At 36.7% G+C, this 72,089-nt stretch overlaps 1 protein-coding gene across 1 annotated transcript; it reads right to left on the reverse strand.

Moving 5' to 3' along the window:
- Window positions 1-651: 651 nt before the first annotated feature.
- Window positions 652-57,821, reverse strand: GPR143 (G protein-coupled receptor 143). The gene is made up of 9 exons (XM_007500946.3): window positions 57,326-57,821; window positions 55,664-55,773; window positions 54,076-54,170; window positions 37,009-37,101; window positions 34,628-34,737; window positions 32,887-32,995; window positions 30,428-30,545; window positions 16,830-17,073; window positions 652-1,761 (listed from the first exon to the last, which is right to left on the reverse strand). Exons 1-9 carry the CDS (start codon window positions 57,564-57,566, stop codon window positions 1,643-1,645), a joined length of 1,239 nt encoding a protein of 412 aa, XP_007501008.2. The 5' UTR covers window positions 57,567-57,821; the 3' UTR covers window positions 652-1,642.
- Window positions 57,822-72,089: the final 14,268 nt, after the last annotated feature.

The following is a 72,089-nucleotide window of genomic DNA, read 5'->3' on the forward strand; positions in this document are numbered from 1 at the left end:
GGAATATCAAGTACCAAAGTACCAGAAACAAAATAGATGACCATTGTTTGGGGAATGATACATCAATGTAAAAAAAAATGTTACTGTGCCAGAAGAAACAATAAATCTGAAGAATACAGAGAAGTACTTAAATGAACTTCTATGAACTGATGCAAAGTAAAGTAAGCAGAATGAGGGAAAGCAGTATATTTAACTATAAAAATGTAATAAAAATAATAAAATCCCAAATTGAATAGTATGCAATCATAATGTTCTGGCCTCGCCTTTGGAAAGTGAGGAAAAAGCTGCCTCTCATTTGATTTCCCAGGAAAGTTGCTCCCTTTCAGCTCCAAATCAATGATCCTATAAACTCTTGTTTGCAGAGTTGGGGGAATATTGATGTGGAACATGGCATATACAGTCAGATTTAATCAGTTAATGAACAAGCATCTATTAAATGTTCACTAAGTGTCAGGCACTGTGAACTCAATAGATAATAGTAGTTATTTTTGCTGAAATGATTTTCTCTTCCTCTTTTTTTTCCAATTTTTTTGTTATTCTGTTTTAAGGAATGGCTTTGGGAGAAGGAAGGAGATATATTTAGATGAAGGGGATGTAAAAATAGAAAATAATAAGGTTTAATGTTCTGAAACTATAAGACTTTCTTCACTTCTATTATTTTGATTAATTTTTTAAAATTATCATTTTGCAACATACATGTTCTAGCATTTCTGCAAGGGCTCTCTTTTACCTTTATATCTTTTAAAAAACTTTTGCCCTCTGTTTTAGAATCAATACTGTGTTTTGATTCCAAGGCAGAAGAGCAATAAGGACTAGGCACTGGGTTAAATGACTTGCCCAATGTCACACAGTTTGGAAGTGTCCGAGACAAGATTTGATCCCAGGACCTCCCCTGTTTCTGTACTGCTTTTTACTTTGTAACTGGCTAATATGGGATCCACTCTCTTCCTGGTTCTATCAGTTAATATTACAGGGATCATAGTTATAGAGAGGTCCTAAGGGTCCTTCTGAAAACATTATTGCTCAAGACGGTGTCAGGGACAAAAACTAGCTTTGTCATCAAAACAAGCCATCTTCTCCCCCACCAAATATGGTAGCACAGAGACCATGATCTACAATTCCACCATGATCTGATTTATCTTGCTGAAAATACACTGTGTTGCTGTTGTTTGTCATCACTGTAATCTCATTCATGACCAGGGTCAATCCAGACAAGCTTCCTTGTAAGGTTGTCCTTGAAGAAAACTGGAAACCTTGCAGGCCGAGTTAAAACCACTTTATTTTTCCAGGAAAGGATTTGGAGCAAGCTCTTGGCTTCTAGCCAGCTTGTGAAAACTGCCTGGGAGTGACATTGCTGAGATAAGATGATGCACAGCTCATTTACAAGGGAAAGCTCAAGTTAGCTCTTCTATTTCCAGGCACAGTTCATTCATCTCCCCTGAAAGTGATTTTTTTTTTTTTTGAGTGAGGGAAAAGTTAGAAACTTTTTAGAAGCAGGGGAATGGGGAAGGGGGTGAAGGTAATAGTAACAGTGTGGCAGTGAAGCTGATGGGAAGGAGACGTTGCTCCAAAGAGCAGGAAACCTTGGCAATGCTCTTAGGAATTTGGGATGGGAGCCTCTTGGCCCTCCAACAGTTGCCATTCATGATTTCCCCTTGCTTCCCTCTGGAGCAGCAGCAGCAGCAGCAGCAGCAGCAACAGCAGCATTTAAGTTTTGGGCCCCACTTGCAATGTGAATTTCAATTGTGCTGGCATCAGAACCTGGGGGAAAAGGAGAAAGGACTCTGTTACTGACAGTCCTTTCTGGGTCCTCTTGATGCTTTGGCAGCTGAGCTCTTCAAATGTTCCTTATGCTCAAACCCAAATGGTTTTGATTTGCTGGTTTCACTTAAAATCTGTAGGACTGACATAACCAATGAGAAGATGTTGCTTTTTCTATACCTGAGTGACAGGACAGATCCTGGCAGAATAATGGCTTTGTGGACTGGCCAGGAAACATTCAACAACATCATTCAAGGAACATTTAATGCTTACTGTCTACCATTTCACGTTTTAGGCACGAGAGAAGCTGTATTTCCCACTTATATTTTTGCTTAGTAAAGGACCAACTATTGTTCATCTTAACTCTCCACATTATTTATTCACCAGACTTGAAGCCTGATGACTTTTGGTTGTTTCCAAAGATCAGACACACCCTGAAAAAAAAAAAAAACAGCTGGTAAGTATCAGAGCTGAGATTCATTCAAGGATCTACAACTTGGCACACTGGGTGCTAGGGCAGTTATACCTGCAACCTTGTTAATCCAACTTTCCTTCCACAGAAAGAGAAAGTTTGGTATAAAGAAAAAACAAATCGCAGTCAGAAGATCTGAATTTAAGTCTCAGCTCTGATATTTACCAGCTGCTTTTAGAGGGTGGGTTTGATCTTCAGAAACAGCCAAAAGTCATCTGGCTTAGAGTCTGGTAAATAATGTGGATAATCAAGATTAACAATAGAGTTTTTGATGCTTTCCCAGAAAAAAATATAAAGTATTGAAACTAATTTTCATGTCGGGCTCATAAATTGCCCTAATGGCAGATCTAGATGAGGCACTCCAGAAATGTTATTGTTGGAATAAATTTATTCCCTCCCAAGTTGATTTGGAGGCATGTTTTTTGTTTGTTTGTTTTAAAGAAATTTATTAGCTACTGGACTGCAAGTTGCTTTCAGACAGGAATCGAATCTTATCTGAACTTTGTGTCTCTGCTGGCAGAATTTTCTTAGAGCAAACATTTAAGAAACACCTGTTGAATTATTTCATAGTTATACCTCTGATTTACAACGCCACTAGTAAGCAGGTAGCAAACTCATTAAAAGCTTGTACTCATCCAGTGATTGCCAAAGATATGAAGTCAACTGGGGAGAGACCGTGTATTCACGAATCTGTTCTGGATCTGAAACTCTTTAATATTTCTCCCAATAGAGAGTTTGTTGGCATTCGTGAATGGCATCAATTTGAACAAACTAGCTAGTACCTGAAAGCTTCAAGGATGTCTGTATTTTGCGAGTGTGCCTATGCTGACCACAAGAAAGAAGGCATTTGCCTCTATACAGTAGTGTTTGGGCTTTGAGAGCTGCTGTATTCAAAGCAGGCATTTTGCCCAGGTAGTGTGGGCACCTGGGTACCACTGTCCTGAGGACCCAACAACATCAGACCACCCAAGGGAAGGAAATGAGGAGAGATGGGAAGTGTTGGGCTATAATGGGTGCAGGGAGTGGGATAGCTATGTTGTAAATGAGCCTAGGTTTGCTATAATGGGAGGGGTAAGATACAGCCCTATCATCTGACCCTGCAATTAGTTAATTATATACCCCTTAGGGTCAGGCTATGCCTGCCCCCCCACCCCCACCCCGTGGGTGCCATGGTCTTCACTTTGGACAATCATCCTTAAGAAGTGGCTTCAAGATTCCAAAAGTAAGGATGCAAAGTATCATCAAAAGAAAAGTTCAGTGGGTGAAGCATTATAGGCTTTTGTGGAAATGGGAGCTGTACAAAAGTGGACTGGGTTAGGGAGAACTATGTGGCTTAGTAGATTGAGAGCCAAGCTGAGAAACAGGAAGTCCTAGGTTCAAATCTGAACTCAGACATTTCCTAGCTGGGTGACCTTAGGCAAGTCATTTAATCCCAATTACCAAGCCCCCACAGTTCTTCTGCCTTGGAACTGATACTTAGTATCAATTCTAAAACAGGAGATAAAGATTTTTTAAAGGGGACTGGGGAGGAGGGCAGGTAGGTGGCTCACTGGAATGAGAGGCAGGACCAGAGATAGGAGGAGACCCTGGGTTCAAATTTAGTCTGAAATTCTTCCTAGCTGTATGACCCAGGGCAAGGCTCTTAACCCCCATTGCCTAGCCCTTACTACTCTTCCCACCTTGTAACCAATACACAGTATTGATTCTAAGAAAGAAGGTAAAGGTTTTTCTTGTTCTTTAAAATTTTTCCATGGTTACATGATTCTTCTTGTCTCCCTTCCTTCTTCCCTTTCCCCTCCCAGAGTTGCCAAGCAATTTCACTGAGTTATACCTATATTATTGCTCAAGGATTTTCTTTAAAAAAAAAAGAAAGAAAGAAAAGAAAGTGGATTGGGTTGCCTGGAGATGGTAGGCTTCACCCAGTGGCTGGATGACCATTTGTTAAGTTTGTGAGCACAGGGATTCTTTTCACTTGATGTGGACTAAATGACACTAATGCCCCTTACAGCTTTCAAATTCTATGATTCTGTGGCTTTTGTTGCACATTAGTAAGAGAAGATTAGACATAATGTCAAGACAAGAATGGTTTCATTGTGCAGTGAACTCCACAATGCATTTTAGCGCTGTTGCTATGGAGACACATATCTGATGTCAGGATATTATATCTAAAAGGTGATTCCTCTGAGATGAACTAGCACCAGTCAAGCCCTACCCTCACAGTATCATGTTCAGGGTAGCATTACGTATTTTTAAAAAGATGTGGAGAATTTTCCCAGAGTTCATAGGATGACAGTAGGTGATTAAAGGGTTAAAAAGGGGACATTTATGAAGAGAGGTTGGGGAACTTAGAGCTGAAAGAGGCAAGGCAGGTTCTAGGTGGAGGAAAGGCTATTCCAGGAAGTACAAGAGACAGCTGTTTCCTGTCATGGTCAAGAATAGATGCAGGGATTTGACTTTCTATAGGAGGATTCCAAGTTAGATAAAAGGAAGGATGGAAGAGGTGTCTAGCCATCCAAAAGAGGGAAGACCACTTTCTCTGAAGGCAGGGAATGATGACCTCTGGAGAGTCCTGAGAGTTCTGCAGTTGCATTCCTGCAGGAGGAAAGGCTTGTGGCACAACATCATAAGCTGTTTATGACCCTGCCTGAACCCATGTTTCTGAAGTCCTGAGCTCATGGGAACTTCCATGAGTTTGTGGGTTTGTTTTTTTCCAAAAGCCTGGATTGTCATGTCACATGGGGTCAAATGATCTATGTCTGACCCGAGGACATTCCCATCCATGCCTTCATCTTGTAGAAATCACTAAAAACTACAGTTTTCAAGGAGTTTTCTAAGCTCTCCTCATCTCGTCCTCCCCCTTCCCAACTCTCCTTTGGTTTCCTTAAGGAGCCAGGCTCTTTGTTTTGTTTTTAGAGGAACAATGGGGATGTGTGAGGCGGTGGGAGGCCCAGAGAAAAACTATGAACATTGAACTTGCTCAGATGAAATCCTCTGATGTTTAGTTTGGTAATTATTTGCTCTTTAAGTGGGTTTCCCTGATGTTTTCATTCTAATCCTAAATATTTCCTTAGATGGCTATTTGGTAGACCAACGATTAGCTAGAAGGGTCCAGGAGGCAAGAGCCATCTAAACTAAGCAGGGAGGATCACAGCTAAGCTATTGCAAACAGATGAAAACACTTCGAGAGAGGGACAAAAAGCTGAAGAACTTTCCTCCGAACTCATCCTAACTCTTATGTCTTCATGGCATTATCAGGAAAGCCCTGCTTCTGTTTTTCAGGGGAAAAACTTCGCATGATGAATTGAATTGGATCACTATCGCCCCCTAGTGCCACTTGGCATAAGCACCCTTAGAAGAATGAGTTTTCCTGATTAACTACATCCTCCAAGTCCTAACTGGATGGAGTAGCCTCGGCGGGCATAATGTTCCATTAAGGATCAGGAGTTATTAAAATCGTCTTCTTTATCCTTCTGTCTAATTTCTGAAGGAGGCTCTGCTGGCTATGCCCTTTGAAAAGCCTTCTGATTCACAGTTGACACAGCTGCCAGCCCTCAACGGATGTCAGAGCCAGTGAACATATGATAGCTAAGCTTGGCTCCTTCTCTGCTCCTGGACTCAAATCAAGGCACTGAATTTGATCTGGCCATCCCGTAGAGTCGATAGCCTTGTTGTATGTCTTTCTTTGTGTCCCCATAACAGCTCCACTCCAGCAGGCCACCTGCACTGGCAGGACCCGGGCTTTAGTTTCAAGGGGTGACAGCAGGATACTGTGATGAGAAAGCCTATATCTCTGGAGCCCGATCCCCTGAGAATCCACGTTGTCTGGATTGGTTCTTTCTGGGCCCCAGGATAAAGCCTCTGTCCTGAAGGCATTTACTAGATGAAGTTACTGCGAGGATGAGTGGCTAAAAAGAAAAACCCACTCAAGCATCATGGCAGGAAACAGGGATGGGAAAGGGTCCATATATTTAGCCTAAATGCTCCATCAAGAACAGCTTTGCCAATGACCCCAGGAGGAGAGAACAGGCCTTTCAGATAAGTTACCTTACCACAATAAAGAGAAATTCTCCAGGAAAGTTGGGCTTGGATGCTCCAGGTACCCATGAAACACCAGTCAGCTTTGCCATTAGCTATAGGCTCTTCTGGGCTCACAGAGAAAATGGAAAGCTGGAGGAGTGGCTCTTTTTCCAGGTTTTCCACATGTGGCTTCACTTATCTTTCTTATTTGCAAACTCTGGTGCTAACCACTAGAAATAAGGGTGGAACTTCATTGCTGAGCTGCCGCCACCCCACCATTTTTGCTGCTAGCATTGACCTTTTGAAACAATGGTATTTTAAAAATAAATTGCATACACCATCTCAGAATCAGTTTTGTGCTCTCAAGAAACAAGTTCAAGACAAACTATATGGATAGTTGTGGAGAATTCTTATGAGTTAATATCTTTGAAAACATGCTCTTTGCATCGTACGTGGCACAGAGTAGATGTTTGTTGAATCCAATTGAAAGTTGGTCTATACAATATCATCTGACTCTGAGAACACCTTAAATAATAATAGCATAATATAATAATAACAGACTTTGAAAGTTTTTTAGTTTTCCAACACTGTTAAGAACTCCAAAGCAATGATCCATTTCTAGAGAACTGATTATGATAAAAACAATAATATATAAAACATATACTTTTATACATAAATACATAATTATACAATACATAATAAAAATAACTAGTTTTGAAATTTGCAAAGTGCTTTACATATGTTATTTTACAACTCTGTGAGGTAGGTGCTATTATTATCTCCATTTTACAGATAGGGAAACCAAGGCTGAAAGAGATTATGGATCACAAAGTTAGTGTCTACTACAAGATTCAAATTCAGGTCTTCCTGATGCCAAGGCCAACACACTTACCCACTGCATCATCCATTTGCTTCAAAAATGATGAAGAATACTGCTTATCTCCTAACAAAGAAATGATGGACTATTCGTGCAAAAGGATACATACCTGGGCATGACATTTATGGAAATTTGTTTTGCTTGACTATGCATTTTGGTGACAAGGATTTTATTCTTATTCTTGGGGGGGGGGGAGAAAATAAATACTTCTTAATTAAAAAAATCAAATTTAAGTTAAAAAAATTATCACCTGAAAGACAGATGTGTGAGATAATCAATGTGGTGATTTTTATGATTAGTGAAATCTTTCCTTCTATTGTGAAAGTTGTCTTCGGGCATTGTGGGCCACATTGAATCTACAAAAAAAATTTATTTTCATAAAGTCCTATGCAAAACTCTAGTATAAGCGATATGTATCTTGTTTCACAACATGACAAAGAGGGAAATATGTATTTTATGATAATAAATGTATATCCTATATCATATTACTCAGTTTCTCTTGGATAAGCATATTTATAAGAATTTATTACATATTTATAACAAATCATATATTATTGTTATATGTTATATGTAAAATAAATGGCAACAAAAAGATTAAAACTAAAAAATATAACCCTCAAGTTTAATTGAAATTCCAATAAAAACAATTACCAAATACAAACAAACAAAAAAACAAACAGAAGAATTGGCCTAGTCCCACAATAAACCTTTCTAACATACCCCTGAGTCATGGCAGGTCTCTTGGGCTTTCAGAGTTCCAGGTCTATATATCTTTGGAGCTGTCCTAAGTTTCCTGATTTAAAAGTACTTTGTCTTCAATAGTTTCAATTGGCACAGATATAAAATGCATGCTACGTTTACCCTATCACCCTGTTAATTTCTTAGCATGTACCAATAGCAGAATGCCGAGACTTAGAACAGTTAACATAGAAGACCCTGGGATATCAACAAACTCTTTAAAAAATTCCCTCCAGCTCATAAATTGGTTTGGTAAAACCCTATCAATCTTTGATGAAAGTGAAAATTTGGTGAGAATTTAGTACTAATAGTAGTGTCCATTTAGGGAGAAAAAAATCAAGCGAGAGATATATGGAAGTTAGGAGCTACTAAATTTGTTGAAAATGTCAGCCCTCAAGAGATGTAGGCAATGTAGGCACTCTCGATGGAATGCCCCATCCTGGCTAGAGCTATTCTTCATCTACGTCTAGACAAGTCTTTTAAAAATAATGACCCACAGGCCTCCCTTGAGAGAAACTCTGTACAGATAAAAATGTATGTGATCTGTACAAACAAACAGATCCTGTGGGAGGAGGAGAAGGAGGAATGTTAATACCAGCGAGGTCTAGAAGAAGCAGTTCCAGGAGAATGACACAACTTCATTTGAAGAAAGGATGTGTTTTCAACAACACCAGCAGTCCCCTTCCGAAAGTATCCTTTCCAGACCACCACCAAACACACACACATACACACATACATTCACTCGTACACATACACATACATACCAACTTTAAGTAGTTTAACAAGACTTGGAACTCTAATTATGCCCTGGAGAGTTCTTATTTCACATTTCATTTTGTCGATACTACCTACCTGATGGACTGAATCTCTGTCTCTATCACTCTCTTCTCTACTCTAGCAAGAGATTTTCAGATCTACTTGGAAAATTCTGCTGATGTGTCCATTGTCTAATCTGACAGGTTTCAGAATGTGACATTTATTCTTACATCATTCAAATCCTCATTCAGTCGTCCTCAGCTTGTTCATCTGTAAAAAGGGGGATGGATATACTATACTTTAAACAATCTGCTGTCTCGTTGATTTGGCTATTCCCTCCAATGATGCAGCTTGTAGCCCATCCCATGTGGCCCTTTGTCAATAGCCTTCCTTGAATTTGCCACATGGGGACCTCTCAACATGTCAGAGGTCTTCCTTGATTTCGTCTAACATCATGAGAATGCCAGTGGAATACATTGATTGTCTGCTTATCTTTTCTTATCCTGGCCATATGACCAGCCTAATTTCTCTTTCTCTCATAAATTTTCTTGGTGCATTCTAATTGTGTAATTGTATAGCAGTTAAGACATGGACCCAACAGTCTAACTAAAAATGAATATCACACAAAGGGCAATGGAATGATGCATGGTGAGGGGAGTTGGCTGCAACATTTAACCAATAAGAAATTTTGAAAAAGAAAGGGAGTAAAAAATTAGGGAACTGTATGATAAGAAAAAATGGGGATAATAATCTTTATATGCTTTACCCAGTTGTGAGAAAAGCACTTTGTTAACCTTTAAGTGTTATAAAAATGTTATCATCAATTTTCAAATAATAATATGACAACCCTAAAAATTCAGATATGTGCCTATAAATACAAATTAAGGATTGGCAATGGTAAAAGCAATGACTTGAAATGGTTTTTCCTAAAGTCATTTTTATGATTTCATCCAAAATGATTATAGGATTTTTTTTTTTTTTGCTCAAACCTCTGATTTCCTTGCTATAGGGAATTCTCAGTGAGGAAACTCCCAATATTAGTGTGAATTCATAACCATTCTACGTCTTATAGGCTTAATGAATTGCCTGGAGCACTGAAATGTGACTTACCTGGGGTTACAAAGTTAGCTAGAAAACATTTAGAAAATAAGAAGCAAAGCAGAGAAACAAGGCACAAAATAGTACTAAAACTTGTTAAACTTTTTAAAGTGTGTATGTATGTGCACGAGAGATCTGAGAAGGATGCTAGAAGCAGCACATTTCAGACTCTAAAGCTTCTATTAAGATATAAGATAGGTTATTCACTTCACCTCCTTTATGTTTCCCTGGCTACTTTAGGGATAGAAAAATAAACTCATAAAATAAATATCTAATTAAAAAGGAGAAAATAAAATTGCAAATATCAAAAGCAAAAAGGGAGAAATTATATAAAATGTAAAAAAAATAACTACAAATTATTGAGTACACTTGGATGCCAATAGAATTGGGGCAACTAAGTGGTACAGTGGATAAAGCATGAGGGCTAGTATCAGGAAGACTTGAGTTCATATTCAGTCTGACATTTACTAGTTGGGGGATCCTGGACAAGTCACAATCTCTGCTAGCCTCAAAATGAGCATAAAAATGTTTTTTTGTAAAGATCAAATGACATAATATTTGTAAAGTATTTAGCATAGTTCCTCACACATAGTAAGTACTATATAAAATAAATCATTATTATTATTAACTAAATAGATAATTTAAATGAAATAGATGAACATAAATGAATGTAAAACACACAAATTAACAGTGCAAGAAGTAGAGAATCCAAATTATTCAATCTCAGAAAAAAAGTTGAAGTCATAAATGAATTTTTAAAAAGGAGCAGAAGGCTTTTCAAGTAAATTTTAGCAGATATTCTAAACAAATTTAAATCAAATTTTATGTAACCTTTGAAGGAGTATAGGAAAAAGGAGAGATACAACCACATTAATTCAATTGGGAAAAAATGTTTTCTTTATGCCTATACCAGGGAAAAACAAAGGCAAGAAGAAGAAAAACAAGTATGGTCCCAATATTCATAATTAATCTCAGTGCAAAAAAAAATATTGAATAAAGTACTAGCAAAAGGCTATAACAGCATATTTAAAAGCTCATATGGAAACCAAATTTGATTGATCCCAGGTATACTAGATTGGCTCAATAGAAGAAAAACTACAAATAAAATAAGTGGTATTAATAACAAATGATGAAATTCACATGATAACAAAAATAAATGGAGTTTTTCACAAAACACAACAATCTTTAATGTTTCAAAAAATTAAAACACAGTAATGACTAGACTTTTCCTTAATGTGGCAAATAATTTCTATTAAAAACAAAGAGCCAGGGCAGCTGGGTGGCTCAGTGGATTGAGAGCCAGGACTCAAGATGAGAGGTCCAAGGTTTAAATCTGATATTTCCTAGCTGTGTGACCTAGGTCAAGCCACTTGACTCTCATTGTCTAGTCCTTAATCCTCTTCTACTTTGGAACCCATACACAGGATTGATTCTAAGATGTATTCTAAGTAAGGGTTTAAAGGTTTAAAAGGGTTTAAGGGTTATAAGGGTTTAAAAAACAAATAACAACAAAAAGAGCCAACTTTCTCTACATAATGAAGAAATGGTAGAAGCTTTTCCAAAAAGATCAGGGGTAAAACAAGTATATCCATTGTCACCACTATTTTTTTACACTATTATAGAAGTGATTGTTACATCAATTGAAAAAGATTAAGAGGTTGAGAAAATAAACTTATCTCTTCTACATATCTACAAGTATATCCCTAAGGATTTAATCAACTAAATAATTAATAGAAACAATAACTCCAGAAAAGTAGGATATAGAATAAGCCTGCACAAATCATCAGCCTTTCCCTATATTACCAGCAAAACTCACCAGGAAAAGATAGAAACCTTTTTCAAAATAACTACACAATGTGTACAGTTTTTGAGAACCCACCTACCAAAACATATATAGGAAACATAGGAATATATCTAGAAAAAATAATTTATAGAAATAACAGCTAATATTAAAAATACGGTTAACTATTCATAGTTGGATTATAATATAATAAGAATAATAGAACTTCCTGAATTAATTTACTTATTCACTGCCATACTAATCAGACTAAGGAAGAATTGATAAAATTATAAAAAAATTAAAAATTCATTAAGAGAAACAAAATGTCAAGAATCTTAAAGAAAACAGTAAGGAACAAGTGAAAAGGAGCCCTACTCATACTGGATCTCAAACTATATGACAAAAAGTAATCATCAAAAATGTCTAATAATAAATAAATAGAAAAGTAAAGTTAATTATGTATACTAAATCCAGAAGCATTTTTATGGTGTTAAAAAATTGGAAATTGAGAGGAAGCCCAACAGTTGGGGAATGGCTGAGCAAATTGTGATATATGATTGTGATGGAATACTACTATTATGCTATAAGAAATGATGAGCAGGACCCTTTCAGAAAAACCTGGAAAGACTTATATGAACTATTGCAAAGTGAAATAAGCAAAATCAAGAAAATGTACTAACAGTAACAGCAATATTGTATAATGATCAACTGCTAATAATTTAGCTATTCTCAGTAGTACCAAATGACTCATGATAAAGGCTGCTATCTCCAGAGAAAGAATTGATCAAAGCATACTTTTTTTTTTCAGGGTTTTCTTTTCCCTTGGTCTAATATGGAAATTCTTTGCAGGACTGCAAATGTTTAAACTATATTAAATTTCTTGCCTTTTCGAAGAAAGAAACAAGTAAAACAATCTTTCAAGAGGTAGACAGCATCCTTTGTCATTAGTCTTGTAACTGATAATTGCATTGCTTTCTACCTCTTGAAAGAGAAATGAGAAATGATGAAGTAGAGGTATGTAATAAAACATGTATTTTCATAAATGGCCAATGTATAGAGTGTTTTACTTATTGTTTCTCCCTCCCTCCATCCTTCTCTCTCTCTCTCTGTGTGTGTGTGTGTGTGTGTGTGTGTGTGTGTTGTTTTTTTCTTTTTTGGTTTCAAAGGAGGAATTTTCATTTAGGAAGTTTGTTGATGATTGAGAAGCTAGTTAATAGTGACAATAAAGGGGAAAAAAAGAAAGGAGAAAGGAATGTCAAGAAAATACTTTAAATGTGACAAATTATGCCTAATAGAAATTTGCAGTTTTATACTATTCACTTTCTGTTTTTCTTCATTTATGGAAATGTTCATATCTGTTGATTTTTTCTAAGTTCAGAATAACAAAAAATAAAATCTTAAAAAGTCCAACTCAAAATACAATGTTTTAAGAAATCATTTTATTTTGTAATAACAACAATATGGCATATTTTAAATATAAATGTTATTTTGAAATCACATGGAAAGTATTTGTGAAATATACTTAATTTTACTTTTAAATATAACATTTTCCCATGTTTTAATTATTTAGATGGCTGTAGCAGAAAATTTTCAGTATGCTTCAATATTTAAATGAAATAGTCTTTTAAAAATAAAGTTTTAAGCAAATTATGCTTGATTTAAAAAATTTTTTATATAAACACTGAATATAACCAGACATAATTATGTTTTTTAAGTAGAACTTGAATTATGTCTTTGAAAAATTAGGTTGGACATTTCAGGCAGATGTTTGGAGGCCCACTATGGCATTCGAACACAACAGTCTTGATAAGATTATAAACCAGTGAGTGGGAAGCCAGCCACATCTTCCAACTTGAAAGAATAGTTTTGCTTTTGTTTTTGAACACCCTGTGATTCCTCTAATATCAGGAACTTCCAAGCAAGAAACTCCCTCCACCAATATAGATTAGTAGTTGTTCTTCAGTCTTATGAAATTGTGACTTGTCTTGAGTCAAATAGTTAATATGTATCATAAGCAGAATTTGAATCCAGATCTTTCTCACTCTGAAGCTAATTCTATATCCACTATAGTTGGTTGTATTATTCCCAGTACTTCTTTGACCTCTCTGAGGGCCACTCAAAGAGTCAGTGGGTAGCAAATATGTTTCTACTAGTTTGCTCCCACATTTTAACAATCTAATTTTGAGAGAGGTGTTAGATTTCTCAGATTTATGTTCTACTTTTCCAAACTAAGCCCATATCCCCAGTGATCACCAGGGTCAGCCTCCAAACCCAGCAAAGAGAAACAGTGGAGTCTTGGACTATCGTACCAGTCGGAGAGTCTTTATTAGAGCTGAAATTGTTTCCAACCCTGTAGTTTTCCATTTCTCATAGAGAGTTAGTTGTGGCATGTCAAGCTTCAGCAGTTTTTTTCTTTTAAAAAAGTTATCTGAACTCAAAAAACATCTAAAGGAATTTCCTCCCCTGCTTTCCCTAATCCAAGAAGCAGCATAGATTTTGCTGAGATTGAAAACAAAATGTAGCACTCGTGACATTCAAACTTGAAGGTTTAGTGAAAAGCAAGGAATTGCCACATAAGAAAGAGCTTAAACGAGGGGGCATCCCAAAGCTGTTCTGATTTTTTAAAAATCAAAACTTCCTCAAACTTTTCCAGAAAGAAAAGGAACCAGGAAATTGCTCTAGAATATATATGTGGAGTGATAATACATGTATAATCCAGTGGAACTGATTGTCAGCTCTGGGAGGGGGGGAGAGAAAAGGGGAGTGAGAGAACAGGAATCATGTAACCTTGGAAAATACTTTAAAATAAATAAATTTAGAATATATGTGTGGCTGAGAAAAGAAGCTGGTACTTTTTTTAAAAAGGACTAGGACAGCTAGGTGGCTCAGGTGATAGAGAGCCAAACCTAGAGATGGGAGGTTTTGGGTACAAATCTGGCCTCAGACACTTCCTAGTTGTGTGACCCTGGGCAAGTCACTTAACTCCAATTGCCCAGCCCTTATTGCTCTTCTGCTTTAGAACCAATACATAGTATCAAATCTTAAACAGAAAGTAAGAGTTAAAAAAAAAAGAAGCAAGGAGAAGGAGCAAATCAAAACTATAACGAATTCTAATTATTTTGTCCCTTCCCTGGGAGGGGTCAGCAATTTTTATAGACTAACAACAATTCTGTCTCCTTAGTCTCCTTCACTCAGTGAAATATTTGTACTAGATCCTTGATTTCAGAAACAAACAGGACTTTCTTTTAGCTTTAGCCAAAACTCTCTTCAAGTCTCACTGTCAGGCTAAGACAGTAAGTATTTAGGGCTTTCACCATTTCTTTTATCCATAGAGTGAAGCACTCTAAAAAAACAACACCCCCTCACACATGACTAAGCAAGGGAAAAGAACTCTAAATGTGACTTGAGAGATCAGCCAATTTCTGATGGAACCTCCCAGAGACCTATTTGAAAATAACCTGAAATTTTCACGAGGTCCTTCCACACTAACAAGAATGGTGTTTTTGCTTTTGTTTTCCCATTTAAATAACGTGCTGGTGCAAAGAATGGACACTTTTTTAGGGTTCAAGCCTCTGCCAGACCTGAACAGCCTGAGTGGGGAAAGATACAAGGTGAGACAAGGTGTCCTAATAAAGTACTTGGATATCAGTTGCTCCAAAGGAAAAAGATCTTGCAACAATGCTCTTGGATATCATTTTGATTTTCCCTTTGTGTAATCCTAATTTTCCCAAGGGAATGCACTGCAGTTAAAATTTTCAAGGAAGGTAAGGAATCTACTTGAGACAATGTCAAAGGACTCAGCTTTAATGATCAAATATTGTCTTTTCTCTTGGCCCCATTTCCACCCTTTGTGTCTCCCTCTCATCCACACATACTGAGAAAATGTCTCCAGTGTCAATCCAACCATTCTGGAGGGCAATTTGCAACTATACCCAAAGGGCTATAAAACTGTACATGCCCTTTGATCCCATAGTACCACTGCTGGGTCTGTATCTCAAAGCAATAATGAAAAGGGGGAAAGGACCTACTTGTACAAAAATATTTATAGCTGCTCTTTTTATGATGTCAAAGAATTAGAAATGAAAGGGATGCCCATCAACTGGAGAATGACTGAACACATTGTGGTAGATGTTGGTGATGGAAATGATAAGCAAGATGATTTCAGAAAAAGTTGGAAAGATCTGCAGGAACCGATGCAGAACAAAATAAGCAGAACTGGGAGAACACTGTACACAATAACACCACTACTGGACAATGATCATCTGTGAAAACGTGGTTACTCTCAGCAATGCAATGATCTGGGACAATCCTGAAAGACTCATGATGGGGAATGCTGTCCACCTCCAGAGAAAGAACTGTTGGAGTCGTCTTTCACATGAGTATATCGTTAGTTTTATTTGGGGGTTGGGTTATGTATGAGTGTGCTCTAACAACAATGACCAAAATAGAAGTGTGCTTTGCATGACAATAAAAAAGGGGGGGAAATTCTCCAATGTTTAAATGAGAATGTTTAAAATCTCACAGCACAATTCTGAGTCTTTAAAGAGTAACTGGTTTGAAACATCGGAGGGCAGTCAATGAAGTAAACCGATACTGTAACCCAAGAGCCTCTGCTGCAGTGCTAATTCCTGAGAGCACATTTTATTAGTAAAGAGTATGGAGTTACCATTTATCTTAGATTTCCAGTGTCAGGAAGCACAAGAGCCATAAAGAAGGAAACCCCCCCAACAATTCTATTCTGTTTAATAAATAAGCAAAATTATACTATAAAAAGGTTAGACTGTCTACAGTGAACCTATTCTAATACATATGAATATGAATCCATATATATGTCTATACATATATACACATAACATAAAAGATATATGTGTGTTAATATACATATGTATTCTTTTTTTTTATAAAACCCTTACAAAGTATCAGTTCCAAGGCAGAAGAGTGGTAAGGGATAAACAAGAGATTAAGTGACTGACCCAGGGTCAAACAGCTAGGAAGTGTTTGAGACCAGATTTGAAACTAGGTTGTCCTAACTCCAGAGCTGGTTATCTATCCACTGTGCCACCTAACTGTCTCCATAGTTATTCTTAAATTCCATAATCCAATCCCACTTCTTTCAGCTCCAATTTGACTATAGACACAAATACTGTATCTCCCACAGAGAAGAATGAGAAAATGAGCAGTAGTATACTTTGGAGTTCAGTTATCACAAAACTGATACCCTTTCTAGGCTCACACTAATAGAAATGGGCTCTATGTGTTCTGTGGAGATTACCAACCTTGATAAATAGGAGAGTTTGGGAGAAATATGTCACTGCAATTGGTTATATTACCTTCTGACAGCATGCCTAGTGCCTCATCAGAATTATGCCCATTCACCACCACTGTCTTCTTGGGTGCATAGTTTTCATAGTTGAGGGAGGAGCCAACTTGTGAGGTGTAGGCATGTTCCACAGCTGAGGTCGACATAGATTCCCATTGTATCTCTTTCTTGTGACAGTTCAAGTCCAGGTGACATCCAGTCCAGCCATAAAAAGCCAAGGAGAAAAGAAAGCCTTGCAGTGGATTAAGTATTCCCTATGAGAAACAAGAATAGAAGACAGCCAGTGTGATGTCATGATGAAGATAAACATTTGGTTGGTTCGAACCAACTCGTTAACAAACATTTATGAAATACTTTGTGCCAAGGACTGTGTTAAATCTCTGCTACCACAAAGGCAAAAATAAAATAATCTCCACATTCAAGAAGCTTACATTCGTGATAGATTCCTATAAGAACTGAAAAGAACTACATAAATTGATGCAGAGTGAAATACGTAAAACCAGGAGAACATTATACACAGTAATTGAAACACTGTGGAACAATTGAAAATAATGGACTTCTCTACAAGCAGCAATGCAGTGATCCAGGACAATTCTGAGGGACTCAGGAGAAAGAATGCTGACTACATCTAGAGAAAGAACTGTAGGAGCAGAAATCCAGAGGAAAACATGATTTATCACTTGTTTATATGGGTACATGATTTGAGGTTTTGGTTTTAAAAGATTATTATACAAATGAATGAAATAGAAATAGGTTTTGAGTGGTAATATATGTAAAAACCAGGAGAATTGCTTGTCAACTCTGGGAGCTGGGAGGGAAGAGAGGAGGGAGACAACATGAATCATGTAACCCTGGAAAAAATGTTAATTAAATAAAAAAGTTAAAAATAAAATATAATTTAAAAAGAAGCAACTTCACATTTTATTGAGGTTATATAAATATAGAAAACAGGGACCAGATCTGTGATTTCATCAGTACAAGGAAGCCTCAGATGAGGAAATTCTTATATTAATGCAGGTCAAAATAGTCTCTGCAAGTTAGTTTTAAAGAGTTGCTTAGAGCACTGAGAATAGAGATGTGCCAGTAAATGTTTGAGAATCAATTCTTGGGGGGGGCGGGTGTACCTGGGAAACACTTTTAAGTTTAATCTACATCATTAATATTTTCTTTATAACTTTATAGCTTAAGTTCAGATGATAAACAAAACAATAAATCAAGCTGTGATTTGTAGTCTGCAGATTTCTGAGATGTAAATGCTCACACTAAAAATTTAAAAATTAGCTCTCACATGTCCATTCAAGCTGGCTCCAGCACTCTGACTGAGAAATAACAAGACTTGCCCAGGGTTACACAATCAGTATGTGTGAGAGGTAAGATATAAACCCAAGTCCTTCCTGGCTGCAAGGCCAGATCTCCATATCATTCAACCTCTCAATGGGTATTTACAGAATACATAGTAGGACTTCAGGGAGTGTCTTCCACTTCGATGGGAAGCTATAGGAGCAGTTAGAGAGCACATATATGTATGGTAGCAAGCAGGTATTCAGGTATATCTTTGGATCCAGTCAACCAAGGCCTTGGAAAGCATCCCCCATGTATAGGGGGCTCTAGTGTATATATAGGATAAATATAAGGCAATTTGTTTTTTTTCTGTATTTAATTTATTTTACTAAATTTCCACATAAGTTTTTTCAAAGTCACATGATCTATATTGTCTCCCTTCTGTCTTCCCTCTCCCCTCCCAGAGGTGACAAGCAATTCAATCTGGAATAGAAGGTAATTTGGAGGAGAGTGGCAGGTACTAACAGGTAGGGAAAGGAAGGCTTTATTTATAAGGTTGTACTTGAGGTGAAGCCTGAAGAAAGTGAGGAATTTTAAGAGGTGAAGATGAGGAGGCAGTGCATTCCAGAAATGGAGCATAGCCTGTGCAAAAGAATAGAGATGGGAGGTGAAATGTCATGTGCGAGGAGCAATGAATGAATCCAAAGTCTACTCAGCATTCCCATACTACCAGGACAATGGAAAAGCAAGTAAGGAAGGCTTTAAGGGAAAGCATGAGTTTGAAGACAGGGCAGAGGAGAGTGGCTGTCACTGTGCTCCTTTCATAGCCTTAGAGACAAATTTAGATTGTCCTATGAGCTAGTGAGCACTGGCCTGATTTCTTGCCAGCTGACTTGGGGAGTCAACCCAATCTTCTCCTAAAGTATTGTGCTAAATTACCAGGGCAGATTCAGGTCTCTACACAGTAAAGAAAGTTCAAGTCTTCAAAATATTAATGGATCAAATTAACAACAAAGCCATAGAAACTATCAAATACACTACTACTTTTTCTAAAAGACAATTTGGAATTATATCCCTCAAAGTCACTAATTTACATATGCCCTATGACCCTGTGATGCCACTGCTCTGAATAGAATTTCCAAGGAGATCAAAGACACAAGGGAAGCTACCATGTATACAAAAATATTTATAAGCAGCATTTTTAATACTAACAGTGAACTGGAGGAAGTCATTTTCTACTGAGTGGGAAGTGGATGAACAAATTGTGGAATGTGAATGTGTTGGAATGTTACTGTACCAGATTAATTCAGGGAAACATGGAAAAAATACATAAGGACTAAGGAAGAAGTAAGTGAGCAGAACCAGAAAACTGTCTATGATACACACACAAATACAGCACACACATACACACAGAGGCATACACTGAGTTTTTTAAAAACTCTTACTTTTTGTCTTGGAACCAATACTGTGTGTATATATATATATGTATAATGTATATGTATGGAGGCAAGACAAAAGAGTTGTAAGGGGTAGACAAATGGGGTTAAGTGACTTGCTGGGAGTCACACAGCTAGGAAGTATCTGAGACCAAATCTGAACCCAGGACCACTCATCTCTAGATCTGGCTATCAATCCACTGAGTCACCTAGTTGCCTCTTGTGGTAGTTAAATTAAAGTTGAATACCTGAAGTATTATATTTTATAAAGTTTATTTTCTGTCAAAACAGAATCATATGACTAAGTTTTTCTACCTGCTCAAAAATCCCTCTCCACCAAAGCGTGACAGGAAGGAAAGAGGGCATGAGATGGCACTCCGCTCAATTTATATCCTGTCTATGTAAGCACATAAGGGCAGGAAGTGAGTAGGGTGCTGGGAATCATAGGTGTTGCTGGGGATTGTAGTTTTTAGGGTAACAAATTTAAATTACACTCTTCAATATTTTTTAATAATACTAATACATTCCTTCTTTATCTTTACTTCTTAAAATTCTTGTCTTCTTCAACTCAAGCATCACTTTAAAAATAAAGCCTATCTCCTTCCAGCTACTATTACCCTAGATTGAGACCCAGCCCTAAAGACAGCAGGTCTTCCTATGTTATTCTGGGCAAGTCTTTGAACTCTCTTGCCTAGCCCTTGCCATTCTTCTGCCTTGGAACCAATATATAGTATTGATTCTAAGATGGAAGATAAGGGTTTTTAAATATATATATTGAGAGATTTCAGAATTGATAAACTCAGTATCTTGTAAGATTTAAATTAATATCTTAAACTCCAAGTATTAATTTTATAAAGTTTATTAATAATCACTTGAAGGAGAAGAAATAAAAAAAAAGAAATAGAAGTTCAAAGCCTAAATTTCTAACTAAAATAAGACCATATGTGTAAATTCTCCTGCCTGGCTGAAAGCCAGCTTCAGCAGCCACGTTCAGGGAAAGAGAGAGAGAGAGAGGAGGAGTCACAACAAAACTTTATCCTACATACATATATAGGCGAACAGTGCGAGCACTTAGTGTGAGCACACAAATGGGATGTTGGGTAAAAGAGTCCTGGAGAGCAAATTCTATCCACACAACCTTATGATGGCTTCAGAGGATTAATGGTAAAGAATGCCTCCCTCTTATCAGAAGAGAAAGAGTGAGATAAGATGGCAAAGAAGCATACTTTTTTTTTTTTAACCCTTACCTTCCGTCTTGGAGTCAATACCGTGTATTGGCTCCAAGGCAGAAGAGTGGTAAGGGCTAGGCAATGGGGGTCAAGTGACTTGCCCAGGATCACACAGCTAGGAAGTGGCTGAGGTCAGATTTGAACCTAGGACCTCCCGTCTCTAGGCCTGGTTCTCAATCCACTGAGCTACCCAGCTGCCCCCTGAAGCATACATTTTAAGACCCTGAAAATGTATTAAGTTTGTATTTATTTGTTAGAATGGAGTTTGTTGTAGAAGTAGGTGAGGAAGTCATTGGGGAGATGACTGTGATTTAATGAGAAGATCAATAACATATTTAAAAGGTCAAAAAAAGAAGAAATGAGGTTAATCTGTCATGGGCTATAAGTGATGAAGTCATCTGATTGGAATGATTGTAGCTTCTTTTTCTCAATGATCACTGGCTTCAACTCTCTGAAGATTCCAACTACTTCTCATTGGCCAAAATGTCACCCTGGGAGGCCTTCACTGCTACTTCTCATTGATGATTCTCTCCCCAACATACACCAGTTTGGAAAGGTCTTCATCCATGCTTCATCTAATTTTCAACTACTCTCTCTCTCTCTCTCTCTCTCTCTCTCTCTCTCTCTCTCTCTGGACTCTGCCCTCTTCCCCTCACTTCTAGCATTGCTACTCCTTGCCTATAGCACTTTCCTTCCTCCCTCTTTTAAACATAGTTGTTTTCTGTCTTCCCCAATTATAAAGTAAGTAAGCTCTCTGAAGGCAGGGACTGCCTTATTTGTTTGTCTTTGTAACTTAGCACAGTGCCTAATCTATGGTAAGCTCCCAGTAAGTTTTATATCTGGATATCTAATAATATATTATCTAGAAGTTTGCCAGAAATAAGACCACAACATGATGGATATCAACATTGCCTCAGAGGTAATCTAATATAATCACCTTGTTTTTGCTTTATTTTTAAGCTCTTATTTACTTATTCCAAATTTTACAAAACCAAATAAGCATTTCCATATACAAAGAAAAAGAAGAGAGTACAGAAGTAAAATGGAAATCTCCTATGTTTATCTTACTTATCTTTATATCCAACATAATATTTCCAGTCCACTAGTGTCCCAGGCCCTCCCTACCCTCCCTGCATCACAAAAGATATCATCAAAGTAGCCAATATACATATATAAATTAAGTCTTTCATATTTTACCTTTCTGTTTACTTTTTGGAGATAACATTCACAATTTACTCTTCCAGGATTAATCCTGTGACTGTGTATATTATTCTTCTGGTTCCATTCAGTTCACTGTTATCTTGTATAGTTCTTTTCAAGTTTAAAAAAAAAAATCAGTGTGTTCATCTTTTCTAATGGCATCACAATCCTATACCTCTATTTGTTCAGTCATTCCCCAATTGACAGGTATTCCCTCAGTTTCCAATTCTTTGCCATCACAAATATAAATGTTTTGGAACATATGAGTTCTTTCCCACTTTTCCTGATTTCATTGGGAAACAGACTCCGCAGTAGTATTGCTGGGTCTAAGGATATACCCAGTTTTATAACTCTCTAGGTATATTCCAAATTGCTCTCCAAAAGGATTGAATCATTTCACAGCTCCAACAACACGGCTTTAGTGTCCCCATTTCCCACATCTCCCTTGTTTTACAAGTGAGGAAATTAACACTCAAAGGGGTAAATGACTTGCTTATGATTACACAGGCAACAAAACATTAATTAGATCATAGATTTATACCTTAGAAGTCATCTAATCCAATTAACTCATTTTACAGATGATGAAAATGAGGTCCAGAGAAATAAAGGGGTTGCCCAAGGTCATAGAAACAGAAAATAGCAGAATAAGAACTAGAATCCAGTTTCTTGACCAGAAATGTAGCATTCATTCCACTGCCCTGGACTGACATCCAATATTATTTCAGTACATTGGAATATATTTCAACTGGGCTCAGTCACTAGAACTCCTGGGGTTCTCAAGAGCCTGTCTGACAATCTCCTCTATTTGAGATTTCAATCTGTGTTAAAATTTTTGCTTTATCTTTCCCAATATAAAGATCATTTCTCATTGGAAAAGAAAAGGAAAACAAAATAAGCTGGAAAATTCCACTTTCTAACCATTTTCTGTTATCCTGCTCCCCATCCCACCTCCAAGCAGTGATCTTAGTTATTCTTTGATCCTTCTTGTACTCTTGATTTCAGAGCAGCCGGCCCTGAGGTCCTTTTGCTTGCCCTGAGGTTCCCACTGCTGCTGCAGGCTCAGCGCTCTGGGATGGGGGGGGAAGGTTCCTGGGACCTTCCTTCTGCCTTCCCCTTAGACCCGAGTGATCTAGGATTCTGGCTTTTGATTTGTGAACCCTTTGATTTGAGTCCAGAAGGAGGGTTCCCTGGCCCTGTCCTGTTGTTAAGTTTGAATTTCAGTCCCCTAGGAGCATTCAGTTTGTGATCGATAAGGAAGGGTTTTCAGAGGTCTGAACTTTTGCTGCTTCTAAGCCGCCATCTTGACCAGAAGTCCTGAATCTAATTCTTACCAATAAGAAAGAACTGATTCCTAGTGTAGAAATAATAGAAACTTTGGGGGAAAATCACTGTTTTCCTGGAACAGTCAATCAGAAGGTAGGATAAGATTTCAAGAATAAAATTCTGAAGCTACCAGTAAGAATGATTCTGATAAAGAAGAGAAAGAGGAATTGCATAGAAATAGATTAGACTAAACAAAATGTTTATTGACTAAGATTAAAACACATGTATATACACAAATAGAAGTAAGAACAATTAAATAAGGATGAACATTTTAAAAATCAGAAAACCAGGGCCTGATGGATTCACAAGTGAATTCTATCAAACATTCAAAGAACAGCTAATCCCAATACTATACAAACTATTTGACATAATAAGCAAAGAGGGAGTTCTACCAAATTCCTTTTATGACACAAACATGGTACTGATTCCAAAGCCAGGCAGGTAAAAAACAGAGAAAGAAAAATATAGACCAATCTCCCTAATGAATATAGATGCAAAAATCTTAAATAGGATACTAGCAAAAAGGCTCCAGCAAGTGATCAGAAGGGTCATTCACCATGATCAAGTAGGATTTATACCAGTGATGCAGGGCTGGTTCAATATTAGGAAAACCATCCAATAATTGACCATATCAACAAACAAACCAACAAAAATCACAAGATTATTTCAATAGACGCAGAAAAAGCCTTTGATAAAATACAACACCCATTCCTATTAAAAACACTAGAAAGCATAGGAATAGAAGGGTCGTTCCTAAAAATAATAAACAGTATATATCTCAAACCATCAACTAATATCATCTGCAATGGGGAAAAACTAAATCGATTCCCATTAAGATCAGGAGTGAAACAAGGATGCCCATTATCACCTCTATTATTTGACATTGTACTAGAAATGCTAGCAGTAGCAATTAAGAGAAGAAAAAGAAATTGAAGGCATTAAAATAGGCAAGGAGGAGACCATGTTATCGCTCTTTGTGGATGACATGATAGTCTACTTAAAGAATCCTAGAGATTCAACCAAAAAGCTAATCAAAATAATCAACAACTTTAGCAAAGTTACAGGATACAAAATAAACCTGCATAAGTCATCAGCATTTCTATATATTTCCAACACAGCTCAGCAGCAAGAACTAGAAAGGGAAATACCATTCAAAATCACCTTAGACAAAATAAAATACTTAGGAATCTCCCGAAACAAACACAGGAACTATATGAACACAACTACAAAACACTCGCCACACAACTAAAACTAGACTTGAGCAATTGGAAAAACATTAACTGCTCATGGGTAGGATGAGCCAATAAAAATGACCATCCTACCCAAACTTATTTATCTATTCAGTGCCATACCCATTGAACTTCCAAAAAAATTTTTTACTGATTTAGAAAAAAACCATAACAAAGTTCATTTGGAAGAACAAAGGATCAAGGCTATCCAAGGAAATCATGAAAAAAATACAAAGGAAGGGGGCCTTGCAGTCCCAAATCTCAAACTATATTATAAAGCAGCGGTCATCAAAACAATTTGGTACTGGCTAAGAGAAAGAAAGGAGGATTAGTGGAATAGACTGGAATCAAGTGACCTCAGCAAGACAGTATATGATAAACCCAAAGATCCCAGGTTTTGGGACAAAAATCCACTATTTCATAAAAACTGCTGGGAAAATTGGAAGGCGGTGTGGGAGAGATTAGGTTTGGATCAACATCTCACACCCTACACCAAGATAAACTCAGAATGGGTGAATGACTTGAACATAAAGAAGGAAACTATAAGTAAATTAGGCAAACACAGGATAATATACATATCAGACCTTTGGGAAGGGAAAGATTTAAAAACCAAGCAAGACTTAGAAAGAGTCACAAAAGATAAAATAAATAATTTTGACTACATCAAATTAAAAAGGTTTTGTACAAACAAAATCAATGTAACTAAAATCAGAAGGGAAGCAACAAATTGGGAAACAATCTTCATAAAAACCTCTGACAAAGGTTTAATTACTCAGATTTACAAAGAGCTAAATCAATTGTACAAAAAAATCAAGCCATTCTCCAATTGATAAATGGGCAAGGGACATGAATAGGCAATTTTCAGTTAAAGAAATCAAAACTATTAATAAGCACATGAAAAAGTGTTCTAAATCTCTTATAATCAGAGAGATGCAAATCAAAACAACTCTGAGGTATCACCTCACACCTAGCAGATTGGCTAACATGACAGCAAAGGAAAGTAATGAATGCTGGAGGGGATGTGGCAAAGTAGGGATACTAATTCATTGCTGGTGGAGCTGTGAATTGATCCAACCATTCTGGAGGGCAATTTGGAACTATGCCCAAAGGGAGATAAAAGACTGTCTGCCCTTTGATCCAGCCATAGCACTGCTGGGTTTGTACCCCAAAGAGATAATAAGGAAAAAGACCTATACAAGAATATTCATAGCTGCGCTCTTTGTGGTGGCCAAAAATTGGAAAACGAGGGGATGCCCTTCAATTGGAGAATGGCTGAACAAATTGTGGTATGGATGTAATGGAATACTGTTGTGCTAAAAGGAATAATAAAGTGGAGGAATTCCATGGAGACTGGAACAACCTCCAGGAAGTGATGCAGAGCGAAAGGAGCAGAACCAGGAAAATATTGTACACAGAGACTGATACACTGTGGTATAATCAAACGTAATGGAATTCTCCATTAGTGTCAATGCAATGTCCCTGAACAATCTGCAGGGATCTAGGAGAAAAAACACTATTCACAAGCAGAGGACAAATTGTGGGAGTAGAAACACTGAGGAAAGGCAACTGCTTGACTACAGGGGTAGAGGGGATATGTCTGAGGAGAGACTCTAAATGAACACTCTAATGCAAATGCCAACAACATGGAAATGGGTTTGAATCAAGAACATATGTGATACCCAGTGGAATCGCGTGTTGGCTATGGGAGAGGTGGTGGGACGGGGGGAGGAAAAGAAAACGATCTTTGTCTCCAATGAATAATGTTTGGAAATGACCAAATAAAATAATGTTTAAAAAAAAAAAGAATTAGATTCAGAACAGCAGTTTCTTTATTGTTTTCTTCAATTTTTGAAGGATGAAACTACCACTAGGGTAAGTCACAAATTGTTCAGAATTTCTGCTTTTTAATAGAAAGAGTACATTAATTAATACTTTTAGATCACTGAAGTTCCTCCCCTTACAGATATATTATGAAAATCCTATTTCCCAGATTTCTTACAAAATTCCTACTCTTGTCCAAGAAGTCTTTCATCCTCTTGTAACAGTATATAGCTTTCATACACACAATAAAAATATAACTTCTGGGGGCAGCTAGGTGGCCTAGTGGTTTGAGAGCCAGGCCTAGATATGCTTCCATCTTGGGTTCAAATGTAGCCTCAGATTTGAGCTCAAGTTTCAAACAGAAATATCAAATCAATACACAGTATCGATTCTAAGATGGAGGGTAGGGGTTTTAAATATATATTTATATTTTATGTATTATTATATTGTATATATGGAGAGAGAAAAACAGAAAGAGAGCTTCTGTTTCATCCTCTGTAAATCCTTATTCAAATCAGTATGTCAATAAGCATTAAAAAAAAAAACAATTCTTACCTTCTGTCTTGGAATCAGTACTGTGTATTGGTTCCAAGGCAGAAGAGTGGTTAAGGGCTAAGCAATGGGGATTAAGTGACTTGCCCAGGGTCACTCACACAGCTGGGAAGTATCTGAGGCCAGATTTGAATACCACACCACCCATCTCCAGGCCTGGCTATCTATCCATGGAGCCATCTAGCTACTCCAATATGCATTTATTAAGTACTTACTATGTGCCAGACATTGTGTGAAAGGTTAGGAATAAGAGCATTAGTGAAAACAGATTTTGTTCTCAAGAAATTCACATTCTAAAGGAGAAGGCAACATGTAAACAATTATGTACAAAGAAGATTCATCTAGGATAAATTAGAGATGATTCCCAGAAGGATGGCTCTGATATTAGAGGGGATTCAAAGACATTTCCTACAAAAATTGGGATTTTAGATGAGTCTTGAAGTCAGTAGGTAAAGGTGAGAAGAGAGAACATTCTAGGAATGAGGGACAGCCAATATGGAGGTTAATTTTGGGCACAGAGGGATATGACTTGGCATAAATACAAACATAGCACACACTCTCTAGGTCATTTGAAATTTTTCCTTGCCCTACATAATTGCTAAAAGAAAGATCCTTAGTCATTTGTCTTTTCAGGAGCACTCTTGTTTAACTCTTGTGGCTAAGTGCTTTATCAAACTGTCTGGTTTCCATAACTGTTCGTCATGTGGTCAGCTCAGTCACTGGCGCTTCTGAGAGAAGTTTAATTTATTTAGTTAGGTCAAGCTTCCTGCCTTTCTGACAATGAGATTGTGTAATCTGCTTTAATCAGCACATTCCTGTCATAACCCAAAGCAGAATAAAGCAAACAGAAATACAGGCACAAGGAGAAATAAATTATTGCATCAAAATATATCTGTCTACCTTGCTACTTCTTCTCTTTGATCTCCAGATATCTGTCTATGTTTTCCTGACCATTTGGTTCTCTCTATCAAGTAGGAGATGAGACATAATTTATTCAACAGATAGAAGAAAACACAAGACATAAATCCAGTCTGACGTGAGAAAGATGAAGCTAAAGTTTGGGTGAATGACTGGAGCTAGATATATACATATTGGGAGTAGTCTACATAGAGATGATCACTGAATCCATCAGAGTAGGCGAGAGCAAGAAGAAAGAGAATATATATAAAACAGGAAAATGGACCAAGATAAAACCCAAGTGGTACATTTTTGTAGCAGGAAGAAGATAAACCTTCAAAGAAGGTTAAAGAGTGCTAAGTCAAATAGGAAGAAAACCAACAAAAAGCAGATTTATAGCATTTTAGAGTTTGGAATAGACATTGGAGATTATTTGGTTCATACTTATAGCTTAACTTAAGTAGAGGCATCTGTGGCTCAGAGGTTAGAAGCACTGGACCTGGAGTCAGAAAGACCTGAATTCAAATCCAATTGCAGACACTTCCTAGCTGCATGACTTTGACTAGTCACTCAACCTCAGATTACCTGATAAAAGAATCCATTGAAGAAGAATATGACAAACCATTCTGGTATCCTTTGCATAGAAAACCACATGGATACTTATGGTCCATGGAATCACAAAGAGTCAGAAACCCCTGAACAACAACAACAAAAAAACCAATGTAAATCCCACTTATAGTATCCCTGCAACGTAGTCACCTGGCTTGAAGATCTCTAGTGAGGGGGCCTGGCCATGACTGAAGAAAAACAATAACTATGCCTCTGAAGCTTTAGGTAGCTAAGCCCTAGAAATAACTTGGGATTTTACCATTGAAATCAGTAGAGGCAGGAGCCAGTAGTTGGGGAAGAAACCAGCTTTTCAAGTCTGCGGGGAGAAGAGAAGGGAATTTCCTCTCTTCTTCCTCCCATAAACTATTGTGTCTAGGAATGGAATTACTTGGAATTACTTGCCAGCATTTGGAGTGTCCATTCAAGATAGTCTAGTGAGTATAGTTAGGGGTTCAGAGACACATAGTTTAGACAGATACAGAGAGCCAGCCAATTGTGCGATACCAGAAGTAGCTTTAAGATGTATAGGTCTGACTATGGATTCAAAAGAGAACTACCCTGACAATGGAGAGTTAAGTTTTCGAAAGGAAAGGAAGACTTTAAGGTTCTGAAGATCTAGAGTTGAGACTTGCCTTGACTATATGTATTTCCTAAATGCTTCCCACTATTATTGTACTCTGTATTTACAGGAGAGTTCACCTAAGATTTAAGTTGCAAATGTTTTGTAGCTAATGTTTTTATTATTCAGTCTTGGTAGCTAGTTCTTGACCACTACCAAAAGCTAACTGTCTACTGGCTGATCATTAATGGAAAGTCCTCCCAATAAGTTCTCATAACTTTAAAAAAATAAGTACCTGCAGGATACCCTACTTGAACTTTTGAAGAGCAGCAACCCTCTGGGGGACCCAACCTACCTGTATGAGGCCAAATTAAGGGAACTAGCTTAGAGGAAGTACAATCTATATAAAAAAGGAAAGCTGGAAAGTCATCTTTGGAGTCACCAAACCACTCCAATTTGTGAAACTGCAATGTTATTATCCCAAACAAATGAGATAATATTTGTAAGGCACTCAGCACAGTGCTTGTCATATAGTAAGCAATACTTTCTCTCTCTCTCTTTCTGTATAGATATAAAAATATATATACAATATGTTATATATATTCTATTAAAATATACAAACTAGTATGTTATATATTATATTACATTAAATATATATAGTATATAAAGTATATCTATCTATCGATCTATTACTATATATGTTCTTATTCTCTGTCCTCCAAATCTGTGTTCTGACTGAGGTATCCCACTCTCTTCTCCTCAAAGCTCCACAGAACAGCTTTTACTTTCTCTTTTGGACACATGTCTTATTTTAGGGCTTGCTATAAGGGAAAAGGTTATGGAATAATCATTCATTTAGAATAGAATTTGCCACTAAAGGAAGGGCTGACAATTGATAGAAGAAACTGATCAAGTCTCTCCCTGTTAATTGTTAAATTTCTTGAGCTCAGGGAGAGCTAATTCAAACTGTTGTAATAAGTGGTCCTAATCTGAATGCAAAAAAATAAATTCCAATAGAATATTCATTACTGTAAATTGTTGTGATTAATGGATTCTGATAAAGAAACTGTTAACTAAGATCTTTTAGGAATAGAAATCCTTATTCTTTTTTGGCTTCTTTCAGTTTTCCACACAGAAAGTCAATGGAATAAAGCAGATGACTAAGACAGTTTAAGTTCTAAATCACAGCATCCCTGCATCAATATTGTTGGGATTGTTTTGAAATTATTTTCAAAATATGTCACACATATTCGAATAAGTCATAAATATTTCAGAAAAGGGCAATTGCTCCAACACCCAGATACAAATTTAAAGAATAATGTGCAACTCTTAAGTTTCCTCCTCTATAAAATAAAGGGATTGAACATGATGATCTCTAGGGTTCCTTCAAGCTCTAAATCCTTTGATCTGTTGCTATGGTGCATTCCCTGCCCTTTAAAAGTACAAGAAAGATGAAAATCTGGATGACCTACCATAGTAAACCATGTGATCAGGGTTGCATTTCTAACATTTTTCAAGGAGCTTCCATTGATATCTGGCTGTGTTTCAAGGTAGAACAAAAGACTTTCATTGATGATATTCGGCAACCAGCTGTCAAGAGGATAAAGGTACATAGTGCAAAAGAACAAGAAAAAAAATTAGTTTGTAATTATGAGATCCTGTTATTAAAGCAAAAACAGTGGTGACTAGAGTCAAAGAACTAAACATCTGTTTACTCTGGTTACTTGTAGCCAGTGAAAAGCAGTGAAAAGAAATAATATATTTAATGGCATTAGATCAAGAAATGTTAAGTTCTTTGATTCAATCTAAAACAGAGAACAAAATCTAATGACCTTCCTTGCTCCCAACATCCTTATATTTTATGCTTCCTCATAATGTAAAATAAGTTAGAATTTGTCTGGAATATGTTTTTCTTTGGGGGGAGGGGGGAGAATATGCTTTTCTTACTTCAAGGATCTGAGATTTCATCTGCAAGGAAGGGATGGGGATAGGGAAGACTGGGAAGAAAAGAAGAGAAAATGAGAGAAGGCAGGAAAGGAAGGGGCAGAATTGACATTGTACAACATTTCAAGGTCTGTTTTGTTTTTACTGTTGCATTACTTATCTTCACAATAACTCTAAAAAGTTGTTAATAATAATTATAGACATTATTATAGCCATTTTACAAATGAAGAACTAACTCCAAAAGGTTAAGTGACTTGATCATAGTCACACAGGAAAGGGGAAAGAGAATAAGCATTTATTAAACACACACTAAGTGCTATACACTATGATAAGTGACAGAGGCAGGATTTGAGGGGCAGCTAGGTAGCATAGTGAATAGAGCAGAGGGTCTGGAATCAGGAAGGTGTAAGTTTAAATCTAGCCTCAGGTATTAGCTGTGTGACCCTGAGCAAGTCACTTAACTTAACCCTATTTATCTTTTTTTTAATCAGAATTTGAACCCAGATCTTTGCTAACTCCAAAGTGCTCTATATATTGTCAAAAAAATTCAATGCAATCCTCCTACATCTTAGCAAATAATCTTCATTGAGTTGCTGTGGTTAAAAAAAAAACTTATTAGCCAGTTTAATGAGCATGGAATAAATAATTTGCCCATATATAGTTAGGTGGTCCTCAGAAAAAAAAGATATACAACATAGTATTAAATATATAGAGCTACAAGGGACTCAGAGGTCATCCAGCCCAACCCTCTTGTTTTATACCTAAAGAAACTAAGGTTAAAGAAGTAACTTGGCCAAAGCTATTAAATATCAGAATTGGGATTTGAACCTATGTCCTCTCACTCTAAACCCATGGTATCATTTTCTCTCCCAAACTGTTAGTGTTCCTGTACTGGGATTGTTTTCTATTTTGGTGATTCCTGCTAGAGCTTTGGCTTCTCTCATAAAGACCTGGGAGATATCTCTATTTCATCATGAGGCATCAGAATAGGGCTTTAGGGAGAGGAAATTTTCTAGGGCAGCTAGATGGCATAGGAATTAAATGTTGGACTTGGACTTAAATCTTTCCTTTAGTCATTTATTAGCTCAGTGACCCTATATAAGTCACTTAAATTTTCACAGACTGTTTCCTCACCTATAAAATTTATTCCACAAGTTTGTTGTGAAATGTTCTTCAGAGCTTTTGTATTTTCTCCTTTCAATTATTGGAAGCTTATGGGTTACACAATCCAGATCAAAATACTATCAATTAGCTTCGTGTTAGAAAATGTAACTGGTAGAGAGTTTTAGTGGACTTTGAAAAGTGAACCAGTTTTCCTAAGAGTAAGAAAAGGTATGCTTCTGGTAGCGTATCTAATCAAATCTCATTATGTCAAGTAAATTATTGATACTACAGATACCTGCACTATACCTGGAAGTAAGTATCACTTGACCACAGTGAAGAGCTTTCTGAAACTAATCCGTCTCCACATTGGTTTCAATTCTATTTTAAAGGGCACCTATTTAAAACCCCAATTCCATCTGCCATTAGCTAAGCTTTGAATCATCCCACCATGGCAAGTTACCAATGAAGACCTGGCTCTGTCCTTAGATATAGAAATTCGAGCTGAAAGAAGAGTATCATTTGGTGATTCTTTCAAGCCTTCCAAAAGAGCCATAACCTGATGGTAGCACCAGCCAAGGGCTGAAACACCGGATGCAGATGGTTGGGAAGTTTGGAAACTAAACTTGGGACTCCTTGTTTCATGGGCCTTTCATATGCTCAAGTAAAATTGAATAGTTTTCCAGAAGTTGGTGCATTGTAAACTTGCTTTCCTGTTCTCACTCCATTTCCTCAAAGGGCACCTCACACAAGTTTCAAAGATTTCCTTTCCAGAGACTCTTCTCTTTGAAACATCCAGGTCACAGCTCGATCGAGCAAAATGGCAAGTTGCTTTCAAATCCTCCCTCCCTACTCGAGTGATGAAAATGTGGAAAAGAGGAGTTACCAAATAATGAACACCAGCATAATTTTGAAAAAACGAATTTGAATCACTGCTCCCAAGCGCCTTTCATTCTCTGTGTAGATGCCTTGTCTTCCTTTGAGTAAAGATGCCACTAATAAGAACAGAAAAGAACTACTTAAATGGTCTTGTTCATTATTAACAGAGATGGTACAATGATAGTGAAAGAAACAAAGCTAGATGTAACCCAAGGAGCTTTTCAATTATTCACATACAGAGTAGCTTGAGGGCAAGACAGAAGACTGAGAAACTCCATCAGAGTTTGAAAGCTACTTTTTCTGGAGGCTTTTTGGAACATGACAAATGATGTATATTTAATATACCATGATCCAACATTGTACAAGTAAGCCCTGAATGAACCACAATTAAACCTATGCATGGTGGTTCTTGCTGCATTCACAATGTCAATTTTTTACAATTAAAAATGCCTGCTTCTTTACTATACTGCCTTTTCCACCATGAAAGATAAGAGACCCTTGTAGTCCCCTGTTTGAGGGTTGGTTGGTACTACTGAAGACAGATTCTGGTTACATCAATTAAGAAGCTGCTAATTGGTTCCCCAATATTCAATTCTCTTTCAAAATATCACAAAAAATCTTCCTGAGAATTCTCTAGCTTCACCATAGTGTCCAGGCGGAGCAGTTTCACAAGCAGACATGGAGAAAGCTTTTCTTTGGTGACCAAAATATAGCAACAAATCTACAAAGGTTTTGCTGCTTACATAGATAACAAAGGCAGGCAGGATAGGGTCTCCAACAATGACTTTGCCTAATTCATATGCCTTTTTGTTCTGGTTCTAATCAATTTGCCTATGGAACCAGAGAAGAACTTGGAAATTTCTCACCTCAACTCACTCTGGAACAAAGCCTGTGATTTCGGTCCAAGACACAGGTTTGAGAAGAAAAGACTGTCTTGGCTTGGGCTCACTGAATGATTTTTGTAAGCTGAATTTAGTCTGACTATGATTAAAGGGCAGCGGTACATGTTTTCTAATCACTGTGTCCTCACTGACTGGAGCTGAGATGTCTGGCAGAGACCATCAAAAAGATGAGTACTTGCAGGTAGCCAGGAGTATTGCCCGATAGAGACTAGCAGAGAAACACACGTACTGAGAAGCAGGCTCACATCAGAAGATATCAGCAATCCTTCAGTTTTGGTGGCATACACTCATGTGCCCTGGCCACTTGTGTCCCTATGTGTGTGCCCCTGTGAATTTCTACTCTTTCCCCTGACTCATATCTCTGTCAGTATACTGGGGGCATCCTCTTCTGGGGGCAGGGGAGAAGGGGAGGGAGAAATAATCCATTGCTACTTTTCCTACTCTTCTAGTCCACTGAATAAATGTTTTTGCTTTGATTGTGTCCTCTGAATCACTAGTTTATATTTGTAAACACATTGATGGGGACTTGTGAATTACAGCCTTCAATGGATATAAATCATTAGGACATCTTGAACTTAGGGCAGCTTATCTGAGTGTTTCACATGCTACATTGCTATGTGACTAAAGATTTCTGTGTTTTGTATTAATTTGCTAACCTACTTTTTCTTTGTATAGAAAAACTTTCTCCTATTTCATTATTCTTACATATTTGGGGAGCAGAGATAAAGTGATCTGCAAAGTCCAAAGAGAATCACATATATCTCAAGTCCATTACAAAATGGTATTAAAAGCGTTAAACTTGTGGTCTCTGTTAACCACCTACCAGTGAAGCATCATTGCCTTTACCTGCCATAACTGTCTTTCGGAACAGAAGAGGATTGGCCAACAAAACTAGCAGGAGTGGAACGTAGGTAGTCACGTAATGGGGGATTGCATGTTCCAGGCCACTTTCACAACTGCAGGGAAAAAGGCAAAAGTTATTTTTTTTTTGATGCTTGAAACTTTGATTTTATTAGTTTTGTATCAGACTATTCAACTGGCTACCCCCCAAAAGTTGATGAAAGTAAATAGGAAGAATAGTAAATTTACTTTTGACTCAATAAAATGATTTGACTACAAATATTGAATAAATTGAAGACAAGAGCAGCATGTTTCTAGTTGTATATATATATATATATATATATATATGTATATATATATAAAACCATGGAAAGGAGTAAAAGAATTTTCTTGATGGTAAAACAATAAGGAAGGAAGAGGCATTGGAGCATGATGAGTTTCCTTACTGGACTCTTCAAAGAGAAGGAAAGAAAGCACAAGAATAAACAAAAGCCTTAATTCAGTCACTCTCATTTTTCAAATCATTCTGATCATTATAACTAGTATAAAAATTAAAATTAATCTCAAAATAAATCTCTTAAAATATAACATTTCTATTATTTGAAATTAATTTTAATTTTTACAAAGTACAGATTTCCAATTATACACTAGTAATATTTATGCCCAAGGAAATGTCATGAAAAAGAGAAGACATAAGACTAGTGATCAGGTCAAGGTGATGAGTACATATATCAATAAGAAAGCCCAATAAGGTAAGTGGTAAAGGGATTTCCATATACTATAACTCTAGCCTCCTCTTGGAGTGTGGAAAAGGGGTAGAGGCTGCAGTTGTAGTCATGCATTCACAAACTGAAAACAGGAACAATTGTACATATTGTTTTATATTTATATCTCAGGTTGATATTCTACTCCTGATTTCTTGGGTAGGTCTTTCAAAATTTTTGTGTTCATGTTGGGAAGAATGAAGAACCACCATAGGTACACAGTAGCAAAGTCTGGAACTTGCAACAAGAAAGAAGACACAAGGAAAGGAAGTAAAGAAGAAGAGCAGATTTAGTCACCAGGTCACAACAGCCTTGTGACTATACTCTCTACTGACCCCTTCTATCACTGGTGAATTCTTTCCAGAACCACCTCCACTTTGGGAACAGGTCCAAAACTATCTATCCATAATTTTCCAGACTTTGCTACTGTTTCATCCCAGCATGAACACAAAAATTTTGAAAGACCGACCCAAGAAATCAGGACTAGAAAATCAACCTGAGATATAAAGTAATATGTACAACAGATCCTGTTTTCAGTTTGTGAGTGCGTGACTACAACTGCAGCCTCTATCTACCCCTTTCCCACACCCCAAGAGGAGGCTAGAGTTACAGTATATGGGTTAGTAATCACATGCCTGGCAGGTTCAAGAAGATGAAGCATACAACAAGAAAGTCATCCTTCCCATGAGGCACAAGCTGAGAATCTTGGTAAGATTTTAGGAGGCATTGGTATCTGAACATGGTCCTAGACTCTAGGAAACCTCCCACAGATCAATGCAAACCCCTGAGAACAGAATTTTATATGGCCATGGGGAGATTTTGAGGCTCTTTCTAAAGCCCCTAAGAATCTATAATTTTGGTATTGAAATTTCTTCATTTGGTGACTTCCTACTTTTTCACATCCTCTTATACCATAAGAATGCCATGAACTCTCTAATTCAGGTTGTGGTCTTTTAAACATGATAGCTAATCCCCTGTCTTTATGTCTTTACATCTATCCTAATCCCTCAACATCCTAATCCCAAACCCTATATTCATTGCCACTAATTCTCTGTTTCTCTAACTTTCTTTAAGACTCAGCTCAAAGTCCACTTTCTACAAGAGATGTTTCTTGGTTATTTACACTGCTAATGTCTTCACTTTTCAGAGTGCCTTTCATACATACTGTTCACATGTTGTCTCCCCCATTATTAGAATACTAGCTTCTTAAGGACAGGTACTATTTTTTGCCTTTCTTTGTCTCTTCAGAGTTTGGCACAGTACATGTCATGTTAAAAGGGCTTAACATTTTTTAACTGACTGCCTAGGGGACAATATTAGGGGTTCCTGACAGCATGGGTGCATCATGACTATGATCATCAGAACTGTAAAAGGGCCTCCAAAAGTAGCTGCTATACTTGCTGTGTATAGTAATAAGCTTGCTATTTATAAGTCCTAGAGTGACCCCATATCTTTGGGTAAAAATAGGGCTTAAATCAATTTCCTAATTTTTGTGTCTAGTGTTCTTGTTCTGCTTCATAACTTACTGATTTTGCATTTTTATTTTTACTCATTCATTCATTTTCTGAATGAATAAATCCTTGACCTAAACCACCACCAAGTTGCAATAAATTAATATCTTACCTGAAGACAGAAGGGTAGTAAAGCATAATAATGCCCTCAATGCAAAGGAGGATTGCCAGGCCCCATGCCATTATATGGTAGAGCAGAATAGTACTAGGAGAAAAATGAGAGAGTTATAACTTAGATATACATAGAAATAACACTATAACACTTTGAAACAAGCCACACTAAAATGATCAGGAAAATGCATAGTAAAAGAATCTTCTACACATAATCCATTTATTCTTGAGGAAAAAGTTTTAATTTAAAACAAACTTTGTCCTGGCCCTGAGAGACAGTGTGGTAGAATAGATAAAGATCTGGCTGTAGGGTCAGGAAAACTTGGATTCAATTCCCATTTCTTTTTGTTTGTTTACCATTTTATTTTTTAATTTATTTTTTAAAATTTTTTGTTGCCATGCAAAACCCACTTCCATATTGGTCATCGTAATATTATTCCTTCCTTCCTTTTCCATCTAAGACTCATCTATAAATAAATTTACTTCCCCAGGTAGGGGAGACTCTTGCAAATTCTTGCTCACTTTAGTCTGTTCTATTATTCTCATCTCTGTTTCCTTGGGATTCTTCTTCCTGGTGATCCATAGAAACATGGCAGGGTTCAAATTGGACTGTAAAGTTCTTCTCCTCTCTCTGAGTCCCATCTGACAGGGTCAGGAGATCCTTTCTCTGCAAATTGTAATTGCTCTGATATTTTCTCTTGCTCATCTTTCACTTCCACTACTGGTGGTCAGGTGATGGGTACAGGAAAATTCTCTCCTTTTTCCTGAGTCACAATGAGTCTCATTTTATAAGGCTAAGCCTTTATGGGCAGCACATTAGTCTTCAATCTTTGTGAGAATCTTTTGCTCTCTCTCCACTGTTTGGGACAATCTCTTTCAAGTGGTCTATTTCTCCACAGTTATCACATATAGATTCTGAAAGTCTTCCAAATTGATGGCTTCATCTTTTCTTCCTAGGAATCTGTTCATTCTTAGTCTGTCCTTCCCCTGCTGAAGGAGCTATAGCTCCTTTCTCACTAATACCTCTTGAGCTTGCTGTAAGAGCTTCTTTGATGACCTATTCACCCAATCTGCTACTTTCTATTTTATCTGGAGCTTTCTACTAATATCTGACCATGCATTGCTCACAAAATAGGTCCCTAAGAGACCCTATCCAAGAGACTCAGTCAGATCTACTCCAGAATACTTGTTAAATACCTCTTTTAACCTATTTATGAACTCAGTAGGAGTTTTATCCTTTCTCTGTTTGATTTCATAAACTTTATGCAGATTCTAACTTTGGGGTATTGTTCTTATCCCTAGACCAGTGATGGGCAACCTTTTGAGTTTAGTGTGTCAAAATTTGCCAAAAAAAATGAGCATAGGGGGCAGCTGGGTAGCTCAGTGGATTGAGAGCCAGGCCTAGAGACGGGAGGTCCTAGGTTCAAATCTGGTCTTAGACACTTCCCATCTGTGTGACTCTGGGCAAGTCACTTGACCCCCATTGCCTAGCCCTTACCACTCTTCTGCCTTGGAGCCAATACACAGTATTGACTCCAAGACAGAAAGTGTATTTTAATTTAAAATCTAAGAATTTTTGAATTTTTTTTGTTTGAGATTTTTTTTTTATAAAAATCCAAGACTTTTGTTTAAGATTTTACTTTTATAAAAAATTCAAAGATTTTGATTTTGTTCAAGAAAAGATCTTCAAGAAAGAAGCTTGAAACTTTTATATCCAGAGAATGAACTGTTGCAGAAAGATGCCAAAAACCTACACTTCATCAAGAAGATCAAGAATGAACTTTGGATGTGATTGATTGGACTGAACTTTTGATTGAACATTTATTGTAACATTTATGCCAAAAGGGACTGCCCCTAATTTGGCTTTCTGTCAATGCGCCTAGCAAACATTGGTTTTGCTTTCTTTTCTTTTCTATTTCCTCTCTCACTATTCTAATTTCTCCTAGAAAATTGAATATTGTGTATATCTTTAGTTAGAAGTGAATTTAGAACTACAAAATGATTATGTTAAATGATCAATGGGGAGACTAGTCTCCCAATGATCATCAGGGGGGATTGTAAACCTCAAATTTCCTTAGACTTATAAATGTTGGAAATTTCACCATTGGATATTTCATACTTGGAAAATTTCTTACTGATAGTCTATTGGAATGGGAACTCCATTGGCATGGGAGGTTCCTTCTCTTCCCTTCTTAAGATTACTTTAGGACAGAAAACCTTTTGCTGAACAATGGAAAGGACTTTGACCTATGCTTAAGCATAGAACAGGAATTTCTTTGAGTCTTGATTGATTTTAGAATTGATACAATGGAGATACTTGGAATAAATCTCCACCCTATTCAGTCCTAATAGGATTGAGTAAGGGCTACAGCCTAGATCAAAATTTAATTATTCCAATCTCTACCATACTCAAGTTAACAGGATTTAGAAAGGGCTGTAACAAAGGAGTATAGATTTAATCATTTGAAAATATGACCTTCAACAGACATGTGCAAAAGCCAGAAACCTCTGGGCGGTCCTGGGTTAAGCGAGAGCCTCCATTGACAGGGAAATTGATGAAGAGTGATTGGTAGATGTGAGGACTGAGGGGAGGCAACTTGGATGGTGTCCTTAAAGATAGGAGGGTCTGGAGACTGAGAGGGAGAGGATTGAGTTTTTGGTCGGAGTGGTTCCCGGGCGCTGAGGAAGCTTGCTCTGAAGGAAGCTGAAGGTGGGGGCCTCTGAGACTGTTTCTCCATTTTGGACACGTGAGTGAAAGGGACTGATCTCTTTTCTTTGCCCCAGCTATCTAAGGGCTTGGGCCTTTTGGCCCAGCCTAAACAGAAGGGGTATTTAAGCCCTATTCCCTTCTCTCCCCTTTCTCTCTATATATATATCTCTAATTCCTTTCTTGCTCCTATTGTAATTAAACTCCAAAAAAGGCTGACGGCTGACTTGAGTTTTTCATTTAGGAATTACATAGCTGATTCCTTGGCGACCTTAAATTAATATATATCAGTCTTTTAAAGTGATTCCCTTGTAACAAAAGTAAGGGTTTAAAAAAAATGAGCAAAACTTGGGTGATATGACACTTAAAGAAAAAAACCATAATTTCATGATATAGTTTAAATAACAAAAATATATAATTGTAATATATAACTATTTAATGAACCAAAAACTAATTATTTAACTTATCCACTTAGTGACTTCTTTGTTCATCTATCAGTTGGTTTCTTTTGTTAGTCCTGATATTATTTAATTTGTGTGGGGTGCTGTGAATAAGTGAGAGAGGGGGGGAATTCTTTAACTAACCTGGCTATTAGTGACTTTTTTGTTGCTGAATTTCATTGGCTAAATCTTCAATTGAAAGCTGGTATTTTGCACACTTCAAGCCCAAACAAGCACTACTAATTTCATCTGTCAATCTATTTCTTTTATTGGTTTTGATATCATTTAACTGCCAGAAAGGGGGGAACCACCCCCCTTCCATCCCTCACCCCTCACCCCCCTCAGGAGCCCCACATGACCCAACCACCTGCCCCCCCCACTTGCCCTCCCCCACCCCCACCCCCTCAAGGCCAGTGAGTGGAACAGCCTTCCTCCAGCCCTCCAGTGCAGCCATGGCTGCAGGCTGTTGGCGATTTCCAGGTCCGAGGCACCCTGAGCCGGCATGTGGCCACGTGTCATCAAAAATGGCTAGGCATGTGTCATAGGGTTGCCATCATGGCCCTAGACAATAATCTTTCTAAGGTCTCTCATGTTTATACAGTGGGCAGGTTCATTGTGATCCCAACCGGGATCTCATATTGGGAATTTCTGGGTGCCATTAGGCCCCCCTTCAAGCACCTATACCATGCTTGAATAGCCACCCTTTTAATCTGTCCTTGTTCCTCCTCAGTGAATTATTGTTTCAAAATTGCCATCAGCACTGGCCAAGAACACAAATTTGGCCCTAAAAATCGATCCACTTGCTCGGCAAAGCCCCCAAGATCTTCCAGCAGATTTTTTTGAAGCTCCTAAGTTCAGAGGCACTAAGGGGGCACTAACTTATCCTAGCACTTGCCCCAGTGACATTTCTCTGAGTGGATACTTCTTAGTAAGTCCTCCCAAAAGATTCATCTGATCCTCTAATGATCTCTTAATATCTCTGTTCACATATCCATAAAGGTCTGCAGAGTCGTTGCTGCTGTCTCAGATTGAAGCAATGGAGGAGTTGATGGACCAATAGGCGCTATAGAAGGTAGTGGTACAGCTCTGATGGAGCTGCAGGTGCTCTTACAGAAGGGACAGGAGGAATAAAAGCAGATGGTGCCTGGGCAACAGGAGCAGGAGAAGGAGCTAAACATGGAGGTGGGAGAGACTTGAACGGGTCCCAAGCCTTCTCTCCCTCTTCCACTGATTCAGACTTATTCCCCTTTTCCTTCTCTTTCCCCACAGCTGCTGCCACAGCTGCTTTATTTTCCTTTGCCCTTCTCCTCAGTACGAACATTTCTACGTCCCAAAGCCAAAGAGCCACGTGTGCTTTTTCTGATCATTTCTAATCTGTCTCCTGCTGATGGTCAAATACAAGCTTTCGCAGACTGAATCTTCATTTGATCCAAATCTTGGTCATAGGGTATGGGTTCAAGTATCTCTAATCAGGACCACTGAAAACAACAAGATGTAACAGAACAGAGGTCTGTCAAAATTTGCAACAAGGGAGGATTTCTTCCAAGATTTCCCTCAGTGTTCTAGCCATATCTCTTCTACTCTGTTCATTCTTATTTGGCAAGGACTGCTTGTGACCCTTCTTTGCTATAGAGAATTTTTGCCCTGTGTTTCTCTCTATATCTAAATTTCTCTGGTAATCTTGGCAAACTGCCTAGTAGCTTTATCTTTCCTCTCTTCACTCTCTTGTAACTTTCTTTGCACAGAAAGAGTCTTATTGTTCTCCAGGATTCAAGTCTATAACCCTCTTCCCTACGTTTGTCCCTCACAGACTAACACTGCTACCAAGAGCCAAAGGTCATCTGAGTTGTCAGCTCAAATACCAGGAACTAAGAGGTTCTCTATTTACACCTGAGTATCTCAGACTTCCCTTAAGGCTTGCCTCGGCACATCACTTGCCCGCACATCCTACTTTGTATAAATAGAAGAAACTGGGGCACAACTTATATCCTGAGGTCCCAACTTCTATTTCCCTTCTTCCACTAGACTTCTCTTGCTGTTTCTTTCATTCTTCTCTGAAAGCCACCCTTAGAGAGAGAAGTGCATCTCCCTCATTAAGATCCCTATTGATACTCACTTAAGCAAATCCTTCTGTTGTTCTCTGGATTCTGGATTGCTGCTGGCCTTCAGCTCTCTTCCTTGTTCTCTATCCACTATTCTCTCTAATCTTTTCTTACTGGGTCCTTTAGAAGTGAATGAGAGGCCTTAATTCACCTATTGTTCAGATAGGTAAACTGAGGCACTCTAGTGTTCAAGTTTCCAGGTCAAGGAATCATCTGTGTGGAGTGAGGATCTGGGAGATCTTAATCACTCTAAATAAGTAGAGAGTATGGCCAAATAGAATGCAAAGACAGATGCGGTTCTATTTGGAGAAAACAGTGGGAAAGGGGGGAGGGAAGGAAAAGGGATTCTGTCTACACAAGCTGCTTTGCTAGGGGGGGAAATGTCCTTTCTGTCTACAGGCAAGCACAGGCTTTTTATAATAATATTGACATAAGATTCCCCCCAACCTCTTTAGCAACCCTGTAGGGGAGGAATAGGGGGTTAGGCTATGATGTTCACAATCTTTTTTTTTTTCAGTTTATTTATTTCTTTATTAAATTTAGAGTATATGTTATATGAATCATGTTCTTTCCTTCCCCCCCTTCCCCAGCCATGAGCTGGGTTTTATTCGTGTCATTGATCAAGACCCATTTGCATATTATTAGTATTTGCACTAGGGTTTAGAGTCTATGATGTTCACAATCTTGAGCACATGATTTTCAACATTATATACCCCCAAGAACCTGGGATGTGACTCAGGTGGTCTTTTCTCAGGACAGTAAGAAAAGTTGCATTTGAAACTTCCTGTCCCTTCCTTCTTTCGCTTATCTCATCCTTTTCCTTTAGTTGGCAAGCTTCCCAGACTACAGATAACCTCTTCTCAAGGTTTTTGAAAATAGGTCAGGAAAACTCAAAATTTTAGGTGGGGGGCAGTTTTATTCTAAGGAATAGTAATACTAAGGGGTCTTGAAATTGGGGTTACAAGCCAAATACTACTCCGAGAATTACACATTCACTCTCATCCCACATAGGAAAAAAAGAAAAAGTTTAGAATGACCACTGCACGAAGTGGAACAGTCCATTGGGGAGGAGAAAAAGGATTAGCTTATTGCAACAAGGGGCCAGTTAAGATCAAATGTGGGGGACTCAGTCAGTTTCAATCAACTCCAAAAGAGCTGAGAATGACAAGTGGGTTCATGCTTAAAGAGGAGAGGATAGTATAATATAGGGTCAAGATTTGAAAGTAAGGAAATTGGAGCTTCTTTTACAGTCAAACTCCTAGGAAGGGTTGCTGACTTTTTCCATTTTCCCCCAAGGAGTTCTCAGACTCATGAACCTGACTTCCCCATTATACAGAAACTGCTCCAGTCAAGGTTACCAGTATTCTTTTTTTTTTTTTACCCCTTAATTTCTATTTTTATGAAAAAAAAAATCTAAGACAAAAGGACAAGGGCTAAAGAAATGGGGTTAAGTCCAGGGTCACAAAGCTAGGAACTGTCTGAGGTCACATTTGAACCCATGACCTTCTGACTCCATTGTGCTATCTTACTCCCCCACCAGTATTCCTTTAACTGCTAGATCCAATTATCTTGTCTTAGGCCACTTTTTACCCTTTCCCAAGCTTGTGACACTTGTCAACCACCTCTTTTTGGTGTCTTTCCTCCCTTGGTCTATAAAGCTTTATTCTCTCTTGCTTAAGATTGTTCCTATTCAGTTACCTTTTCCTGAATCTTCCTATTCATCCTCTTCCCACCAGCTAAAGGTAGCTGGCTTTCTAGATTCTGTTCAGGGTCTTTTATCTCTTTGTCAACTATATTTTGAAAAATCTCTCCCAATTGTCCCTTTCTCTTTAATCTCACAACTGCCCCCTCCCCACTTGATAAGTCTCATTATCTCTAAATTAGGCTACTGCAATAGCCTTCTCCTTTGTCTTCCTGCCACTGGTATCCCCAGCTGTCCAGTCTACTTCATAGTAATTGAAAAACCTAAAGTACAGATCGGATTCTGCAACCTCTTATTCAAAAACACACAACTCTGTTTCCTGGCATTTATGCCTTTTCACAATCTAGTTGCCATCTACCTTGCTGGTCTCATTTCATATCGCTTCCCTTGATGCATTCTCCAGACTACTCAGACCAGTCTTCTAGCTCTTGCCCAAATGCAAAATTGTATCTATCCCCCACTCTGCCTTTGCAGGTCTAGAATGTAATCCTTCTCAACTCCATCTGGTAGAATTCCTTCTACCACTTCTTCACTATTATATTTTGAAGTTACTTTGTATAACCTTATATGTTCTCTATTACTTGTATATATGTTTTATTCACTCTCCTCCTAGTCCTCCCCTTTAGCCCCCATCTAAGTTCTAGAAGGAAAAAGGCATTGGTTTTTGTCATTGTATGCTTAGTTCCCAGAACAGTACCTTGCAAATAGTAGGTGCTTAATAAATATGCTTTGAGTTCATTTTAATTCCTGATTTCCAATCTAGAATTCTACACAATTTGCTATAGTACCACTCGTTGAAGATATTAGAGGATAAATCTTTTAAAAGAGCTCTCTTTGTTTTAGCCTGCTTTAGGAAATCAAAGCCATTCTAGACCTCCAAAATGTTCATAAATCGGAATTGAGGATGAAGAAATGACTAACAATATGGCAATTGGCTCACTTGGGGCACTGAATTTGCACAGATGATAATGAGACTTCTGAGTGTTTGGGACTAAAGTAAGGGACTAGTCTTTTCCTCTTTGGTTATTTAATATCCTATTTTTATCTTTGTATCTCTGAAATGTTAGCAGAATTCTGGACACAGGGTAGGTGCCTAATAAATATATTGTTGTTATTTGATTAGTTAGCATTTAACACAGGAAATCTGGGACTATTAGAAGTAATCTTGAGTTATTTACTACCCAACCAATATCATTTTCCCCTTTCCCCCAGTTTCTCCAAGTTAACTGAGGATATGGCTCAATGTAACTTCTGTGCACATAAATGACTCGAGCACATTCAGAACTTGGTGGAGATTTTTTGAGGATATGTTTTTCCCTTCCTCACACTAAAATATAGAACTTCTGTCTAGGCTTCTATCACATTTCCTGGCAGAGGTCCTAGAATCTAGCAGATTCTTCTGGCAAATATTAGATACTTCACCTAATTAGAACTTAAAAATTCTTATGAGCTCCAACTAAAATTGAAAACAGGGTGGATTAAAGGAAAATCATGGGTTTTCAAGTGAAAGGACAATATAGAATTCAAATAAAAGGGAATAGAAATGGGGGCTCACTAACAAATATTAAACATTCTGACATTACTCAAACTTATTTTTTTCTTATTAATGGATATACACAAATATTTCGCATCTACACCATCCATGCTTGTTTCTAGTAGCTACATAGAATTCCATCACACATCTACCAAGTTTTCTCTTGGAAGCTTTGTCCAAATATTACTACTTTCTCTGCTTCTGGACCTCTACTACAGTTTTTGTAAGCTTCTTGTTTCTAATGCTTTATTATAAGTAATACATATGGTCTTAAGAGAATTAAAGCTTTCTTATGATTGACAATTTTGTAGTCAGTTTTTAGGAAGGCAATAGTGAATCATTTCTAGATATTTTCTCCAACCACATTCATCTTTTACTAGAAAACCAGTTCTCTCAATGCTCTTTTAGTTTGAAAACTAGTTAGGTAGGTTAGTTTTTTAGTTTTGTTTCTTCCTTCATGCTCAGGAATCAGGGAGTTTTGTTGGTGAGAGGAGAAAGAAATAAAAAATATTTCCCCTAAGTGAGATAGGTTAGCCTTTGGAGACCTTTCCTTCTTAATTCTGAACCTCTGATTCAAAAGTCAAGAACTTCAATAGTATGAAAAGGATATATCTTTGTTTCTTCTCAAGCCCACCACCCAGAGCACTAGGATGGTGTAAGTTGGCTGGGAGCCTTTTCATGCTATCAATCTTGTCCCTCTGCCCTAGGAGACTTCCCAGGGGCTTGCAAGCATTTATCTTTTTCCTCGCATCCCTGTCACCTGAAGATGGTTTACACCAAGCCCCAGAAGAACCTTTTTCTTATAATATTCCCTACCTATACATTCAGTGATTCCAACATCTCATCTTACTTTAGAATTACTGTGATCACATTTATAACACTTAATTACATCAAATATTGTTGATATAGAATATCTAATGTATTACTCCTTTGTGGGGCTGGTAGCATTTCCATCTGAAGTATTCTTGCTTTTGTATGAAGGACTCTTTAAAAAAACAACACTAAACCCACTATTGGTAATAGGGTATTTAACTACATCACATATATATGTGAGGCTAAGCAAATACAATGGGGACTGACGATGTTAAGATTTTCTACTAGTTCACATACATCACATGAACTTAATTTTTACTCATTAAATTTATTTATTTATTTTCTAGAACCTTTACCTTCTGTCTTAGAATCAATACTATCAATTGGTTTCAAGGCAGAAGAGCTGTAAAAGTTAGGCAATGGGAGTCAAGTGACCTGCCCAGGATCACATAGCTAGGAAGTGTCTGAGGCCAAATTTTAACACAGGACCTCCCATCTCTGGGCCTGGCTCTCAATCCATTGAGCTCCCCAGCTGCCCCCTTTCCTCATTAAACAGATATCATTATACAATTCAAACTAAAATGAATTTCACATTATTTGGACTCATTAATTTCAACCTAGCTGTAATTTATAGGTTGAGGCCCATGTCAAACAAATTACCAAATAATTGCTTCCTAAAATAAAGAAAAAAATTATAAAATCCACCTGGAGGAACAAAAGTTTAAGAATTCTCAAGGGAAATAATAGGGGATGCCTGTCCTTTGATCTAGCCATAGCACTGCTGGGTTTGTACCCCAAAGAGATAATAAGGAAAAAGACTTGTAGAAGAGAATTCATAACTGCGCTCTTTGTGGTGGCAAAAAATTGGAAAATGAGGGCATGCCCTTCAGTTGGGGAATGGCTGAACAAATTGTGGTATATGTTGGTAATGGAATACTATTGTGCTCAAAGGAATAATAAAGTGGAGGAATTCCATGCAAACTGGAATGACCTCCAGGAATTGATGCAGAGTGACAGGAGCAGAACCAGGAGAACATTATACACAGAGACTGATAAACTGTGGTATAATTGAACATAATGGACTTTTCCATTAGTGACAATGCAATGACCCAGGAAAATTCTGAGGGACTTATGAGAAAGAACGCTATCCACATTTAGAGGAAGAACTGTGGGAGTAGAAACACAGAAGAAAAACAACTGCTTGAATATATGGGTTGAGGGGAAATGGCTGGGAAGGTAGACTCTAAATGAACATCCTAATGCAAACACCAACTACATGGAAATGGGTTCTGATCAAGGACACAAGTAATACCCAATGAAATTGCATGTGGGCTGCAGGAAGGGTGGGTGGAGTGGAGGAAAGGAAATAATATGTAATATTTTAACCAAGGAATAATGTTCTAAATTGACTAAATAAATTAATTCAAATTTTAAAAAAAGGATTGTCTATGGGGGAAAAAAAAAGCAATAATCATCAAAACAATCTGCAACTGGCTAAGAAATACAATAGTAGATGAGTGGAATAGATTAGCTATACAAGATTTAGTAATAAATGACTAGAGTAATCGACCTGATAAATTAAAAGATTTAACCTTTTGGGACAAGAATTCACTGTTTGGCAGAAACTATTAGGAAAATTGGAAAATTATATGGCAGAGATTGGGATCAGACTAACATCTCACACTATGTACCAAGACAAGGTCAACATGGGTACATGACCTAAATATGAAGAGTATTACTGTAAACAAATTAGAGGAGCATAAAGTAGTCTGCCTATCAGATCTCTGGATAAAGGAAGAATTTAGGACCAAATAAGAGATAGAGAGCATTACGAAATGTAAAATGGATAATTTTGTTTATATTATATTAAATGTCTTTTGTACAAACAAAACAAATAGAAACAAGATTAGAAGTAAAACAAAGCTGAGAATTTTTTTCAGCAAGTATTTCTGATAAAGGACTAATTTCTCAAATGTATAGAGAATGTAGTCAAATTTGTCATTCTCTAATTGATAAATGATGGCTAAAGGCAATGGATAGTTAATTTTCAGATAAAGAAATCAAAGCTATATATAGTTGTATGAAAGAATGCTCTAAATCACTCCTGATTAGAGAAATGCAAATTAAAACATCTCTGAGATACCATCTAGCACATGTCAAGAGGGTCTAATATGGCAAAAAGGGAAAATGATAAATGTTGGAGGGGATGCAGGAAAATTGGGACATTACACTGTTGGTAGAGTTGTAATCTGATCCAATCATTCTGGAGAGCAATTTGGAACAATACCTATAGGACTCTAAAACTGTATATACCCTTCAACCCATCAATACTATTACTATTGCTAGTTTTATACCCCAAAGAGATTATCTTAAAAATGGAAAAGGATCTATTTGTACAAAAATATTTATTGCCACTCTTTTGGGGGTTGTAAAGAACTGGAAATTGAAGCGTTGTCCTTCAATTGGAGGATAGCTGAACAAATTATGTTTATGATAGTGATGTAATACTATTGTACTATAAAAAATGATAAGCAAGATGATTTCAGAAAAATCTGGAAAGATTTACATGAACTGATGCAAAGTGAAGGGAGTAAAACCAGAAGAACATTGTACACAGCAGCAGCAATATTGTATAATGAGCAACTGTGAATGACCTAGTTATTCTCAGTAATGCAGTGATTCAGGAAAATTCCAGAGACTCAAAATGAAAAAATGCCATCTGATTGCTGAGAAAGAACTGGTGGAGTCTAAATGCAGACCAAAACATACAAGATTTCATCTTCTTTCTTCTTTTTTAAAATTTCAGATCTCTTCCAAAAATTACTAATGTAGAAAAATTGTTTTACATGATTACACATTTAAAATCTGATTGCTTACTGTCTCAAGGAGGGAGAAAAATAGGGAAGGTCAGAAGAAGAGAACTGGAACTCAAAACTAAAAAAAAAAGTTAAAGGAACTCTCTGAGAGACCACCTGCATCTATAAGATTGATTAAAAAGGAAAATGATAAATGTTGGAGGGGATGTGGGAAAATTGAGACACCAATACATTGTTGGTGGATTATGATCTGATACAACTATTCTGGAACTGGGATCAAAGGAATAGAAAACCATGAAGACTGTTGGACCCAGCAATACCACTACTAGACCTGTATCCTAAAGAGATCAGAGATAAGGGGAAAGGACCTATCTATACAAAAATATTTTAACTGCTCTTTTGATAATGGCAAAGAATTGGAAACTGGGGAAGAGGGTCCATCAATCAAGGAATGGATGAACAAGTATATGATCATAATGGAATATTATTGCACCATAAGAAATGATAAACAATATGAGTTCCAAAAATCCTGGGAAGATTCACACGATCTGATACAAAGTGAAGTGAGCAGAAACAGGAGAATAGTATTCATGGAATTACAAATATTGTACAATGATCAGCTATGAAGAACTAAGCTTTTAATAGCAAAGCAAGCATCTAAGATATTCACAAGTGACTCACAATGAAAATGCTATCCACAACTAAAGAAGGAACTGTTGGAGTCTGGTTGTGGATCAAAGCATTCCATCTTCCACTTTATTTTCTTCATGAGTTTTTTTATTGTATGTATGATTTGTGGCTTCTGTCATGGCATGAGCAATATGGGAATATGCATTGCATGAAAGCATTGGTATAACCTATATCAGACTAATTATCACATTGGTGAGAGAAAGGAGGAAGGAGGACGAGAATTTGAATCCTGAAATGTCAGAAAACAATTGACAAAAATTGTTTCTACATATAATCAGAAAAAAATTAAGTTAAGAAACTGAATTATATGAGGCAGGATTGAAATGGTGTCTTCCTAACATTTTGTCTTCCTATGGATCATTAAAGCTGTGCAAAGAATTCTTCACTATTAGTAAAAAAAAAATCATGATTTTGGCAAAATAAATAAATAAGTAGAATAAGAAGCATCTGCCTACAACCATCAGCAAGCATTAATTATAATGGGGAAAAGTTAGAAGTCTTCTCAAATAAAATCAGGAGTGAAAAAGGTTGCTCGTTATCACCAGAAATGCTAGTGATTGCAATAAGAAAAAGAAATTGAGTGAAGCAGGATGGGCAATGAAGTAATAAAATTATCACTTTTTGCAGAAAATATGATGATATATAGTACATAAGAAGATATATTCCAAGGCATTTCTTTTCATTAATTCCCTTGATATTCTTGACCTTTCGTTCTTCCAAATTTTTATTTTTTTCTAGCTCAAGAAAATAATATTTTGTTAATTAACTCAGATAGCATTGAATAAGCAGATTACTATAAGTAGAATATTCATTTTTATTATATTGGATCTGCCCATCCAAGAAGAATTAATATTTTTCCAATTATTTAAATCTGATTATTTGAATAAACACATCCAAGTAGATGGCTGAAACTGAAAATATAAGAGAACCAGTAAAGCCCCAAATATATGTGCTCCCCCTGCCTGTTCCTGACCCTAGGTTTGTGTTCTATGGCCCCACACATGCACATACATGCACACACAAAGTGAAAGTGAAAGTAAATTGGAGAAGATGCCACTGCCACAGGAAGATAATTGAAACCGTGGAAATACAAACCATGGGCAAGGAGGCCCTATTGAACTTTTAAAATCCTAAAGACTGAACCAAAAAGTTAGTTAAGGGGCAGCTGGCTAGCTCAGTTGATTGAGAGTCAGGCCCAGAGACGGGAGGTCCTAGGTTCAAATATGGCCTCAGACACTTCCTAGCTGTGTGACCCTGGGCAAGTCACTTGACCCCCATTGCCTAGCCCTTACCACTCTTCTGCCTTGGAACCCATACACAGTGTTGATTCCAAGACACAAGCTAAGGATTTAAAAAAATAAAAAGTTAGTTAAAATTACTAATAATTTCAGCAAAGATCATCAGCATTTCTATATATCACCAACAAAGCCTTGTAAGGATAATAAGAGACAGATCATTTAAAATAATAATAGACAATGTCATATTCTATACCTAGAAGTATAATCTAAGAAAAACCTAGGAATTACAGGAACATAATTATGAAATACTTTTTAAAAATAGAAATAAAGATAGATTTAAATAATTGGAGAAATATTAATTGTCCCTCAGATAGAACCAATATTATGAAAATGAATATTTCACCTATATAAATATATTTATTCAATACTATACCAATGAATTACCAAAATATTTTTTCTTGAACTAGAAAAAGATAACAAAATTAATTTGGAAGAACAAAAGATCAAGAATATCATAGGAATTAATAAAAAGAAATGTCAAAGAAGGAAGTCTGGTAGTACAAGCTCTTAAACAAACATCTTAAAATAAGATGGTAATCATCAAAACTATTTGGTACTGAGTAAGAAATAGAAAGGCAGTTCAGTGGAATAAAAAAGACATATAATAAACAGTAGTGGTATATGTTGGTAATGGAATACTATTGTGCTCAAAGGAATAATAAAGTGGAGGAATTCCATGCAAACTGGAATGACCTCCAGGAATTGATGCAGAGTGACAGGAGCAGAACCAGGAGAACATTATACACAGAGATTATAGTAACCTTGTGTATGGCAAATGTAAAGATTTAAGCTTTTGGGATAAGAATTCACTGGAAAAAGTGGAAGGCAGTCTGGCAGAAACTAGGTAGATAGACTAGATAAGATAGACTATTGTGAGATATAAAATGAATAATTTTGATTATATTAAATTTAAAAGGGGTTGTACAAATAAAACCAATATAACCAAAATGAAAAGGAAAGCAAAAAATTGGGGGAGAACTTTTATAGATGATTTCTTGAATAAAGGTCTCATAACTCATTTACAGAGATAACTATCAAAATTTATGATATTAATCATTCTCCAATTGATAAATGGTGAAAATATATGTGAATAGGCAGTCTTGGGATGAATAAATAAAAGCCATATGTAATCATATGAAAAATGCTTTAAATCATTATTAGAGAAATGCAAATTAAAACATCTCTGATATATCATCTCATACCCCATCAGACTGGCTACAATGATAGAAGGGGGGACACCTAGGTGGCTCAGTGGATAAGGATTCAGGACTAAAGACAGGAAGTCATGAGTTCAAATCTGCCCCCAGACATTGCCCAGTTGTGTAATCCTAGACAAGACACTTAGCTTCAAATTACCTATCCCTTAACAGCCTTCTTGCCTTGAAATCAATATCTAGTATCAATTCAAAGACAGAAGGTAAGGGTTTAAATTTTTAAGAAATAAAATAATAGAAGGGAAAATGACAAATGTTGAAGAGGATATGGAAAAATTGAGACACTAATATACTGTTGTAAAACTATAAATGCATCCAATCATTTTGGAGAGTGAATTGGAATTATGCCTAAAGAATTATAATATCTTTAACCCAGAAATACTATTATTATGTCTGTTTTCCAAGGTGCTTAGGGAAAAAGGAAAAGAACTATACATTGTAAAATATTTATAGCAGTTCTCTTCATAATAAAAAAGAACTAGAAATTGAGTAAATACTCATCAATTGAGGAAAGACTAAGTTGTGATAAATGATTGTAATGGAATATTACTATACTATAAGAAATGATGAGATTTGAGAAAAACATGGAAAACCTTGCATGAAAAAATAAAGAATGAAATGAGCAGAACAAGGAGAAAGTTGTTTATAGCAAACACAATATTGTACTAGAGAAAGAATTGATAAACAGAGGTATGCATAGTATGGTTTTATGAGTGTGTATAAATAAATAAATCTAGATAGATAGATATACATACATATAGTGGGGAGGAAGATAGCTCAGAACTTAAAATATAACAAAATTAATTTAATTTTTTTTAAAGTATTTGTCCTAAGATATGGCTTTCTAGGAGGAAAGAGAAAAATGTAGGAAGAAAGGTAGATTATGTGTCAACAAAAAATATGAATGAAAATCTATTTTTAAAAGCTTAATGAGTTCTTTAGTAGCCTACTGCAATCTGGGCAACATGCATTTTTCATTTGCTTTTTTAATAATCTTGTAAGGATGATTCGAATTAATGATATGAATACTTTTTTGTTTTTTATTGAAAGAATGATTGCCATTTCCTTCTTCAGTTCATTTTGCAAAGGAGGAAACCAAGACAAACAAGATAAAGTGACTTGCTGGGGGTCACACAGCTAGTAAGTATCTGTGTTAAGATTTGGACTCTGATCTTCCCGATTCCAGAAGCAACATTCTGTCCACTGAGCCACTTAGCTGCCATTGTTTGAATCTACATTTTATCATTTTAAGAAAATTTTAATTTTATATGTTATGTATCTTAAATATATAATCTTAGGTACTTTCATCTGCTAGTTTTTTCTTCTTCTCAGATCTAATGCAGTATATGAAATGTTACCAAGCATGTCAATTGATGTTTATCAATCACCAAGTATTTATTGACCACTCTTAGAAAACATCTGAAGTTAAAAAGATTTGTAGGCTTGTAGTAAGATTTAGAACTGATGGGACCTTTGAGTTCATCTAGTCAAACCTCCTCATTTAACAGTCAAGGATACTGAGCATCATAAAGATTAAATGACTTCCTCAAGATTTCATAGCTAATAAGTAATAGAACCAGAATTTGAACCCAGACTTCTCAATCTAAAATACAGGACTTTCTCTTCTCTTATACAAAATAGTTTCTGTAATAAAGCCCTCTCAAAATAAGTGAATTTTTTTCAAAAATTTTCTCCAACAATCAAATGAATTTTGAGTGACAAAATTGGGTTTTTTATTTTCTCTGTTAATACCTTAATCCTGCAGATCTTTTTATCACCAAATAGGCATCTACAGCATAGCAAAACAACCACCAGAAGCAGGCACTATATAACAGTTGGATCCACATCTACATAAGAGAAGGAAAAGCATACATCAACTGCTTGGAAACATTCACCAAATTCCCAAGCCATCCGTGAAATGAAACATTAGAAATCCACTTCCTTTGACGTTATTAATTCAACACATGAATGCATTCAGTCAGACATGTGGCTGTAGTTTTTGCAATGAAAGAAGGATATTTGTCTTGTGATACATTGTTCTCTCTGCTCAACTGGATGTGTTTAACTAGCTTTGTTTCCTTTAACACTTTTATAGAGTGGGAAAAGTGCTCATTTTAAACCATGGTAGGATTGCAGAGGAATTTACAAATTGTAGCTTCTTTTTCTTCAATCTGATTAATGGAGAAATGGCTAAGAAACATATCTCAACCTTGATGGAAAAGAATTGTTTAAAAAATACCAATACCAGTATCTCCCTAGTGTGAAGTAAAATATTTATTCAATTATAACTAAGAAAACTTTTGGGGGCAGGCAATAAGAAAGGGAAAGAGAAGGCAAGAGGTTCTTTTGCTAGGTGAAAATAGAACCCAAGTAATTTCCCTCTCTTTTTAAATATTTGTTTTTAATTCTTACCTGTCTTGGAATTAATACTGTGTATTGGTTCTAAGGCAGAGGAATGACAAGAACTAGACAACAGGGGTTAAACAATTCACCCAGGGGTACATAGCTAGGAACTGTTGGAAGGCAGATCTGAACCCAAGACCTTGCATCTCCAGGTCTGGCTTTCTATCCACTGTTCCATCAAGCTATCCCCTCTTTTAATCTATTGAGGGATATATCTGGACATGTAATTTTATTGATTCAGAGAATTTCCAGTAAAGATGCTCCTTCCACTGATGCATATCAGCAACTCCTCTGGAACTTTTATAGTCTTAGCTGCCCAGAACATAGGGAGGTTAGGTAACTTAGGTTATACAAGTAGGACCCATCAGAGACACGGCTTGATTTTCTTGCCTCCAAGGTTATCCACTAAACCATGCTCCCTCATCTCTGGTTACTACCCATTAACTGACGGCCCAAGAGCTTTGTTTTATTGATCTCCAGAGTTGCCATAATATGAAAAACTCTAGATAAAAGTCCTCAGCATATTAGGTGCTTACTGTCTCTATCCATGGATGAGTGTATGGAAGGACATGGAGAAGAACTCAAAATGAGAAGGTATGGATTGTTAGGTGCATCGCTGAAGCAAATACCTACATGCATGAGATCACAAATCCATTGAAATTCCAAAGTTTTGGGTCAAGACATATTTTGATGATAATGAATTGCATCTAGAATAAATATATCTTTCAAATATACTCCTGTTTTATTCTTGTGGCTTCCATTATATTCTGTACCATGTGAGTGTGAATGTGTGTGTGTGTGTGTGTGTGTGTGTGTGTGTGTGTGTAAGCATATGTGTTCTCATGGGGCCACGTGAGGTGGCAGGAAGCAGAAATTAAGGTAAAAGGTAGGAAAGGGGAATTGAGAACAATGAGAGAAATATGCAGATGGCACTTACCGAACTCCCTACACAGAAAGCAGCGGGCCACACATCTGTTCCATTCACCACTGAGATATTTCCAATGAAATCTGGAAATCCTAACCACACTGTAGACCTGAATATGATACCTAAGGGAAGAATGAACTGGCCTTCTAAGTCTGTAATTGCAATTAAATTTGCATGCTTACATGTAGCTATGTTTCAAGGTATATCCAGAGAGAAAACAAAGACAAACACACACACACACACACAAATGGTACAGAATTGATAAATTTAGTATGATAAATTTAGAGAGAGAACTACAAAGAAAAAGAAATTGCTGAGTGATGGAACAAAGAATATGCAAAACTGGGAAATAAGGAGTATTTTGACTCCTCTCCCAATACTATTATATCAAGAGAAAGGAAGAATCAGCCAGACAAAGGTTCTAAGAGGTCTCTGCAGAGCAAGACAGGCACATATCTACCATTGGTGGATTTTGCTATACCAAGAAAACCATAGATTCAATCTGAAAACAAACAAAAAAATTAGAAAATATGACACCACAACTTTCCATCTCCATAGAGCTTTGTACTTTTAAAAGTAATTTTTAAAGTAGTTTAAAAGTAGAAAATAAGATACATTATGTCATCTTATACATCAAATTGGAGAGATGGTCCATATCATTTTCCTTATTTTACACCCAAAGAGCTTGACAGTTTTTTCATCATATTCACTTTCAAATGAATCCCTCCTCTCCGATCCAAGTTATCTTTTGTAACAAAAACTAAAAAGAATGAATTAAAAAGTTCAGCAAAACTATCCAGTGCATTAATTCAATCTAACAATGTTCTAAAACCATGTCTTACAGCTCTGCAAAATAAAGGAATAAGACAGGGAGGTAAATTTTCTCATCATCTCTTCTGAGCAGATTTTTTTTTAATTGAGAAATTTAAGGGCATAAAAATTCATGTCCAACCAAGTGACTTCTAAAATTTGGAAAGAAAAATCACAACAAAAGGCTCACATCTAATGAATCCTATCTATTAAATTCTGTTTTTTTTTTTTTCATCCTGAGTATATGTGTCTACTCTCTCTCCTTTTTGCACCTCAATTTTTGCCCCTACTTAACAAGCCTCTTGAAACTTCCAATGACGTTTCTAAAGACTAAGCTTATAGAATCAATGGAGAGAACTGTAGGGCAAGGCCACTGTTCCACTTATGGCCCAGAGGTTGGCAGCTGGTACATACAGCTCTTTGTATGTAGCAGGGGGCAAGGCAAACATGCAGACTCTCTCCTTCCAACAAAAAGCTCTTACAGCCTCCTGATTCTAGGCACTTTCAGCAACACCTGGTTCATAATTTAGCAATTATATCAGTCCCATTCAACAAGCACTTATTAAGTGTCTACTAAGGGCTAGGCATTTATAAATCATACTAGAAATCATAGTTCTCCCTACAAGAAAAGTAACTTGAAAAGAAATTCAAACTATGCTAATCTTTCATCTTTGCATTGTTCTTCCTGACCCACCCCCATGCCTCCAAATTACTTTCCTCCTTTTAATCTAGAATTAAGTGGCAAAGGACTTCCATTAGTCTACCTCATCCTGACCAACTGAAAAGCAGCCTTTAGATTTGCTTTGAGATCATCCTCTCACTCTAGGGAACAGGTGGCAAACCCCACCCCAGACCCCTCTTTACCTAGGCAGCCCAGAAAATCACAGGCAGAGATGAAGAGCAGGATGGTGGCAGAGGAAGTTTGGGGGAGCTTCTTGGGCCCCTGGCTCCTCTTGGGAAGGAGCTGTAGCACACTGAGCAACAAGTTGAAGGAGGCACTCCCAAGGCACACCCCATTAAACACCCGGGTCTGGAAATCCAGTACCAGCTGTGTGGCTGCATCCCGGTTGGGGCAACAGAAGGTCTCAAGCCTGGGAGATGCCATTGCCAAGTGTGATCTATGGTGTGTGCAGAGATCTGCAACCCTCGTCTGCTTTAGTCCAGAGTCAGGGAGGTCTCCTCCTTCCCTGACAGATCTCTGGCCTCAGGGATTAGATCATGTGCTGTGGCTGGGCAAGGAGAGGTCATGTGGGTGGCTGCAGCTCAGGCTAAAGCCCCCTCAGAGCTGAATTTCTTCTCTCTCAGAAGCTACCTCAAAAGGGAATAGTCTCGAGCCATGGGAAAATTTTTCTTCCTGAATATTTCTGAAAAGAAGCTACAGTGTGAAGTGGGAACTGAGTGTGTTATTTTCACTACCCGGGCATTACTCCAGGCGGGAGTCTCAGGCTGTAGGTCTTAGATCCAGAAGAACTAAATTTTAAATACCAATAATAATAAGCAGCCTAGTAATCAATTTCCTATCAAGAGAGAGCTTTTAATGTTCATAGCTTCTAGCAAAGACTCTAAAAGTCAAACTCAGAAATGCTTTTTGAGAAAGACTGTCCAAATTGGGCACCTGCTATTTTAAAGATGAAACAGTAAATGTATTTTTATTCTGAACAATAGTACCACATTTCAGGGTCAAATGTTTAAGAAGAGGCTCTGTTTTTAAATTTTTTAATGACTTTAAATATACATTTTCAAACTTAAATTGCAAAGAATTTCCCCTGTGGGTGAATTTTTGGGATGACATGATTAAGAATATGACAGAATAGGCAAGTGTGGATGGGTTGAAATCTACATCTTTGGAGGGAATTCATGAATCAGTAAGATCACACATCCATTTCAGAATTAAATATGAAATAAAACTGAATGCTTTGAAACACACTTGAATGCTACATAAGTATAATGGTAAAGACTGACCCCAGGGAAGAGATGGCAAAATCAATCTTCCTCTTTTGTAGAGGTAGAGGCTTATGAGTAAGGAACCTTGTCCCTACTGTCAAACTTGGTTGATGTGTTGGTAGTTTCCTCCAGTATGCTCTTCTTCTTTGTTCTTTGTTCTCTTTCTTTAAAGTCTTTACTTCAAGGGAAGGCTCTTTCCATGGAGTAGAGGAGAAATGGAATTAGAAGGTAATATGATGTAAAAAACAAGAACTATCAATAAAAATACCCTTAAAGATGTATAAAGACAGATAATCTAGAAACAGTCTTTAAGAAGTAGTGAGAGCTATATTTATTATCATTAATAAATCCTGGGGACCTCACTTTACCAATCTGTAAATTTTTTCTAAAATATTAAATTAAAATATTAAAATTTCTAAAATTTGGCTAAAATAATCTCTAATATTCCAACCAGTTCTACACATCTATGATGTTATTAATCCATGTACATTTCTACTTTAAACATTGAGACTTTTCTTTCCCAACAAATCAGTATGAGTAAACACAATAAAAATGTTACCTTTCTTCCTACCCCCCAAAATAAAAGAAACCATTCTGGAGATTTGTCAAGAGATTTCCAACTAGTTTTAAGGGCCAGCAAAATTATTTGTGGAACAACAAGCTCTGCTTCCCAAATAATTTAATTCAGTCCTTCCCATGCTTACTTTTCTATATTTCCACCTAAGCAACTTCACCTGTTGTACAATTTTAATTGAGGGCCAGCTTTTGTTCCTCTCCCTTCACCAAATACAGTGGAGTGGGTTTCCTGTTGGGTTAGTCACTGAAGGCCAACCAGAAACTTCATTTCCAGAGGGGAAGTGGGATGCTTTAATGAGACAATAGACTGCAAAGCTTGTGACAACTTCAAAAGAATTAGAGCCTGGCACAAGTTTGTAAATGTATTCTATTCAGGTTGCAGCTGCTCTTAGACACAAAATGCTCAAAGTCAAGACTGAAAGATTAGGAGAATATGGAAAAAAAAATCAACTATTTAAAAAAATGATCTGGAAATCCCAAGATCAGAAAAAAAAGGAAAAGAAACTATATGTTCTAAAATATAGCAGCTCTCTTTATGGTAGTATAAGGATGATATTAGAAATTAAGGCTTGTTATATTAGTTTAGAGATAAGAAGTAGAGAAGCTGTCTTGAGGAAAGAATTGGAGTTTCAAAAAGAGCTGAGACAGAGTGTCAGTTTCAAGTCTAATGGTTTTTCTGTGACAGTTGCTCTCTCACAGTTGGGAGAGAGATTCTCTGAAGGCTTAGGAGGAGGTAACATCATTTTCTCTCTCTCACTATTTGAGGTAGAAGGAAAGGAGGGAAAGACCTGAAGGAGCTAAGTGTTTTCCTTAACCAATTTAGGAAACACAAGTGATTATCTATTGTTGTTTTTCTAGATTTTTAACTCTGAGAAGACCAAAGAAAGACCTGGTCTTTATTTTGGACTCTGAGTCTGCTAAGGCTAAAAGTCCTAACTTGATTCTTGCTGAGGCTCAGCCAGCTAGCCTTTGTAATTTTTATAATTTGTAGAAGAAGTAAAGAATTATAAGGATAATAGTGTTAGTTTATTTAGAATACTAAAAATTTGGGTTAGTCAGATCAGGAAGGATTAGTCTAGACTTTGGAAATAAGAGAAGCAGTTCCTTGTGGAACCAGGGAGTTTTATTTGGTTGGAGTTAAAATCCCTTAGAGTTAGAAATCCCTTTTATCCTTATATTTTCTTTTTTTTAATTTGGAAAATTTTATTTAATTAATTAATTTAGAATAATTTTCCATGGTTACAAGATTCATGTTCTTTCCCTCCCCTCCTCCTACTCTTGTCCCATAGCTGACACACACTTCCACTGGGTTTTACATGTGTCATTAATCATATCCTTATATTTTCAATAAATATTTTGTTTTTTATAACAAAAGTCTCTATAACGTCCTTGTGCCTGGTTCTAAAGAGAAGTTCACTTGTGAGCTTCACTTCACTGATATAAGCTGAAGATACTTTGTAAGCACAGCAAGCAGAGTATCTAAATCAGTTTATAAACCCATAATCAATTCATTGCCTATTAGTTTTACAGTTTTCTGGTTATTATTTTTATAGTTTGCCTATTAGTTTTACAGTGGCAAAGAATTAGAAATCGAGGAGATGGCTAAGTAAATGATTGTAAAAAATTACTGTGCCATTAGAAACAATGAGTGGACTAATTAAAAAAAATTGGGAAGATTTACATAATGGAGTAGAACCATGAGAACATTATACATAGCTACAGATATAATATTTAAAGCATAAACTGTGAATGTTACCTCCAGGGAAAGAATTGGAAAATGGAAACATGAAAGTTATAATTTATATGTACCAAAAAAATAACCTAGGAAATAGATTGAAGGAGAGAATTTAAGAATAATTAGATTACCTGAAAGCCATGATGCCCCCCCAAAAAAACTTGGATACTCAAAAAATAACTAAGAAAAATGGTGTGTGTGTTTGTGTGTCCCCTAAATGGCATAGTACTCAAGTACTCAAGAAAAATAAAATGTAAAACTACAATAGCAGAAGATCTCAACATTACTTTCTCTGTCTTAGAGAGTTATAACAAAAAAATAAAAAATAAAAAGGAAGTCAAGAACCTGAATAAAATTTTACAAAAGTTAGATATAGTAGCACTCTGGCTATTACTTAATGATATTAGAAAGGAACATATGTATTTCTTAGTGGTGCATAGCATCTTTAAAAAACTGACCATGGGGGCAGCTAGGTGGCTCAGTGGATTGAGAGCCAGGCCTAGAGGCGGGAGGTCCTGGGTTCAAATCTGGTCTCAGATACTTCCTAGCTGTGTGACCCTGGGCAAGTCACTAAACCCCCACTATGTAGCCCTTACCGCTCTTCTGCCTTAGAGCCAATACACAATATTGACTTCAAGATGGAAGGTAAGGGTTTAAAAAAACAACTGATCAAGTGCTTAAGTATAAAAATATTAATCAGTCAATATTTATTAAGTGCCAGGCACTCTGCTAAGTACTAGGGATACAAAAGAGGCAAAAGACATGTACATTATTGCTTGTTTGTTTTTAGATTTGTTTTTTTTTCATTTATACTCATATTAATGTATATATTTTAAATTTAATTTTCTTTCTCCTCTTGCTTTGGGGATGATATTATTAATGGTTTTTCTTTTGGGTTGTTTTTTTTTTTTGATCATCTAATAGCTTAACTTGTGTCAAGCCTATTGTTGATGTGTTAGATTCAGGTTATGTTAAGATTAGATTCTGAACAATATCCTCTTGAGGTGGGAGTTGTATAATTGTCCTAAAAGTCCAAAGTCCAAGGTCTTTTTAAAGCAATTTTAGGAAAAGATATCACCAATAACCTAGACCCAAAAAGTAGATCTCCTGGGGAAGATGCTATAAGGACCATCAGGAAATCAAATGGACTATAAAGATGACAGCAATAAAGGATGCTTCCAGAAATTGAACACTACATTATGAGACTCTGAGTGGTCCTTTGAACATAATGAACTGAACTGAGAAGGGTTGAACCGTACTTCCACTTTTGTTTTTCCCATCTGTCATTATTTTATCCTGATTGTAAAATTCTCATGCCAAAAAAGGGAATCCCACCAATGGCTCCTTGTCAATGTACCTATCAATCATTTTCCCCCTTCTTTCAATTACCTAAATTGTGATTACTCCCTCCATAAAATATACAATATTTTTTGTGCCTGGTGAGAAAATCCTTGTATAGACTCCATATGTGGATTGGTTCACTGGAGAGATTGAAATGTTAATCTCCTGGAAAACCCCAAATGGGAAGACTTAACACACTGGTCTCCCAAAGAATCAGAGGGGTGGTGGCGATGATGATAGTGTGAATTAAATATTTAGGTGACCCCAATCCAGAAGACTCACCTAATAGGGTGTCACAGAGTCATGTGTTTTAATTTGCCATGGTGGCAGGCAAGATTCCTGAACAGCAGAAGACAAGGGATATGACATGTAGGGACTGAAGTGAAGCCATGGCTAATTTGAAAATCTTAGGGGAAAGATTTAGACTAAGCTTAAAAAGCCAGTATGTGAAGTGGAGTAGGCTCACTTTCTGTCATTTTTAACTTATGGAAGAAGTTCTCTCAGTGAGGAAAAAGTCCTGGTACTTATCTATGAAAACTGTCTCTGGCAAGGAAGCATAGTACTGGGCAGGTGGGGACCAAATCAGGCTGTACATCCAAGAACTAAGACTTGCATGGTGGTTTGTCATTAGGCTGCTAATACCTTCTTTCTCTCTCTTTTTACTAATAAATACTTATAAATTTAGCATAAAGACTCCAAGATTACCATTTATTTAATATAGACAAAATCGTTCAGCTCAAGGAGTTTACAATCTAAACTGGGAGACAATTTGCAAATGAATATATACAAAGCAAGCAATATTCAGGATTAATAGGAAATAATTAGAAGGGGGACAGTGCTAGAATTAAATATAGTTAGAGAAGACTGCTTGTAGAAGGTAGGATTTTAGTTGAGGCTGTGACAGGGGAGGTTAAACTAATGAATAAAATGAGGCAATTTCTCTGAGCATAATAATGTTTATTAATAAGGACATTTGATCTATTAATAAAGGACAGGTCAATGGCTTCCCTCCATTTAGCCCAAAGGCAAAGAATGAAAACTGGCAGGGTCTTTTATACTGACATCTTCTTTCTGATTGATCTAAGAGTACATTTTTGGGATCTCCCCAGGCAATTAGGATTGGTGGACATTTATAAGGAGTTAGGCTAAGGGTTCTTTGTTCCTCCCTATTACTTCATCTTTGGTGGGGTAGAAGGAGAAGGCAACTGGGAAAAGTGGGCCGGCCATCAGTTGTGGCAGATTACACCCCTCTCTGACTACTAAGGAATTCCATTTGCTAACAATCTTAACCAGAAAAACCATAAATCATTTCTATCAGGCTTCCATTGGCTTATTCTTCCTTCATAGTCTAGGTAACCCCAAACTTTGATGATGAAGGGAACTAGGACAAAGCTCATAATCCCTGGGGGAGGGTCTAACCCAAACTGGGTCTTGTTTAAGGAATAAACTGAAGCCAGAGTCACATTTGAGTGAGACCCAGCCCTAACTAGCTGAGGGGTAGACACCTTGAAGGCTATGAGTGATCTTATTACTAGGTCACACCCTTCAAAGACTGTCTGGACTTTTCAGGATTGGGGTCTTCACAAAAATAGGAAGAAAAAGAATGGATCACAAATGAATAATTGGTTATTAATAACATATTAACATAATATAATAGTGTAATATTACTTTTCCTCAGGACTTAAAGGATGTTGAGAAGATTGATAGGCATGAGGGATAGCCAGAAAAATATCCAGAGCTAAGAGATGGAGTTTCTTGTTTGTGGAACAGTCAGGAGGCCAATGTCCCTGGATTTGTATTATTCCCATCCTCCACATTATAAGTACTTATTAAAGGGTTTTACAATCATTTGCTCATAGTTGAGCCATGTAAATATTATTTTAATTTACAAACTTAATGTCATAGTAAATTACCAAAAGATGTTTTTATAAAAGTAGAAAAAATATAGAGAATTTAACTAGTGGAACAAAAAGTGAAGAATCTCAAGGGAATTAATAAGAAAAAAATAAGGAAAGAGAACCAAGAAACACTAAATCTCAAACAATGCATCAAAACCATTTAGTACTAGTTAAAAAGAAAAAAGGGGATCAGATGTAGAACAGATTCAGTATACAATAACCAGATGTAATCAAATGTAATATCACAGTGCTCAAAAAAACCCAACATCACCAACACTTGGGTAATGTCTCACTATTGGACAAAAACTGCTTAGAAAATTGTAAAATAGTTTGGCAGAAATTGCTCATATCATATACCACAATAAGTTTCAAATGGATACTTGATCTAGATATATAAGGCTATATCATAAATAAGTTAAAGGAAAAAGTCATGACTTTGACTAGGAGGAGAGTTCTGAACTCAAGGAATTGAGATCACAGAAGATGAGATGGATGATTTTGATTACATAAAACTGAAATGTTTTTGTACAAACAAAAATCAATCTTTATATTATATTAATTTACCATATTGATACATTTATTATATAGTTTCAGGTTTAATCACTGTATTAATTTCTTTTTTTGCTTGCCTATACTTGCATCAAGGGAGTGCTATCATTTTGGAGAGGGGAATGTTGGAGGGAGTGAAAAGGTGTTAAGCATGACACAAAAAGAATAAAGGAAGGTCAATGAAATACTTTTTTAAAATAGAAGAGAGAAGAAAATTCAGTAGAAACAGAGAAGCAGAGTTAATTTTGATACTAGTGTGTTAAGTTTAATATATTAAAATTTTTTATGTTATTTTATACATGTTACAATATTTGATAATTGTTTCCTGAAATTTTGCAATTCATGTTCTTTCTCTCCCTCCCACCTTTCCCCCCTCCCCAAGATAGCAAGTAATATGATACTGGTTATATATGTGTTATCATGTTGTGAAAGAATAGACATATACCTTCTCCAAGAAAAAAAACTTATGAAGGAGATAAAGTGGAAAATGGTATGCTTCCATCTGCAACCAGACTCCATCAATTCCCTCTGTGGTAGTGGATAGCTTTTTTTCATGAGTCTCATGCAGTTGTCGTGGATCCTTGGAACCTTTGCTGATGAAGGTTAAGTTATTCACAATTGATTATGGAACATTACTGCTGTTAATGTGTAGAACTTAATCCTGGTTCTGCTCTTTTCATTTTGTATCACTTCATATAAGTCTTTCCAGGATTTTTTAAAATGATAGTTTAATATATACTTTAAAAATAGACTGAACAGAGATTTACATATCATATAGAGTCTACTTTTTCTGCTTTTCCTTGCCAGGTGTCTATGAGAGTTACCTGTATAAGAAGAATAACTATTCCCTAGTGAATGGCCTTTCACCTTTATAATGTGGTTGTCACCAGACTTTCCCTGTCATTCACTAGGTACAACTAATTCTCTAGTTGTGACTCCACCCCTTCATAAACCCTGGGAGAGAAAACAATTGGGGCATTGTGCCTCAAAGTTACTCATTCCCCTCACCAGACCAACAGTTATTTTTAGCTTCTAGTGGAGAAGTACCAGATCCAGGTTTTCCCCACTTGGAAAATCAGTCTGTAGTACTAATTAAAATAGCAATTATATATGTAGTTTTAAAAAACAAGGACACTTCGAGTTAACAATTGTTCTCTCTCTGGAGAGAAGATAGATGAGTAGAATGTAAATTTGCCCATCTAAAGCAATCACTCACAGGGTAAAGCAATAACAAGCAAATCTGCTTCTCACCTGGACCCTAGCCATGTCCCATCTAACCCAGACTGGTAGAGGCCATCCCAAGGGTGGCTCAATCTTGGACACCATCTTCTATCTAGAAATGAATGACTCTATCCCCTTTTACCCTGAAAAAAAAATGAAAAAAGAAAAAGCAGGGGGGTGGAGATTACCAAGTAATTATAATAAAAAGTCTGTAATGGCAATGAAAAGATTGGACTCTGGATTCCCCCACAGTACCAAGACCAAGGTTTTTGCCATCTCCAGTGAGACAGAGAGGAAGAGGTGGTTAAGTAGTCTTTTGGAGAGATTGTTGAATAGCCACCTAAGAGAAATTTAGGCAAGAAACAATAACCAGAGGCTAGGATGACTGAGAGTGAGCTTCTTATTCGTTGGATTTGTTAAATTTATTCCCTATGCAAAACGGGTTAGTTCTTGGGAAAGAGACAATATCAACATTCATAGTTAATTCAGAGTCATTATGTCTTTTGTTCCCTTCCTTCCTTCCTTCCTTCCTTCCTTCCTTCCTTCCTTCCTTCCTTCCTTCCTTCCTTCCTTCCTTCCTTCCTTCCTTCCTTCCTTCTTTCCTTCCTTCCTTCTCTCTGTCTCTCTCTTTCTTTCTCATTCTAGGAAAGAGTCAGTCAGAAGATTCTCTGCAAATAAAGTTCTTACCACCACTACCACCACAAACCTTACCTGCTGGAATTCTTCTTACTATCAAACCAATTTCTAGTTCAAATTCTTCCTCCCACCAGAGTCCTCAGGTGAGAAGGAATAATACTATTTGACACTGTATTTGCCCAAAAAGTTACAGTCTAATACCCTGCTACATATTTGCGTATGAAAATATTCATGTGTATGGATGTTTGCCAGATTTATAATTTTTTAAAAGAAAAATAACAGGAACCATTTATGAGTTTTTTTGTGGGTCTAAATAGATACAGATACAATAGATCCCCTTCAATTGGGGAATGGCTGAACAAATTGTGGTATATGTTGGTGATGGAATACTATTGTGCTCAAAGGAATAATAAAGTGGAGGAATTCCATGGAGACTGGAACAACCTCCAGGAAGTGATGCAGAGCAAAAGGAGCAGAACCAGGAGAACATTGTACACAGAGACTGATACACTGTGGTACAATTGAATGTAATGGACTTCTCCATTAGTGTCAATGCAATGTCCCTGAACAATCTGCAGGGATCTAGGAGAAAAAACACTATTCACAAGCAGAGGACAAACTGTGGGAGTAAAAACACCGAGGAAAGGGAACTGCTTGACTACAGGGGTGGAGGGGATATGACTGAGGAGAGACTCTAAATGAACACCCTAATACAAATACCAACAACATGAAAATGGGTTTGAATCAAGGACACATGTGATACCCAGTGGAATCGTGCGTTGGCTATGGGAGGGGTGGTGGGAGGGGGGGAGGAAAAGAAAATGATCTTTTCTTCCGATGAATAATGTTTGAAAATGACCAAATAAAATAATGTTTAAAAGAAAAAAGAAAAAAAGATACAGAATAATTAAAATATATCTAGGGTTTAGGAATACATAAAACACTGTCAGAAGTTCAGTGTTTAAGACACTGGTGATGATTGTTTTAGGTCTGAGGGTTGTTTGTAATATTAATAATAATGCTTCAAGATGATTTTAGAAAAAGTTGGAAAGGTCTGTGGGAACTGATGCAGAACAAAATAAGTAGAACCAGGAGAACGTTGCCCACAATAACAGCAATGTTGGATGATGATTATCTGTGAAAATTTGGCTAATCTCAGAAATGCAATGATCTGGGAAAATCCTGAAAGATTTATGAAGGGGAATGCTACTCCAGAGAAAGAACTGTTGGAGTTGTCTTTCACATCACTGTATTTATGATTTTATTTGGAGGGTTTGGTTATATATGAGTGTGCTCTTACAACAATGACCAATATGGAAGTGTGTTTTGCATGACAATAAAAATTTTTAATTAAAAAAATAATGCTTTACACTTATAGTGCTTTAAGGTTTAAAATAGATGTTTTTCCCTTATAGAAATACACTGTTTTAGTTAGTAGAAAGATTATTATATACAACCAATTAGACCTATCTAAAAATGGAATACATTGTTTCAGGAAGCAATGGGTTCTCTATGGGAGTATGTTGTAGGAAAGATTGTCATATAAGCATGGACTGGACTAATTGGCTTTTAAAGTTTTAAGACTGTGATTTTATTGGTTCCCATTTTATAGGTTTCCTCAAGGTGAGGGAAAAAATTAAGTGACTAGCCAATGGTCACAGAGTTTGTAAATGTCAGAATGGAAATTTGTTCCCAAGTACAGTGCTCAGTTCATTAACTGGGCCAGCAATGTTAATAATGACTTTGGGGCTATAGGAGAGGCAGTTCTGAACTTAGAGATGGGTTTGGCTCCTACCTCCTGTACTTAATAGCTATATGATCCTGGGCAAGTCATTTAGCTTCTCTGAACCCCGGGTTCTTCCTCTATCAAAAGGGGGTAATACTAAATTAAATAGCATGTGCAAAATGTTTTGTAAACTTTAAATTATTATAAAAATGTCAACTATTGCTCTTATCATCAATTGAAAGCTTGAAGAAAGATTGGAAGAAAAAAAAGAATGTTAGCTATTACCAGAAATACGATGATTCAAGACAATTTTGAAGGACTTATGAAAAATGCTGTTCACCTCTGGAGAAAGAATTGATGGAACCTGAATGCAGATAAAAGGATACTTTTTAAAAACTTTCATCCTTCTTGGAGTTTTATTTTGTCTGCATTTTATTTTGCAACATGGCTAATATGGAAACGTTTTGCATGACTGCATAGGCATAATCTATATAAAACTGCTTGCCTTCTCAAGGAGGGAGGAGGCTAAGAAAGGGGAGAATTTGAAACTCAAAAATGTGTTTAATGTTAAATGGTTTTGTTTACATGTAATTTAGAAAGAAATAAAATAAAAATTAAATGAAAAATTCATAAAAGAAAAAAAGAGATTTACATGCCAATTAAATGTGAGTTGGGCCATAACCAAATCCAATGCCATCATTTAGAAATTTTTAAAAATTTAAAATTAAAAAAAATTTTAAATGAGGGGCAAAACTTGCAAAAAATTAAAATAACTAATACGTTAAAGAAAATTAAATATGTAGTTAAAATGTAGTGTCAAGTACAGACTTCTTATAAGTTAATCTGGACTGTGTTTTTTCAGATGTGCATCAAAGCATCAGTGTTGCTGCATTCCTTTAGGGTAGGAAACAATCATGATTACATTCATGTGTCTAAAGGAATTTCTTCATTCTCCTTTATGAACAGGAATGTCAGTGTTTCAGCTCTGTGTGCCTTTTCCCTTGCACTGAGACATGGTCACTTTGGACAAAAAAAAAGGGGAAAAATTCCATTACCTAGAAGGAATGCATTGTTGCTGATTTGCTGGTACTTGGCTATGTATAGTTTAGCACCAGTTGTAAGTTACACAAGGTAGCATAGCTTTTTGATAAAAATTTCTCTTTTCAGAGAGGCCTGGAAAGAGTTGGGGAGCAGCATAGTCAAAAAGGGGCTAAAGTTGGTGTCACTGGGCCTGAGTTCAAGTCCCAATTCTGCTCTCCAATACCTGTGTGACAGGGAAAATCACTGGGACTGAGTTTACACTTTGGAAAATGAAGGAGATTGGACTAAATGACTCCAACAGTCCCTTATATACCTATAAATATTCCTCACTAAAACACAGCTGAAATCTAAGAAATGGTAATGCCCAATCTTTGCCCTGAAGGACATATGATAAAATGTGCTTCTTTGGTGTTGGTGACAGAGACAATGAGTGTGAAATGTTGTGTAGACTAGGTCATTGAGTGATAGCTTTTTCTTCCTTGTTTTTCTGTTTTTCAAGGGTTGGCAGAAGTATGTGGTAGCTTATATTCAGAAATGATTGTAATATTAAAAAAAAACAAACCAAGAGGCAACAATAAAACATATACCAAAAGTGTTTTCTTTCTCAGTTTCTTATACAGAAAAGGAATAACTGTGACCAAAAATCAGAAGGAAAAAAGGAGCATATGCACCTAAAAGCCAGACTGAGTTGTGGGAGATTTGATTAGTTTTTAAGGGTCTTCTGTGCTCCAAAAAGGAAAGGGTATCGAGTGCTATTTAATTAGAAGCCCAGATATCCATTCCATGTATCATTATGGCTTTAGGATCTATCCCTTAGGGAAATCAACAGGATTTTGTGCCTCTTGTGTCTAAATTAATATCCAGAACAGGGTTTGAAGAACTACTATAACCACTCTTACTGACAGTCCTAACTTGAACTGTAGGTGATGGAACACCATGATAGATATATTTCTTTCTAGAGGACAAGCAGAAAGGAGGACTGGTACTGTTTTTAGAAATAAACATGGAAAGGAGACCAATGTCCAAGAATGTAACCAGTTCTGCTGGTTAGATTACACAGAAGTGAGGTGAAGTCATCTCTGAAGGTGGTTTCATTTAAGTCATTTACAACTAACATCTGACTCTGCTGCAAAGTAAGTTTTATGTTTTCCTTCTTTTTAAAAATAATATAGTTAACCTGAATATGCTAAAATGAGCTCTTCATCTAGTATTAAATATGTCCAGTATGACTCTGGGCTACATTTAAAAAAATGTAGAGCTGGCTACATGTTTATGATTTTTTGAAGATGTTGTACTGACTCATGTCTTAGTTCCATGTGCTTTTCTGGGTTCTCTGGAAAAGATCAGTCCTGCAAATATCTCTATGATATGCAAGAGTTTACCAGCAAAAAAAGTCCAAAGGAATCTGAATCAGGGTCAGGATTGGGCTTGCTTTATTCCATGAAATGGGTGATTCTCAGATTCTGAAGCATTCACCCTTTACCTTAAATAACAGGAAATTTATGGACTGAAAAATAATATGTAACCATGAAACAAGCTCAGGGAACAGAAAGGTGATGTGAGTCAGAAGTAGGAGAGGGGTAATAGGCAAAAAAACTTGCCCCAAATCAGCCTTTTTTTTTTTTATTAGGGGTCAGTTTGAGGCAGCTAGAAGGCTCAGTGGAAAGAGAGCTGAGCTTGGAATCAGAAAGACCTGAGTTCAAATACAGCCTCAAAAATTTACTGGTTTTGTGAACCTCGACAAGTCACTTAATCTCTGTTTGCCTTAATCCACTCAAAAAAGAAATGGGAAACCACTCCAGTGTTTTTTTCCCAAGAAAATCCCATTTTCTTAAAGCATTGTTGTGCTTTGGTCTTCAGGATTAAGAAGAATCTGACACAATTGAAATGACTGAACAACAGTAAGCTTGCTATTATCTATCTAATGTCTATACATGAAGAAATTTTCTTCAAGCCTATCACTGATCACACAGCTAATTAAATTGTGTTAAATGACCCTATTAATATGTATGCATTAACTAAGTTAGAAAATATACAAAAGTGGATAATGAAATGTATTATTAGTCTCAAGCATTCTGTTTAATTAAATTAATCAAAATTATTTCAAGAGCCTGATTTGGTGTAAAAATATCAATTTATTGATTCGTGTTATGAATAAAAGTTAATCGTCAAGACTTTATACTAAATTTATAAGTATTTAATGGTAAAGAGAAAGAGATATAAGTTTCCAACCTTTCTAATTTATTATTTTTTTTAATTAATTTATTTAGTCAATTTAGAACATTATTCCTTGGTTAGAAGAATCACATTATTTCCCTCCCTCCCCTTCCCCCACTCTTCCCACAACCAACATGCAATTTCATTGGGTATTACATGTGTCCTTGATCAGAACCTATTTCCATGCTGTTGGTGTTTGCACTAGGATGTTCATTCAGATGTTCATTCTATATCCGTAGCCATATCCCCTTGATGCATATATTCAAACAGTTGTTTTTGTTCTGTGTTTCTACTCCCACAATTTTTTCTCTGAATGTGGATAGTGATTTTTCTCATAAGTCCCTCCAAGTTGTTCAGGATCACTGCATTGCCACTAATGGAGAAGCCCATTACGTTCTCTTGTACCACAATGTGTCAGTCTCTGTGTACAATGTTCTCCTAGTTCTGCTCCTTTCACTCTGCATCAATTCCTGGAGGTTATTCCAGTTCCCATGGAATTCCTCAATTTTATTATTCCTTTTAGCACAATAGTATTCCATCACCAACATATACCACAATTTGTTCAGCCATTCCCCAATTGAACGGCATCTGCTCATTTTTCAATTTTTTCCTATCACAAAGAGCGCAGCTATGAATATTCTTGTACAAGTCTTTTTCCTTATTATCTCTTTGGAGTACAATCCCAGCAGTGCTATGGCTGGATCAAAGGGCAGATAGTATTTTGGTGCCCTTTGGGCATAGTTC

This window comes from Monodelphis domestica, chromosome 8, assembly GCF_027887165.1.
Source record: "Monodelphis domestica isolate mMonDom1 chromosome 8, mMonDom1.pri, whole genome shotgun sequence".
Taxonomy (NCBI): Eukaryota; Metazoa; Chordata; class Mammalia; order Didelphimorphia; family Didelphidae; genus Monodelphis; species Monodelphis domestica.

Excerpts from the sequence above, each read along its gene's own strand:
- GPR143 (XM_007500946.3), bottom strand. The coding sequence starts at position 57,566 with ATGGCATCTCCCAGGCTTGAGACCTTCTGTTGCCCCAACCGGGATGCA. Across the intron at positions 32,996-34,627 it reads CCGAAAGACAGTTATGGCAG|TGGCATCTTTACTCAAAGGA; the intron begins GTAAAGGCAATG and ends TGTTCTTATTAG. Across the intron at positions 30,546-32,886 it reads ATGCTGGTGTTCATTATTTG|CTGGTTGCCGAATATCATCA; the intron begins GTAACTCCTCTT and ends TCCTCTTGACAG.